At 35.9% G+C, this 72,089-nt stretch overlaps 1 protein-coding gene and 1 pseudogene across 2 annotated transcripts in view; one reads left to right on the top strand and one right to left on the bottom strand.

The window, feature by feature from the left end:
• The window catches only part of ALG10 (ALG10 alpha-1,2-glucosyltransferase), a 7,736-nt gene extending 451 nt beyond the window's left edge, over positions 1-7,285 (bottom strand). Inside the window, exons 1-3 of the mRNA XM_081060200.1 lie at positions 6,974-7,285; positions 5,192-5,389; positions 1-3,504 (exon numbers count right to left, since the gene is read on the bottom strand). The exon at positions 1-3,504 is cut by the window's left edge and continues 451 nt beyond it. Coding sequence (XP_080916326.1) covers positions 2,449-3,504; positions 5,192-5,389; positions 6,974-7,156 — 1,437 coding nt within the window. The 5' untranslated portion in view covers positions 7,157-7,285 and the 3' untranslated portion in view covers positions 1-2,448. The remainder of the gene's footprint in view (positions 3,505-5,191; positions 5,390-6,973) is intronic.
• A 12,892-nt stretch (positions 7,286-20,177) lies between these two features.
• Positions 20,178-21,121, top strand: LOC308502328 (glyceraldehyde-3-phosphate dehydrogenase-like; annotated as a pseudogene). The gene has a single exon. The product of its transcript is annotated as a glyceraldehyde-3-phosphate dehydrogenase-like (transcript).
• Positions 21,122-72,089: the final 50,968 nt, after the last annotated feature.

The raw sequence follows: 72,089 nt of genomic DNA, 5'->3' as shown, positions 1-72,089 counted from the left end.
CTAAAAAAAGTTTGGGCAAAATACGTTTGTCCTCCAATCACTGTAGACACAGTGATTAACTACAGTCAATCTACTTTCTCAGTACTGAACAGAGTACAACAAAAGACTGCTCTGTATTTTACTCACGACTATACTTGTAGTGGTCATCTGCACAAAATTTTATATTTGCAAATGCAGAATACCTTCCAAATCCACTCATTATTTAAAACCCAGAGAAAGCATTATCCAACATTTAAGACAATTTGTTCACACATCTATTTTAAAAAGTTTACAAACATAAAATGGAATTAAAACATGAATTCTGGTCACAGCTGTAAATTTACATGTCCAAGTTAACATGTCCCAATATTGTTCTATAATGGAATAAAAACTGAATGAATGTACTCAAAATAGACACAGCATCCAAAAACCAACACACAAAAATCCTATCCAAGCGATTGTTCTCTAATCTACAAAACAAGATTATCAAATGATTTCTAAACTTCCTTTCAATTCTCTTTTTGTATTAGGTTGGTACACAAGTAATTGCGGTTTTCCAATTTTTTTTAACCGTTTAAGTCACAATTACTTTTGCACCAACCTAATATAATGGAATCAAGCAGCAGTTACATTTAGTTTTATATGTGACCTCAAAAGTCACTTGTGTCTAACCTCTCAGTAAAGATAAAATTCCATTTAAAATATCCCAGCAAAGAGATTATTTCCTACAACTTTTATGAGATTTATCCTAAAATCTCCTTTGGTAATGTAAGTGGGTTGAAAAGTGTCCCAGAAAAAGGTATGTCTACTTGGAACTTATAAATGGGATTTTATTTGGAAAAAGGGTCTTTCTAGATATAATTAACTTCAGCATGAGACCATCCCGGATTAGGGTGGGCCCTAAATTCAATGACACTGTCTTGTAAGATAAAGAAGACAGAGGGGAAGCCATGTGAAAACAAGGGTAGAGACACTGGAGTGATGCATGTATAAACCAAGAAACATCATGCTTGCAGACAGCCACCAGAAACTAGGAGAGGCATGGAACTGATTCTCCCTCAGAGCCTCCACAAGTAACTAAGCCTGTAGACACCTTAATTTTAAATTTATGGCCCCCAGAACTGTGAGAGAAGAAATTTTTTTAAGCCACCATGTTTGCGGTAACTTGTTATGGCAGCCAAAGAAAATACAGTAATGTATTTCAAAAAGAAAATCCTTTTTGAAAGGTATATCAACACAATTTATCTTTGGCTATCATATATTTCATATTAGGAATTAGTGAAAGAGCTTCATTTCTAAATTTTTAACAAAAGTCAACAGTCCTAGACAGACATAGATGAGCCTTTAATTTATAACATTTACTTGTATCTACGTGAGTCTATTTTGCCTTATGATTAAAATTAAATTTACTGCAATGTCAAGCAACTGTTCAATCAAGAATTATGACCTGATGACCCAGCAATCCCTCTCCTGTGAATATACCCCCAAAATCTGAAAACACTTATCTGTAAAGATATATGTACTCCGATGTTCACTGCTTTATTTACAGTGACCAAGACATTGAAACAACCACGTGTCCTTCTATAGATAATTGGACAAAGAAGATGTGGTATATATACATAATAGTACACTTCTCTGCCATAAGACGAAACACTGCCATTTGCGACACCATGGATGGATCTTGAGATTACTATGCTAAGTGATATAAGTCAGGCAGAAAAAGTCAAGAACCATATGACTTAACTCATATGAGGGACATAAAACTGAAGGCAACAAAAGAAAAAGACAAACAAAGAAACAAAAACTCATAGACACAGACAATAGCTTAGTGGTTACCAGAGGGTAAGGGGAAAGGAGGGATGGTAGAAGAGGGTAAAAGGGGTCAAATATATGGTGATGGAAGGAGAACTGATTCTGGGTGGTGAGCACACAATGTGATATATAGATGATGTATTACAGAATTGTAGACTTTAAACCTATGTAATTTTACTAACCATTGTCACCTCAATAAATTTAATTAAAAAGGAATTAACTGATCATTTGTAAATATGTTTCAAATATTTTGTCTGCTATTGCTTTCTGAAGAGAATAAATAAGTTCCAGTATCAATAAAGCATGTCCAATTTTCTGAAACTTGTATCTACAAAAAACTTCCAAGCTTTTTGAGTGGCCAGCAGAAACAAAGAGATATCATGAAATAACTGTAAACAATTTTATTTCCCCATTATTACTCAGGCTTATGGAGCAAATCTTAAACTTTTCTAAGTTCTTTACCACTTAACTTCCTTAGATTTCTTATGTAATTTAAAACATATATATCTAATGTTTAAAATAAAAAAATCTGATATGATCTGAGGATTACCACTGTGCCTTTGAAAGAAAAGTCCACAGTTTTTACCTGTTCAGCTGTTCATTGTAGAAACAGTCTAAATAATAAGTCTATATTTAGAGTTCAAGATATCTGTAATATTACCACATAAACCTCTGAATGTCGTGACTATTTGGCCACTGAAAAGTCTTGTTCAGAAAGATATAAAAAGTTAGGAAATTAACAAATGCATAGCAACTCAGTTCACAAACAAGTCTGGATGTGGGTGGCAGAGGTATGTTAAGTCTGTAAATAACATAAGGTAAAATGAAGTAACGAAATTCTAGTAGTTTCTGAGGTACTGTAACAGTAAATAAGCATATGAAAAACATTAAGTTCCAGAAAATTGACTTTGATTTCAATGAGTCAGCTATACTCCAACCAGCAAATATATAGACTGGAACTAACAAGTATTTCACAATTTCATATCTTTGAAAAACTCTTTTCCACACATAGAATGTGTAGTGTCTATTATCTGCTAGCAAGTATTTATGAGCATAAGTGAATTTCCAAACTAAAAATACAGAGACTAAGGTAATCACAAAAAACTGAATTCTACGTTTCCAAACTAAGTAAAGAAAAGCTTTAATTTTGCTAGGAGACAGTAGGTGAGGAAAGGAAAAAAAGAGAGTGAAAGAACAAAAGTAGAACAACTGAGGAAAATGCAGACAGGCTTCATGACTGCTCCGATCGCCAACAACAATTCCACCATTAACTACCACAAACAAACAAAACAGAAACATTAGAAGGATGTATGGCCAAGTCAAAAGGAAAAGCATACTCAAGTTCTTCAAGGACATGGAATAAGCCAAAAGAAACTGAAGAATTTTCCTGAATTCTGAAAATGGTCCTTTAATAGGGGGAAGCCTCTCTTCCTTTTTCTTTTGTAGTTCAGTTTTCCAAGCTTCAGTCAACTTTTGTGCAATGACATTTCCTGCGCAGAAGATAGCCCAGACAATATTTGTTTGACGAAACATGAAGCCACAAAATCCAAGCAAGGCTGACGTTTTATGATTTCCATAAAGACACATCAAATAGGCAAAAAGAGTAAAAAACATAGATCCTGCTTCTGTATAATAAAGGAAGTTAAAAAAATAAAGTGTGGGGAATACTGCTAAGGTTAATGTTGACAAGATTCTCTGGATACTTGAGCCAGCCTAGGAGGAAGAGAAAATACAGTAAAATAATTTTCACAATAAAACAAATATGCTCTTTCTTTTGAGCTAATAAGGAGATTAAAAAACAAAAAAAAATCTGAATCTTATTTAAATAAAATTATTCAGTATTAAGCATTTCTGGCTTTGCAAAAACACAATATACATTTATAAGAACACTCGGGCACGTTTTAGTTACATCTATCAGTTTGGAAGCCAATAAAACAATAAACGTGGGTGTCAAAACTTCTATGAACTAAAATAGTTTGAATCATTCAACAAATCGTTAAGGAGTTACTGTGTACAAGACACTGAACTAAATTCTATGCAGAACATGGGAATGAGTGGGACACATTGTAAGCGATCCCATTTCTCTGAGCTTAAGTCTTAGGGCCTTCAATAGACATTCACTTAGCCATCATCACAACTTTCTTTTAAGGATATTCCTGCAAAACTGCACCATAGAGAATGTAAATATGTACATAGCACATATACTACTCTACCCAATGATCTTAATATTCAATGATGAAATTACAGGGATTTGCTTGAAAATACTGGGCCCAGTCTAAAGTTAAATATCTTTTCTTAGCCTTTCTGACATGCCATTTCAGAATTTGAAAGTATTCTCATCTCCTTGAATTGAAGCTTCCATTTAATCTAAATCATCAAATCAAACCATGCCATTGTCTTGATTAAAATTAAGGGCTGTCCATCACATATTTTAGACTTCGAAACCCTTTCCATGACATTTAAGGAGACTGATGACTTTATCCCTACCTACTTTCCAGCCTCACATCCCTGTACTCTTATAATCCTCTAATTCCACACACCAGTTCTCTGCATCTTGTCACTCAATTACTTTCTACTTTTGCTCATGCTTACCCTACCGGGATTCATTCCACACCCTACAGCCTTATCAAGATTCAGCTTCATCAAGATTCAGCTCAGGTACCATCTTCTCTGTGAAGCCTTACCCAATGTCATTCACACCTCTCCCTCGCAGTCACGCTGCAATAAGGTTTCTGCTCCTTCTGTGTGTACACATAGTGTCTAATACCTATCACCTCTCCTAATTTACACTATTGGTATCATCTTTTTAAGTTAAAAATAAATATTACAGTTAATATTTATTGAGTCCTTACTAGTATACCAGGAACTATTCTAAGCACCTTCTATTCAATCTCCTTTACTTTCCTAACAGTCTATATTATTCCCATTTAACAGACGAAAACATGGAGTCACTACGGGATAAGCTGCCTAAAGTAATATAATTAGTAAGCGGATAGAATTCAAACCCAGGCAATTAACTTCCAGAGCCTGCATTTTTAACTCACATAAAAATTTCTCAGGAAAAATCTGTTTCCCCTAATGAAGATATAACTTTTGTTAAAAAGTTGCCTCATTTATCTCCATAGTTTCAGTACTTAGCACATGGAATACGCTCAGTAACTACTAACTACATTGGTTTGATTCATGATCATTTATTTTAAAAAATCTTCATAAATAAAGTTATTCAAGTGTTTAAATTATAAATTTCTTCTAAAATGAGGCTGGGAGACCTGCTTTAACTTTACAAAATACACACAAATACTGAATGTTAGACATTTTCCACCAAATCTCATAAACCAATTCCTAATAATTGTGGACCTGACTGCATACAAATTTATAATAAATTGTTTTGAAAACATACCTTGTTTCTGGGTTGTACTTTGCGAAAAAGCAAATATAGTAAATAGAAGTTGCCAACACTGAAGAGAAGATTTACAAATCTGAGCATTCCAATGGAGCAGACAATATGTTCAGACCATCCAAAGATCCAACTGGCAGGTTTGACCACTCCAACTGACAGCAGGTATAGGCCCGGTAACGTAGTAATCATGGGGTCCCACTTAAAAATGAAAAGCCGACAATGAAGCAAAAGCAAGAGGACAGACACAAAGATATCAAGTTCAAAAACATCTTCACCAACAATCAGGCATTTTAGAAGTTATTCTGTGAAATAATTAAGTCCTCAGCAGATCAGATGTCGCCTATAAAGAAAAGTTTTGCTCTTTATTATTCCCCTGCACCTGTTTTCTTCTTGTTAAGGTATCACCAACCCGTAGACTTAACAGTAGAAACAACTTAAAATTAGTTTCTACTCTTCAGAAAGACCTACTCTTTAGAAAGGCTGAATTTTGGTGATTAAACTGCAAAAGCTCCAGTTTTCAAAAGTATGGAAACATCAGGGGAACGCTGATGAGTTTGGAGAGAAAGAAGTGTTTAGATTAAACCACAGGCTCCATGATAGCTAACACGTACTGAGCCAGGAATTGTGCTAAACCTTCTGTGTATAATCCTGCAACGTGCCCTACAGTGGATGTCATTGCTACTGTCATTTTCAGATGAGTAACCAGAAACTCAGAAATTTACAAGGCCACAAAACCAGTAAGTAAGCTTCAACATTTAAAATCCGGTCTTTCTCTAACTAGACTATATTTCTAACCACTACTCTATATTGCCTCCCCAGAAAAAGAATAACAATAGATCTACAATAAATCCGGAGTGTCAGTGATAGGTTCTACTACTACCCCGTTTCCCTGAAAATAAGACCCAGCCAGACAATCAACTCAAATGCGTTTTCTGGAGCAAAACTTAACATGAGGCCCGGTCTTACATTATATTATATTATATAAGATCCGGTCTTATAGTAAAATAAGACAGTCATATTAATTTTTGCTCCAAAAAACGCATTAGAGCTAATTGTCCGGCTAGGTCTTATTTTCAGGGAAACACAGTAGAAGCAACATAACATGCAGCAAAACCAATTTTACAACAGGCGAATTGCGATAAATAAAGAGTCACCTTCCTACGGCATCTCATCAAGGTTATGAGGAAAGTACACTGAACAAAGGGAGTTATTCCAGGGCCTGATGTACTTGAGTTTTGTATCCCTACCTACCTTTACGTGGTCAATGACATACACAAACCTGATGCCACTTCACTAGTTAGCACGTTTATCCAGGTAACCAAAGGGTCCTAAAAATACCAGGGATGGAATTATCGTAACTTGTCACTTCTTGACGGCTGAAGATGCCTTCTCCCCATCCTGTCCCACCCCGAAAAAGCACAGTGAGGTGCCTGACAGTCGAGCTACAGGGAAGGAGAAGACCGATGTCTCATACTGGGATTGGGGACCCAAAACTGGGACACCTATCATCATCGGTGGCCAAGAAGGGAGCCAGGAATTCAGTTCCCCGTTCATCTCCCAGAACCGTTCTTTCTAGGAGACACATCTGCTGTTCATGCATTCATTTGACACACAGACTGCACCCATCTCCGAGACAGGAACAAAAGATGAGCCAGTTCCCTACAGGTTTGAGGCTGAGAGGGTGGCCAGGGGGGAGCGAAGGACACGGGTAGGAGGAGCTGCCCAGCGTCGGTGCTGCCCTCCTTGGCCTGTCCTGGGGCGGGAGCAGGGTGGGGACCCCACCTGCGAGAGGGAGAAATGGCCCTCACAGTAGCGCTGTGCCTGCGGCAGGTGGAAGATCTCGTCCATGTAGGGCTCTCGGAGCGCCCGGCTGAAGGCGGAGAAGAGGAGGCAGGACACTAAAAAGGTACAGCTCAGGGCGGCCGAGAAGTAGTAACCCTCCAGCTGCGCCATTCCTGTCCCCATGGCCACCGCCCAAGAACCCAGTCTGTGCAAATCTGAGCCGCGTTCTCGACCCTGGAAAGTCGAGCTGGAAACTCGGGCTCGAAATGGGCGCGCAAGGCGGGACTGGCCGGACGGCACTGAACCTAGCCGGAAGGCAAAGGATGCTGGGAGCGAGAGGACCCGGAGCTTCCGGAAGGATCGGGTTACTGTTTCCGGAGTGACGAATTTCGGTCACGGACCGGGCGGTTGCCTGTCAATCACGTCGCACGGGGCTCACTGAGTGGTCAGAGATGCCGGGGGGGCTTGGGGGTCCGGTAGAGCGAGAGATGGCGCGGCTTAAGGCTTTGAAGGCAGCAGCTGCTTAGCTTGCCAGTCAGCAGGCTTTTTTCCTGCTCCTTCCCGTCTCTCACCAGGAGGTGGCGTGGTTTCCCCACGTTTGCAATCGCCAAGTTCAAAATGTGCCTGTTACCCACGGCCCCGCAGTTATTTCTGTATTCTCTCAAGTGACCTGAATCACTAAAACCAGAAATTCCAAGGCATTTGATTTCATCAACTCTGGAGAGTGGGAGGGGAGTGTCGGTTGTGAAAGCTAATCTGGAGGTCCTTCACTGCTTAATGAACTACACGAATTAGCGGACTCTTGAGGTTAAAAGAGAAGTCTTTCAAAATGTCCGTACTCTCAGAAGGGTCTACCAGCCCGATCACAGTACTCTACGGGAACGAAGGAAAGCAATTGTTTTAGAATTTGGGGGTATTTTAGGTAAGGAATGCTTTTCTGTACCTGTGAATTTGTTTTCGTTAATCTCTCTATTGAAGCATCATATGATTCCTTCTAAATCATAAGCATAAGCATCCTAGTGGGTGACATGATGTATCACTTATATTTGTTGCGCCCCAAATGTCTTTCGCATATTAAGCACATAGATCTGTAGACTTTTACTGGCTATGCCGACTTCACACATTTCTTGTATTAGGGCTTGGGGGCGGGAGGTGAGAAAAAGTATTTGAAGAATGCTGAAGGTAAATCATGCCTTGGAATTTTGCCTTACGAATTGTTAGCAATATTTCATAGAAAAGTGATCTCTTGGGTAACCTCACTCAGGTTGTGTTTGTCAGGAGTACATCAGAGTCAGGATTTGTTTAGAGTTGCAAACCTCAGCTCTTTCTCTGCTTCAAAGCTAATTGACTCTCTCAATTAAGGCAAGTTTGTCAAATTCAACTGACTGCCTCCCTATTCAGTCTCTGTTCTTTCCTCATTAATAAGAGGGGTAAAAGGTGAATAAGAGGTAGGATGGGAATTTACTTAAACCACTGGAATAAAATCATGTCAGGATCCTACTTTGATGTGATGTTTAGCTTTGTTTTCCCTATTATCTCCCATTTTATTATTGAGTACATGCTGTACTTATTTATTTGAGATCAGGACCCAGTCTTCAAGAGCCTGATAGGATCTATGAATAAATGGCTCTAGATCCTATGATTTGCTCAGTTGTGATATACTTATTGTAGGGGAGGAAAAATATCTTTTTCCTTTACCCTTCTAAATTTTCAACTGGGACCTCTGTTACAAAGACAGATCAACGAGAGAAAAGTATACAAATTTAGTTAATATAAGTTTTATGTGGCATAGAAGCCTTCAGAAGGAGGTAAAGACCTGAAGAAACAGTTAAACCTGAGCTTTTTAACGCTAGGTTTGATGAAGAGTGGAAATTTGTAGAAGGATATGATAAGACAGAAGGGTGAAGTAAGTGTTGTAAACTGGAAGACACTTAGCAAGGCCTTGAGATTCCTCTATGTCCCTTTGATTTGGAAATAAGGATTCTTCTTTCTCTTGGGCATAAATAGAGTACCTCCCGCATGAAGGCCTTATGACCTACTTCAGGCAAGATCAGAAAATCCTTCATGCACATGCCATTTCTCAAATTCCTTCAGTTTGAAATATTCAACGTGCTAAAGTGCTGTATTTTGGGCTAGCATGTCCTGAACACCCCCTGTCAATATCCTTCAGCCTACTGACCTTCCCTAGCATTAATGGACATTTTTGATAGTTGTGAAACAAGGCCAGACATTTCTACTACACATTTATCCATAATAATTGCCACCAAGAGCTTACCTTGAACATCTGACCCGTATGTATCCCACAACCCATTTAAGGTAATCGGAAAATTTAAAGGAAATATGGGGTTTTAGAATTACTAGGGATCTTCATGAATAACCTACTTGATTTCATTTCTCAGAAGAAACTGAAGTTGAAATAATAGCGTTTTACCTGAAATCACATAGGAAATTAGTGGCAGAGCTATGGGTAGAAATTAGAACATCAGACTGAGAGGAATACAATAACTCCATAACCTTATGGTTTAACATAATCTTCAGTTTATACTGAACTGAATATTTCATTAGTTCCATAACCTTATATTATCATTCCACTCCCTTATGTTTTCATTCACCAAATTGAAAACACAGGTTTCATTTTTTAAAATGTCCACATTGCAGACTAATTGAATCAAAATCTGCTGGGGAGCTTTGTAAAAAAAAAGAGATTCCAGAGAACCATCACAAACCATTGAATAATAATCTTCAGATTTGGAAATCATCACTAGAAAACATATTACCTTTGAATGTTAAGATACCCTGTAAAGACAGCGGATTGTAATGGTGGCTTAATCTCCTATTTTGAGATTTGTATCTCTGGTATAATTTGCTTTAACAAGTGTAATTTAGCTTGGGACTTTTTGAAAGCTTTTGTTTCTCTGCTTCCTTTCGACCAGGCCTTAAGGATTCTGCTTCCTATATACATTTACTATGCATACCAATTTCAATGGTTCTGTTTACTTCTGCCCAGTGCTGGCTCTGTGACTTGGGAGAGGTTTTGAATCTGTGTGGAATCCACTCCAGGCTCCAACTTAAATCTACATGACATATGCAAAGGTTTGGATAACCAGCTTAACCGCACCTTCCCCCACCCCAACTACAGGCCATAGAAATGTGCATCCTGATTAGAAAATACAAAACTTGAGACCAAAGACTGGATGCAGTAGTTTCCAGCAGACTGCCCAGCTGACCCTTCTCTTACTTTAATAAATCTTCCTTCTATATTTCTACCTGACTCATGAATGCTTTCACAGCCCACGCAGACACAACATACCCTATGGGCCCAAAAGAGGTCTTCACAGAATACTCCACTAGTCTGTTGGTGAATGACTTTTATTATCTACAAATTGATGAGGTTGTTATCACTTTTCCACTGTGGGATTACTATATCTCCAATAACCTGTAAATGCTTTTCCAAGGTCTGCCACTAAATAAAGACCTCAGAATAAAATAGCTACCTCTAGGAATAATGCAATAAGTTATAATTTATTAGGCCTATATTTTAAAACTGGACCACTGTTAATATTCATCTTATTTTCTCCATTAAGGATTTCAACCCAATTTTCCATATATGTTTATTTTGTGAAAAAGGTTTATTACTGGTATTGAGATAGGAAAAACCACAGGCAGTCAGGGACATGGCCTTGGTGTAGGGGATTAAGGCGGAGACCATAACAAAGCCAGAGGAAATAACTTTAATAGCTAACAAAGCCATTCAAGCTGCAGAGCCCGCCAAAACTATCAGTTCAGGTGTAGGGGGGGTAGGGCCAATCAGCTAGTAGTTAACAATTTCAAACTGCAGTGGACGTGTGCAGTCTGAAGAGATAAGGTAGTAGCCTCTTGTCAATCACAGGTGTCAATCAAGTAGTCCCACACCTGGAGAGGAACAGCCCATCCCAGATAAACCCCTAGGCTCCTGTGAACATCTGCCCCTGCTCTTGAGCCTTGCCTTTGCTCAGGGGCCGCTCCAAACCCTTTGGAGTGTACTTTCTCTTCTAATAATGGCCTTGAGCCACTGCTTTCTGCTCTGGCCCACTTTTACCTCTTTGAAGTGTACTTTTTCTTCTGATAAACTGCTTTTTCACTACTTTGCTTTGGTATCTCGTTGAATTCTTTGCTCGAGACGCCAAGAACCTGGACATCGCTCGGAGAAGGGCCCACTCTCGGGTAACAGGAAGGGCAATTCCATCATCATTGAACATCAGTGAACTTCTTTACTTTGTGCTGTCTACTTGAATTATGATATAAGAAGTTATGGCAAAAATGGTCAATTTCTGTTGGAGTACTAAGGATGGGTAGTGTGCACAAAAATAAGTCTTTGTGGCTTTAAGGCATTCAGTTTTGCATTTATTACTGCTATAGAACTTAGCCCATCTTGATCAATTCTGACATTCCTGATTTGATGATCTCACATACCACCGTGTATATAAAACTCTATGTGAAACACTCATTCCCAAACAGTGAGTTTCCCCAAAGTTTGCATTCTTATAACTGTGGGGCTGAAAAAAAAATGAATGCTTTTCCTCCCAGCTTCTAAGTTCTTCTAGCCAATAATCAAATTAACAGAGACAGATTAACAGGAGAAAATCAAAATTTTAATACATGCACATGGGGAACTCACATAGGCATGAAAATTCCGAAGACAGTGAGGCAACATTGAGTCTATAAGACATTTTTGGACAAAGGAGAAAGGGGGAGGATTGGGGTATTAGATTTCAGAAGTGAGAATGAGCAATTTATGGGTAGCTGAGGAAAAGCAGAAAAGATGTGACAGGAAAATTCCTGCTGAGTACCCCAGAGACAATGGGCCACAACAGGGTATCTAGCTAACAGGCTTGGGGTCTTCCTGACTAATGCTGGAATGAAGATTTTTAAGGTGATTACACCAAGGCTCCCTTCCTAAAGCAGGTTTTTCTGTTTGAATCTCTTGGGCAGGAAAGGGCAGAGGCTCAAAGGTTTCTTTCTGAGTTGTTTCTTAATAACCAGCTTAAAATCAATATCCCAAAAGAAAGCTTCAGGGGTGCAAAATTTTGGTTACCTTTATAACCGAGGGATTTGTGTATGTGTACTCTCACTTCAAAGTCCAGGCACCATCCTTCCTCTTATAGAGCCCCCTTTTACTTACTGCTGAACCAAAACACCACTTATTAACATAGTGATGGTTTACTCAGTTCTAGATGACATTTAGTTCTAGCTACAGCAGGATACTGCATCTTGGGCCAAAATGCAACTCGAGCCTTGAGGTCAATCTCAACATATCAATGGAAAAATAAATCCAAGTAAGGTTTAAAATTAATCAATGAATTAATTAGTTAAAAAGGAATCACACAATTTTGGTACAAATGCATTACAAATATTTTAGATCTTTACTGAAAATACCTTGGAGATACCCTGCAAGGTGACCAATATTCCTGGTTTGCTGGAAAGTTTCCATTTATAGCCTTGCAAGTTCCAGGAAATCCCTTATTTTCAGACAAACAAGGATGGTTGACCATCTGGAAAGTTACAGCATACAACTCGAAGCAAAACTTCCAAAATATCCTTTATAACAGTGGTTCTTAAAAGTGAGGTCTTTGGACCAGCAGTATTACCTTTACCTGGGAACCTGTTACAAATGCAAGTTATGAAGCTTGTCTTACACTTACTGAAACAGACGCTCTGGGGCTAAAGCCAAGCAAACTGTATTTTAACACGCGTTAAATAATCAGTGTATGATTTTCTTAAATTCCCAGGTGCAGCTGATGCATGTTGAAGTTTGAGAACACCTCAGCCCTCTACATTGCCTTTATTTTTCTGGCCACCTATGTTGCTTTGTTTCCTCTCTGAAATCTTTTCTTTGTACTTTTTCATCTTTTTTTCCTCATGGAGTGGTATCTGGCTTCTTCAATTTCCCTCTCCAGGCTTTACCCTACTGAAAAACACAAATTTAACACCAAGCAACAGAGAGACTCCTTCCTTTTTCAACAGGTGGAGGGGAGAAATTTGAATACTTACAATTTAATGTTTTTCTAGTATCACGTGTTTATATTCAGACATATCTAAATTTTCTTTTAAAAATCATTATGTGGGGAGCAACTGTGCTTTTGGAAATAAATGAGTAGCTGGAACAATAGTGCTACAGTTATTGCTGCCAGTTAAATGAGAAACAGTCCAGGGAAAAAAGTACTTCACAGAGGTCTTTGCCCTTACACTATATAAAATTTAAGAGAATCAAAAATTGATTATTAAATTAATTGGGCTATTATATTGATGAATTTGCAGTACCATTAAGTCAACCAAAGTGAAAAGTTAGAAAAGAAGATATTGACAATTTATAACTTTACATTTTTAATACATGGTAATATGATGTTACTAATTTAAAAATTTCAGAGTTTGGACTGAGATTTATGATGCAATTGTTATTACCTAAGAGACGCTTTTCCAGGTGAATGTGAAATATTGAAGAGGGTTTCGGTTTGCTCAATTTCCTTTTCATGTAAGAGGCAAAAGGAAGACATAGGACACCCCTGGATTGATGACTTGAGGCCCTGCACCAGTTGAAAGTTGAGCATACATTCAATGTATTACTCCTTAATTACTTCTCTGATGCTAATTTAGTGAGAACGGAGATCATTTGAATTTGCATTAATAACATTTCAATGCAAAAACCCTCATTTAGATTTTATTTTCATCAGGCAAAGTAGAGACATTGTAGGGGTAGTTCCTGTTCTGTGGTCCGTTTTCCTTTCAGGTTTCCTTTTGTCCTTGTTTTGTTTTGATTGCTTTTCTGAATGAGAGTACAAACTATACTGAAGAATTTACAATTATTTAATACAACAAAATGGAATACTACATTGTTTATTACCGTCTCCTAATTTCAGTTTCTGTAACAGCCAAGTTTTGATGACTGTTAGAATAATGACTGATAGATAATGCATCTGTGCTAAAATATTTGAAATAGAGCTATGTTATTCAGGAAGTGGTTTTTCAAAAACTTATTTCCACTAGAGGGTGCTGACAACTTCAGCAAGTTAACTTTGTTAACCTCTCCTAAATTGATTTCAGGTTTATTTTAGCCCTGTTTATTGATCAGCACTCAAATATCTGCTTACAAGACTGCCACGCAGGATGTCTGTGTTTGTAGTTTTACAATAAAAGTTCATTATTTTCAATACTAACATAATAATTAATTACTATTACTTTTTGTACTGAAGATGTCTTGTAATAGTCATATCATCATGCAAGAAATGTTGGGGGCAGGTGAGAGACTAGAAAGAGCCTGACAGAGATGCTGGTTTGCAGAAGCTGATTGGCTGACACTAGGCATGGGAGAGGGGAGGGGCAAATAGAAAAACATGGCACACATTTCTGGACCCTTCAACCAAATAATGTGAAAGCTTTAGTCATCTGGGAAAGGTGTGTTGATGTTTCCACCCGAAGATCCAAGCAAAGGTCCACTGATTCTGGGGGAGGGAGAAAAGTAAAAACCGTCTGTCCATGATGGAGGGGCAAGAAGGCTTGTAGACCCAGTGTCCTGGACCAATTCAAAGCAGAGGTCTGCTGCCACTAGAGAAGAGGCAGGAAACTCTTCCTCACTCTAGAGCTGCCATAAACACAAGGCAGGGTTTGATTACTATAGCGGGAGGAACAGGAAGAATGTGAAAGCCCACCTCTAAGGGCCTTCCTAACACAACATGGACCAAGAGCACTGAAACTACCTTGAAACCTCATACTCTGAGCCCGGCACTGAGTGGCAAGCAATATCCTTCTGTAATGGGGCAAAAGCATGGAGAGAGAAGCCTCTGAGGTGCAGGCTTGCAAGGACTGCTGAAAGTTGAGGGTGGAGTAAGTACACTGAGAGAAAAACCTTATGCATTCATGGTCCAACACTTAGTACAAGGTAAACGCAGACCTCTGCTAGAATGTAATGTCTATGGTGCACCTGAGTATGTATGTATCTATGTGTGTAGGTATCTTGGTTATACAACCTAAGCACGCATTTCTATAGAGTATATACCTAGGACAGTAATTGCTTTCTCATGAATCTTTGCATTTTCTAGTTTAAGTATTGAAAAGGGTTTTCCAAAGTAGTTGTAACAATTTACAGTGCTTTCAGCAGAGTATCAGTGAATTTCTTATTTCATATTTTTGTCATACTTGGTATTATCAGTTTTTATTTTACCCACTCTGATGCATATGTAATGGTATCTTATTGTAGCTTTAATTTGTATATCCCTGATGACTAATGAAGGCAGGTGGGTTTTCATATGTTTATTGGTCATTTGAATATTAAAATTTATGAAGCTTTTATTCAAGTCAATTTCCATTTTTTTCCATTAAGCTGTCTGTCTTATATTTCTTGATTTATACAAGTTCTTACTATATTCCTGATAGGAACCCTTTGCTGTTTGCACGTTTCGAAAATCTCTTTTCCCATTCCCGTGACTTTTTGGGGAAAAATTGTGAACAGTTCTGAATTGATGGATTCAGATTTATCAGTCTTTTTCTTTATTGTAAATTCTGTTTATGAGTTTTCCATATACTCTGAAGTCAGGAAGATACTTTTCTATAGTATTTTATGGAATCTCATAATTTCCCTTCAAATTTAGATCCACAATCCACCTCCAATGAATTCTAGTACATCATGTGATATATAAATTTAGTTAATTGTTTTTCATAAATATAAACAATTGTCCTAGCAATATTTTTAAAGACCATTTTATTGACACTTCTCTGCAGTAACCCTTATGTCAGATTAAGAAATCAAGGGTCCATATTTGCAAGAAATCAAGGGTCCATATCTGTTTCTAATTCCATTGCTGTATTTTTCTGTCCTTGTTACAACATCACTCTGTTTTTACTGTATCTGTAAAATAAATTTGGTAACTGGTAGAGCATGTCTTTCCATTATATTCTTCTTCTTTGAAAGTATCTTGAATATTCTTGGATACTGCATATTCATTTATATTTTATTAATTTTCACAAAAAAGCCTGTTACTATTTTAATTAGTATTGTATTGAATGTATACAATTATTTCGGGGGGAAGAATTGAAATTTTTATCATATAAAGTATTTCAGTTACCCTTTTTGTTTCTGACATTGGTTATTTGTCATTCCTCTTTTCTTTTTAGTGCCTTAGTCGGGGTCTTATACTTCAACAAGTCCTTAAATTTAAATAAATATTCTGATAGACCTCCACTTGGAGGATGTGGGAAGAATAATGTATTATAAGTGGGTGATGCAAAAAACTTTATCTTCATATTTCATCATGTGGAGTCATTTGAGAATGTATTATATTAAAAAAAATCAAGAAATTATAATATAAACATATTATTTCAACTTATTGAGATAAATGTCAGAAGGAACCGCTGGAAGAGTTGAAAATTGTTAAATTAGGGAAACAGGAATCAAAGATTGGTAAAGGTTGAGCCCATTTTTAAGAAAAAACTATAATTTCTTTTATTTTGAAAAACACTTTATACTATATGTATTAAATTTAAAAATGTGGTCTATTGACTGCTGATGCCCATCCAGAACACCATATGACTTGTTTATAACCAGATAACTACAGAAATTAAAATAAGCTTTCAGAAACTTATGGTGATATGATAGAGCAATTTTATGTCTGTGGAGTTTAGTACTGAGACAAACTGGGATTAAATTTTATATGTTTTTCCTTTCATTTTACTTTTCTAGTAATTCATTTTTATTTTATTTTATAGAATTATTAATCCATAGTGGTTTGGATTTTTTTTTAAAAAAAAGAACTGGTCCTTTACCATATGTAATTTGAGAAACTCTATTGCCTTGTGATAAAAGCAAATTTAACTCAAAAACCTATGTACTATATTCAGAAGATGCATAAGGTGACTTTATTTTTAACTTGGTAACTTAAGAAATTTAATAAATACACAGGCATACTGCTTCTATTTGGCTAACATCATTGAATATAATGTTCAACACTCAATCTAAAATTTTCTCTTTTATTTTTGAGAACTCAATGCTCTGTGAATGGAAGATTATTTATCAAGCTAGCCTAAACTAATTTGGGTTTTTGGTGAGTGGCAAAATGTTTTTCGCTCATGAATATGGGTACTCTGCAATTGGAGGGAGAGGCCGGCGAGGGTTCTAGTTCTCTGCCACTGCAAACTCATTTACACATGGTCCTTTGCATAAAAGCAATACCTGTCCCAATGCCTCAGAAAATGGATGTCTGTCAGCTCTAATGAGGAAGAAGCAGCCCTAAAGTCTGTTTGTAGGTCAAAGGAGTTCCTCCTCTCTGTTGTTTGATAGGTACCCTGTGCTCTTAGGCATGTCTCATTCTCAAGTGGATGTGTAATTTTTTTTAGTACAATTGGCAAGCCTTGTAATCAGCTCTTGAAGCAGTATTGTGTTTTTTGTTGTTGTTATTTTTTGTTTTTTGTATTTTTTGAAGTGGAAAGAGAAACTGCATTATTACTTCTGGACCTCTAATGCAGTGTGTCATGCAGGGTCTCAGCTCCTCCTCCCCACATAAGAACACAGGATATGGTGAGGCCAAAAAGGAACACCAACAGAGCCATGGATAGGGGGTTCATACTACTATATTCTCGCTGGCAGCTGGGTTGGAGACACAGGATGTAGGATCCACATGAATCCTCAATCCACCCTCTGCTTCTCTGCCTGCCAACCTCACTTGCTAACTGCAATCCTCCCTGCTAACTGTAATCCACACTTGCCAGCCACCATCCTCGGCTAGCATAGCCACGACAGCTATATTAGTGGCCAATGGATCACTGGTTACAGCTGACGGCCAACTAGCCACAGCTGATGGCCATCCAATCACAGTTGATGGCCATTTACTACCCGAACCAGCACCTTTCCATGTGAGGCTGACAGCCTGGAAACTGCACTCCTGGCTCCGTCCCCACAAGTGTGTCCTGTTATCAGTCCCAACTATTCAGTCAACTTAAAGAGCATAATGCTGGCAATCAAAAACTGCTTCATAAAACTTATGTTAATTACTAAAACTTAGAATGCCTATACAGATAGAATCTTTAAAAAAAATAAATTGATTTTATTGAGATACAATTTATACACAATAAAATTCACTTCTTTTACATGTAAGTTCTACACATAATTCTTCATGAGCATAAGGGCAAATCTCTCAGATAGTCTCTTCATGGTTTAATTAGCCAAACTTGAATGGTTGAATCAAAGATAATTAATATGCTAAGTGGTTGATGAAAATATTTTTATTTAATTTAACCTATTCATAAACATTATTTCTCAATCTGATATAAAATATAACAGTTTTACTAAAATAGCTATGGTTTCCTTAATGTAGAATGTTCATTTACCACAAATACATTTGCACCAATTGTTTGCACTAACTGCTTGCATAGCTTTGTAACCAGCTTACATTCAATGCCATTGACCTAAGCAAGAAGCTCTGGAAATACGAAAATTTCTGTGGAAGGATATTAATTTTCCAACCTGGTTAGAATTTCACTATGAACTGTCTTTGTGTGTGTGTGTGTGTGAGAGAGAGATATGTCTTTCATAAGTATAAAGCCAAGGTTGACATACTTTTTCTGGAAAGATATAGATAGTAAATAATTTCGGCATTGTGGGTCATATGGTCTCTGTTGCAACTACTTAACTCTGCTGTTGTAGTAGGAAAGCAGTTATAGACAATACATAAGCAAAAAAAACATGGCTGTTTTCCAATAAAAAATTATTTACAAAAACGAGTGGTAGGCAGGACTTGCCTAATGGATTATAGTTTGCCAATCCCTTGTATAAGCAATCATTAATAAACCTAATAGTTTCCAACTTACTGTTGGCTTGTATTAAGGTGTCAAAAAATTTATAGAAGATATGCTAATAATAAGTAGATTCAGTGCAGCATTCGAAAGCCTACATATCTTGGTATTATTGCAACTAAAATTAGCTACTATTTATAACCTGGGATAACATAAACACATATATACTTCCCTGTATCCCAGTCAGACCTCTGTAACTGTGCTACCTTAGTGTAGTGGATCTAATGGGAGATAGTTTAAGGGCACCAATAATTCATCAATTCATTAAATCGTCAACTACACTTCTGCATCAGAGAAGAAGCTTCTCTAGGTCACTGAATCTCTGGATATGTTTTCACTGAGGAAGAGAAGGCCTGTAAGGAATAGGGATTTTAAAGACCTCTTCCTGGTTCATTTATTTGTAGGAATAACCTCCATTGAGGACTACATACCTGTTAAAGAGCACATTAACCAGCGTTGGAAAAATGTTAAAACCTTCCCAGCTGGTGCTGTCCGGCTCATTTTTCAAAAGCTGATATAGCATAAAAATAAACTTGCAGGTGAAGCAGGTGAAACAGGTCAGGAGGATGTGCAAGAATTTTTTAATTTATTTTTTTATTTAATACTGGTTAAGTGTTATGCAGGAGAAGGTTATGTGGAAGAACTGGTTTTCAAAGATGCTGAGGCTTATTTTACAAGGATTTTACCAAACAAACCGATGTCATTCAAATGGCATTTGGTTGACAAAAGTGTTGTGACTAACGGCTTGCAGGTCCCCGTGGAGAAATAATCCAATATTTGCTAATTCAGTGTTTGCGATGACTATGGAGAACATAACTACGCTGAATAATGAGAATCAATTGTACAAGTATATCACATTCAGATAGAAGCATTCAAAGCCACTGCTCATTTAGGTCCTGCCCTTTTCCCTCTGCCATGAGAATTTCAGGTCTTGAAAAGGGAGTGTTTCTTAAGCCTGGGTTCTGGAATGGGAAACTACATAGAGTCACAGCGGCCAAACCACAGCTGTCTACATGTAACATTAATGAGAAATAATTGGTGTTTGAAGTTGTTACTGCTATAAAGCTACCTAAAATAGTGCATTTAGCATGTTGCTAAAGTGATCAGTGAAAAATTAATTGTTGTGTAAACACTAGATAGCCAGCAACATGCTTTATGCCTTACACAGTGTGAAACACACAATAGTTCCCAATAATTTTGAATGTGTGAATAAATGGATGAGTGAATAAATAAAAGAGAGTGGAGAGATGTCATAGGGTATAACATCACTTACATTTGTTTGGGAAGGAGGAAAGTAGTTCAAGTCATTTGGGCTCTCTGCTCCTCCCTGTTCAACAGGCGGCTGCATCTTCTTGTGCAGTGCAAGCCAAGTCCCTGAGACATGATGGTGAAGGTTGGAGTAAATATATTTAGCTGCACTAGGCACCTGGTCACCAGGACTGCTTTTCATTCTGGCAAAGTGGATAATTGTTGCTATCAATGACCACGTCATTGACCTTAACTACATGATCTACAAGTTCCAGTATGATTCCACTCATGGCAAGTTTGGTGGCACAGTTGAGGCTGAGAATTGGAAGCCTGTCATCACTGGAAAGCCCACCTCCATCTTCCAGGAGAAGGGCCCACCATCATCAAATGAGGTGATGCTGGTGCTGAATATGTTGATGAGCCCTCTGGTGTGCTCACTATCTTGGAGAAGGCTGGGGCTCACTTGAAGGGTAGAAGCAAAGGGTCATCATCTGTGCCCCTTTTGCAGTTGCCCCCATACCTCCAAGTTTCTAATGGATGTGAACCCTGAGAAGAATGACAACTCCCTCAAGATTGTCAGCAATGCCTCCTACACCACTAACTGTTTGGCTATCTTGGTCAAGGTCATCTGTGATAACTTACGCATTGTGGAGGAACTCATGACCAAAGCCCATGCCATCACTGCCACCCAGAAGACTGTGGGTGACCCCTCTGGGAAGCTGTGGCATGATAGCCACCGGGCTGCCCAGAACACCATCGCTGCTTCTACTGGTGCTGCCAAGGCTGTGAGGAAAGTCATCCCTGAGCTGAATAGGAAGCTCACTGGTGTGACCTTCTGTGTCCCCATCCTCAATGTGTCAGTCATGGATCTGATCTGCTGTCTGGAGAAAGCTGCCAAATATAATGACATCAAAAAGGTGGTAAAGCAGGCATTGGAGGGCCACCTAAAAGCCCTTTAATGCTAGGGTTGGCATTGCCCTTAATGACCACTTTTTCAAACTCATTTTCTGGTATGACAATGAATTTGTCTGCCAGAACAGGGTTAAGGACCTCATGGTCCACGGGGCCTCCAAGGAATAAGAGCCTCCTGAACCACCTGCCCCAGCAAAAGCAAGGGAGTAAGAGAGAGAGGCCTTTAACTGCTGGGGAGTCTTTGCCCCAACTTGATTGCCCACCACACTAAGAATTTTTCATCCTTGACTCAGTTTCCATCCCAGACCCTGGGGAAGAAGGGGAGGGACTTAGGGAGCCCTACCTTATCATATACCATCAATAAAGTACATTGTATCCAATCAAAAAAATAAATAAAGTCATCATGGACTATTTGAGGAGATGGGAATAGACTGGGTCTGAGGAAATATCACAAAGTTATTTGCCCAAGAAACTGTAATTAATTCAGTCCAGAAAATAGAGTTTGGTGAAGCTTGAGTAATGAGTCTTGTGCTTGACATTCTCTCAGTAAATATTTAATAAATATCTGTTGATTTCAATGCCATTTAAAAAAACATTTCATGAAAAATGTATGCAGTCTTATTAAAACAAGGAAATAAACTAGAATCCAGGGATACTCCATCAAAGGTTATAATATTTTTTTGATTAGAAAATGAGTGATTAAAAAATTCCATGTGACTAAATCAAGATCACAGCAGTAGAAATTTACTTCATTAATTTATTTGAATAAATTTTAGCTTTAATTATTTATGACACTTTTAAGCATACTCACAAATTTATTGACTTCTTTGGAAAGTATAATTAAATCTGTGCTTTGGGATACACTAATATCATTAATGTGTAAAGATAAATCTGAAAGCACATAGTGAAAATGGAAGCACTAATAGCTTAGTCCAAATGACTGCCTTTCTCTCCTAGCAACTTTAAATATTATGTGTATATAATGAGTTATTTATACCCAAAAGTTAAAGGTGATATAAAATCAGTTGCCTTGGGACTACTACCATTTTCTCTTTTTCAGTATTACAGGCAGGTAGCATGTTAATTATTTCACACATGAAATTTTGAAGAATAGTAGAATAGTAGCATGACATTGTTATTTATGTCTTAGAAGACTTTTCTAGATGCTATAAGTTGTTCCAAGTCTAAAATAACTTGTCAGTCCAAACTGGACCAATTATTATTATTATAAGGAGACCATCTAACAGCATTTTGGTCTTTTAAAAATTTTTTCCTAAGTTTTGGATTGATCTGCTAATAAAGAAAATTCTTAAACATTACAATATTTGCTTTCTAAATCAATGAAGTATAAAACACTCAGTCCAAGTTTTAACTGTTTTTTGCTCTAGGAAGTCCACTTGCTGCATTTGGTTAAAAACAAAACAAACAAAAAAGCAAAAAAAAAAAAAGAGAGAGAGAGTTTCATGTGAATCTTTGATACATCGTCATTCCATAAATTAGTTGATTGATATATTGATATATCAACTATAAAAGATAAAAAAAAACATTTATTTGACGCATTTTAGAGAAAGTTGATGCACGTGAAAAATACTCATAAACCGGAGTCATTTATTTCTAGTGGTAGAGAAAGCTTCCCAAAGATGCTCAGGCTTAAAATAAAGAACAATATCATTTAACTAGATGTCAAGAAAAAAAAAAAAGAGTGAGGGAAGAGCATTCCATTTGGAGATAGTGGCATATGACAAAGTAAGGAGGTATGAAAACACGAAAGGTTTGAAGAAGTTCATTCAAATTCTATTTTCAGAAGAAAAGTATAGAGTAGAGAAATATAAATATACAGCCAGTCATTTGCTTTAATGTATCACTTTGTGCAAGGACATCAACATTACTTCAGGTGCTAAGATAAGTGAGACATACCAGCTTTTTGAGTCATTGCTTCTCGGAAGTATTTATATACTCCATGTTTTATTGTCTACGCCTGCCTTACTGATCTTTCAAGGTAATTCCCACAAAACTGTGTCTAGCTGAGGCTGATGTGAATAAGAGAAATATAGCTATTTCTTATATACTTTTTAGAAATGTTTGTATCCTAAATAAGAAAAGTTGAATCTTTTAAAAGATGAGGACTGAGATTACTTCTAAGTCAACACTTTATTCTTTTTTGAATGTAAATCTGTGCTAATGGAAAAACATAATTTTCCAGCATGAATTAAATTATTGTGCTCTATATTTCCTGCTGGAGAGAGTAGGTTCCTGGCAATACGATGTTACATTTGCATTTTGATAGCACACAGTTTTAGGCTGTTCCCTTCAAATTCAGAGAAATACTAATATATTATATTAGAGCATTCTCAAGGGAAACATATGTATTCCATTATATTTCACCAAGCACATTCATAGGACTTCAAATAAAATCTGTAATTTTATAAATCAAAGAGTCAAGTAATGAAATACCTTATTTTCCATGAAGGAGGATACATGCATCTATTTAATCATTGATAAGCTTATTTTATTTTTCCAGCAAGGACATCAGTCATCTATCAGACTTGTTTCTACTTCAGGAGGATTTTTAAATGCCAGCATATAAGGCTTGTGATAAAATAACAGGTGAAATGTTTAGACTGTTGTCAATATAGTCTTAGGAATAAAAGCTTTTAAAAAATCATGAATTTACAACACAAACAATATGGGGATAATTTTTCAAATTACATGATGATTTCATTGAGTAAAATCAAATCTACTACAACAAAAATGGTTTGACATCTTTATATTGCAGATACCCTGGTTTAAGTAAAGAAGGATTCAATTGTTACAATTTCAATCTGTATATAACTTTGCAGAAACATTGATCCAGTGAGAATAGTAGATACAAAAAGACATCAGTGTAAATAAACCTATTTGGAACCCTTGATACTGTCCTAGAGTCCATGAAGTTTGTTATTGTGACAGTGCCCATTCAGTAAGAATAGTAAATAAAAATAAACTTACCGTAGTAATTGATGCTCATTAGTCATAGCATACCAATAATTAAAATTTGATTTGCTTTCAAATTTACACAGTGATTTCTTGTATAGTCCCTTTGAACAAAAATGTGAGGTACAATGTCACAAGTAAGAGTGGAGTTTGGAGGAGGTAACTCAGCTACACAAAAGGAAAGAATTTCTAACTCCAAGTTTAGCATTACGTGTATTTATAATAAACAGTGCTAAAATAATGAGCTATGTGAAAAGTATTTATTTTAAATATATCAGTATAGTGTTTGTTAGACAAAAGGTATATGTCCAGTCTTCTATCCCTAGTATGTTTGCCCCATCACAAAACTTCTTAGTTTTATAACATAAGTTATATAGACAGCTTTCTTTTTAAATCCGTGATTCAACCTTTCAACAAATATTTATTAAGCACTAAAACTAGGGGAAAAGCAATGAAAAAAGTAGGAATGATTCTTCTATTCATGGCCTATCATCTACTGTTGTGTCTCTTACTGTCCGCTATCGTGTCTTTTAATCCCTGAAGTTTCATGAATGTCTTCTATCAGTACACACAGAGTTCTCTATAAAATTTTTAAATATTGAGGTTTTTATTTTAACTATAATATAAAAAGATAAATATAAGTAAATTCTAAATCAGTGCTGTCCAACAACTTTCTATGAAGAAAATGTTTGATTTTATGCTGTCCAACATGATAGCCACTAGAAATGTGTGGCTATTAAATATTGAAATGGGACTAGTGTGATTGATGAATTGAGACTTTTATTTAAAATGATTTAAATTACAATTTAAATATTCACATGTAGTTAGCGGCTACTATACTGCAAAGTGTAGTTTAAGATGTTCTCAGAGTTTTAACATTGCCATTTGAACTAAGCACTTCTGTTTGTTTTTATGTTTATAATCAGTCCTGACCATGTGAAACCCAAATGATAATATGGTCTCCCATACTATTAATGAAGGTTTCCAAATAGTTTAAATATTGGAAGATGGTGGGAATTTTTAGGTATCACAATACTAAAGTAAATAAGAATGCCTTACTGTAAAGGTCCAATGCATAGTAGCAAGTATGCAATTCAGGTTACAAGCAGCGATTTATTTCTATCAAAACAGCATTAGCTTCCAAATTAAACTAGTATTTGAATTATATAAATTCAAATAGTAACTGAATTATATAAACTTTTCATATTGATTATTAATTTGTAAATTTGCATTGTATATTTGTACAAGAGCTATAAACAAAATGAGTTTATCTAGTTTTATGATGCACATATTTAAATAACAATGTAATTTAGACATTTTATCACTACTAAAGAAACCATTTTTTGCCTCTAAAAGGTATCATTAATCACTCAAATCTTAGAAATACTAGTCTAGAAATTATATGTAGTCACTATGTCAAACATTATCTACCAACTTTATGTATGTTGCCTATTTCTTTCCCACAGCCACCCTATGAGGTATTTACAATCAACTATGTCACAATTCTATAGCTTTGGAAGTAAAAGCTTAACTTGAGTAACATACTTGAAATCTTATAGTTAACAAATGGTAGATCCAACATTTAAATGTATATAACTTTTTCTCCAGAATAGCAAACCCCGGTGTGCTAGGCAGAATCATGGTTCTCACAAGGATGTCCACTTCCTAATCCCTGAATCCTGTGACTATGTTACCTTTCATGGATAAAGTTACTTTTTAGATATTATTAAATTAGGGATTTTCCAATGGGGATATTATCCTGGACTATATGGAAGACCGAATTTAATCACAAGGGTCCTTATAAAATGAAGAGAGGAAGATCGTAGTGAGAGAAGAAAATGTGATGAGGGAAGCAGAGATTAGAGCGATGTGAGAAAGAGACAACAGACAAATGCAGGTAGACTCTAGAAACTGGAAAGGTAAAGGAAAGGGATTGATTCTTTCCAAAAGTCCCCAGAAGGAATGAAATCCTGCTGATACCTTGATTTTTGCCCAGTGAAACCCATCTAAGACTTCAGACCTTCAAAACTGTAGGATAATACATTTATGTTGTTTTAAGCCATTAAGTTTTACAATACTTTGTTGCAGTAACATTAGGAAATTAATACAACCAGCTTATTCAAACAATAAGATCACAGCATCCTTACAAGGTAGTTTGGGGTCCATTTTATGTCCCTCAGCCCAATCTCTTCCTTCCAGTTCAAATGCAATAAAGGAGAATTCCATTAAACCACACCTAGAGAATTTCTGATAACTGTATTCTTCCCCATCTCATTGCAATTCCAGTAATGTTTGATGGCCAATTAATTAACAGATCATTAATTAATATTCAATTAATAGATTGCATATACTCTTGAAAACATTTAACTTAATCACCCCCTAATCTGGCTCAACACCCACTTGAGTTTCTATCAGAAAACAGAAAAAAAAAAAAAGAAAAGAAAAAAAGAAATGGACACATTTGGTCTATAAAAGAAGTTGGAAAAAGAAGATGTAAAAAAGGAGTGCTCTCAGAAATATTCACTGATGATATTTCTCTCCTATGGTAACACTGGAAATTCTTGTCATTTTTCACAAATAAATCAACTCTATTTTGCAAAACTGAAATTACACAGTGGTAGGGAGGAAAGTGGAAGAAACTAAAGAGAAGGGGTATTTTGATAAATATGTCATGTAAAAGAAAAAAACCAAAAAAAACCACAACTGTGGATCAAAGATACTATATCCAGCAAAGCCATCTCAGAAATGAAGGAAAGATAAAGACTTTCTTAGACAAACAAAAGCAGAGGAAGTTTAGCAACACTAGGTCTGCCCTATAAGAAATGTTAAAAAGAGTTCTTCAAGTTGAAATAAAAGTAACACTAATTAACATGAAAACATATGAAAGTATAAACTCACTAGTAAAGATAAGTATACAGTCAAATTCAGAATACACTAAAATGGTGTGCAAATCACTGATACTCTAGTAAAAAGGTTAAAAGACAAAAGTATTAAAATAACTATAGATACAATAATTTGTTAATGGGTATACATTATAAAAAGATGCAAATTGTGATATCGATAATGTAAAATGGGGGGAAATAAAAGTGTGGAATTTTTGTGTTCTATTGAAATTATTATCAGTTTAATACAGGACGCTAAAGTTATATTTTATGTAAGCCCAGTGGAAGCCACAGAAAAAAACCTCTAGTAATTACAGAAAAGGTAAAGAGTAAGGAGTGAAACAAACCACTACAAAGTATCATCAAATCACAAAGGAAGACAGCAACAGAGGAGGAGAGGCACAAAAAACAAAACACTACAAAACACTCAGAAAACAATTAAAGCAATGGTAACAATAAGTCCTTACCTTTATTTTAAATGTAAATGGTTCAATTCTCCAGTCAGAAAACAGAGTGACTAAAGGGATTAAAAAAAAAAAAAACCCAAAACAAAAAAAACAAGAACCAACAATATGCTGCCTATAGGAAGCATACAGTATGATATCAGCATAAAAACAGATACACAACCAGGGGAACAGAATTGAGAGACCAGAAATAAAGTCACACATCTATGGTCAACTGATTTTTGACAAGGCCACCAAGAACACACAATGGAGAAAGGATAGTCTCTTTAATAAATGGTGTTGGGAAAACTAGATAACCACATACAGAAGAATGAAATTGAACCCTTAGCTAACACCATATTCAAAAATAAATTCAAAATGTATTAAAGACTAAAATGTAATACCAGAAACTGGAAAACTACTAGAAGAAAACTCAGAGAAAAGCTTCTTGACATTGGTCTCGGCAATGATTTTTTGGATATGACCCCAAAAGCACAAGCAACAAAACCAAACATGGACAAATGGGATTGCATCAAACTAAAAAGGTTCTGCAAGGCAAAGGAAAAAAAACAAAAAACTACAGAATAGGAGAAAATATTTGCAAACCATTTATCAAATAAGGGGTTAATACCCAAGATACATAAGTAACTCAAACAATTTTATAGCAAAAAAATAAAAAATAAAAATAACCTGATTAGAAAATTGGCTAAGGACCTAAATAGATGTTTCTCAAAAGGAGACATTCAAATGGCCAACAGGTACATGAAAAGGTGCTCAACATAACTAATCATCAGGGAAAAGCAAATCAAAACTACACTAACATACCCCCTCACACCTGTCAGAATGGTTATTATCAAATAAGGTAAGATAACAAGTGTTAGTTTGGATGTGGAGACAAGGGAACCCTAATACACTGTTGGTGGGAATGTAAAATTGTGCAGCTGCTATGGATAACAGTATGGAGATTCCACACAAAAATTAAAATATTAGGTTGGCGCATAGGTAACTGTGGTTTTTGCAATTATTTTAACCTTTTAAACCACGATTACTTTAGCACCAACGTAATAGAACTATCGTATGATTCAGCAATTCAACTTCTGGAATTCCAAAGCAATTTCCATAGAAATAAAACTAGTATCCTAAGCAGATATCTGTACCTCCATGTTTTTGCACCGTTATTTACAATACCAAGGTATAGAAACAACCTAAGTGTCTATTAATAGATAAATGGATAAAGAATATGTCATATACTCATGATATATCATTGCATATATGAGGTCTGACAATTACATCCGTGAACTCATTCTAGAAATAGTGCTACATACCTCATTGCTGAATATCACTATGGTCACCTTCGAAATACTCCCCTTGGGAAGCTATGCACTGACGCCAGCACCTAGTCCACCCTTCAAAGCAATTTTGGAATTATTTTTCTGGAATGGCCATCAGAGCTGTCATTGTACTACCCTTGATGTCCTGAATGTCATCAAAATGTCTTCCTTTCAATATTTTCTTTATCTTCAGGAAAAAAAAGAAGTCATTCGGAGCCAGAGCAGGTGAGTAGGGAGGGTGTTCCAATAGTTATTTGTTTACTGGCTAAAAACTCCCTCACAGACAGTGCTGTGTGAGCTGGTGCATTGTCATGATGCAAGAGCCATGAATTGTTGGCTAAAAATTCAGATTGTTTTTGTCTTTCTCATGCAGGCTTTTCAGTACTTCCAAATAGTAAAATTGGTTACCTGTTGGTCCAGTTTGTACAAATTTATAATGAATAATCCTTTGATATCAAAAAAGGTGAGCAACATTGTTGCAACAAGTTTGCAAACTTATTTGTCAGACTTTGTGTGTGTGTGTACAAAAACACATTGTACACCTTAAATATATACAATAAAATTATCTGTACCTCTTATAGATTGCTGGAGAATTTAAATGTTGACATGAGTACCACAGGTAATGATTAATTATGTATATGAAATGGTCGACGAAATAAAATAAGATTTAATACCAAAAATATGCTCTGTTCATCAAATTTGCTAATTTGTGTTTTTTTGGGAGATGGGGAGTGGCACCTTCTTCACACTATACACTTTTAGTTCAGCAAATGATGCAATCACTCTGCCTGTCTCATGATGGTGCTATTTCCTATTTTTTTCAGGACCAGGGGAGAAAAAGATTGATGACTGCTTTTTCATAGGTTATAAGTTTTAATTTCTCTCTAAGATACAGTTTTTAAGAACAGAAAATAAAGAAATCTGGATTTATTTGTTATACACACACACACACACACATATATATATAAACAAATTTTACTATATTTGAATATATTCAAACATATTAGGGAAATAATAATATGACTTGTATTTATAAAAGTCTCTAATTTACAAAGCTGAAGAGTATGAGATTTTGGTCTTCACATAAAACCTGTGAAGACTGGTCTAGCAGCTACAGATTACCATTTTACATCTGAAAAAAAATCTGGGTCTAGGAGGGGTAAAGTCATGCAAATGGTAAAGTGGTAAACCTATAACTTGAACCCAGTTCTTGGCATTTTCTTCACCAAGATTGCTGTTTTGTTTTATTTGTGAGAGTCAGTAAATGAGGTAAGTGATCCTAACACCCAGGAACTTAGCATCATCCATCTGGAGAAACAGCTGATTTCATTATAGGATTGACTTTAGGTAGGATATTAGGGAAGGTTAGGGAAGAAAACTGTGTTTATTGTGCTGGGACTTAAAGGCCATAGATATAAATATTAATTTAGCAAATTGGTCAGTTCATTCCTTAGGTTTTTATCTCCATAATTAAAAAATATCTCATATTTGAACATTCTTATATATAACTTATAACTGGCAATTTATGTGCATATTTGGTGTCCTTCCTGGATATTGGTAATGGATGTATTGTCTATGGAATGCTTGGTGATAGGTGCTAGCCAGTTGTATATTATCTGATTTAATCTTCAAAACATCACTGAGGTTCACATTATGTTCCCACTAGAATCCATGACTCAGAGACCGAATGCTCTGCCCAACTTTATACAATGAGGAATGACTCTCGAGCAGGCTTTCTGTCCATCATCCCATGTTACTACTAAATGTGAAGTGAGTTACTGACTGTCCTTGATGGCAGAATTCTGCTAGTCAAGCAAACAAAGATCACTTGAAAGTGGTTTCCTTTCTTTTCTCTTAAAGGTCCCCTTACTAGTGATTGCTTGTGACTGATGTGAATGATCCCTCCAGGTGATAACAAGTGGTAATAGCAGAGTGTTTTAAAGAAGAACTGCCAAAGTTATAGGGAAACCTTTGACCAAAGCCATAACAGTAGACACAGAAAGAAGTTTGGTGACTCCAGTAGAGATGACTCCAGAGTCAGCCAATGAGGAAGGAAGTCACTAGAAACAAGACAGCATGCCAGGTTTGACTGCCTCAAGCAATACTGACTTAGGGAGATTAGAAAACAGTTTTCTTCCCAATCAAGGTACACATTACCGCCCAACTCTCTTAACGGTGGCATTGACAGGAGACTAAGGAAATCCATTTTCTTAGATAGAATGTCCAGACACTTTGGGAGGCATCTCATTTACTTGATACGTTTTAAATCCCAAAAATAATGTACATAGATTCTTCTTTCTGTGCATTGCTTGACAGTAAAGGTTACAATCAAATAAAGTGAAGCGTAAGATGTTTGTTTTGTTTTCTGATATATTCTGATCATATAAAACAGCTTCTGGCACATGTTATGCTCTAGTTAAGTATTTGTTGAGTGAATGAATCAATAAATCACTGTATGTGGGCAGCCCTTCAATATCACAGACTTAGCAGTGCATTTGTTTAGCACATGAACATAGCACCTACTTTTAGCACAAATCAGAAAGCTTTTAGAAACAATCTAATCTAACCTCCTCATTTTATAAATGAAAATGAGGTCTAGAGAAAAAAACAGGTTTAACCAAGGTTACACAGAAGCCAGAAACTTAGGCAAGAATAGAAAAAAAGAATTCTCAGTTTCCAACTCAGGGTTTTCTTTCTGTCTTCCATCCTTCCTTCCCTCCTTCGCTTCCCTTCCCTCCCTCCTTCCTTCACTCCCTCCCACGCTCTCTCCTTTCCTCCCTCTCTCCCTTCTTTCCTTCCTTTCTTCCTTCCTTCCTTCCTTCCTTCCTTCCTTCCTTCCTTCCTTCCTTCCTTCCTTCCTCCTCTTCCTCTCCTTCCTTCCTTCCTTCCTTCCTTCCTTCCTTCCTTCCTTCCTTCCTTCCTTCCTTCCTTCCATCTTACCTATGACATAATGGGCAACATCTATAAATTAAAGATTTCTAGAAAAGAAGCAGAAACTAGTACCTGTATAAATATTTAAAACTCAAACCAATCTCAGGTTGTAATTTTCTTCTCCTAAAGCTTAGACTCAATGACTGCTAATGTCCCTTCTGTCTCTATACTTCTTCATTTAAATGTTACATCTTATATTACATTATATGGGGATGACTTGAGATTATACATATTTATGCTCTTTGTAATCGAGTAGAACGGTATTGATGGTCTTGATTTCTGAAATGAAATCAGGATTTACAGAAGGTAAAGAGACATGTAAAGACTGCACTTTTGCAGTGCACAACTTTCTGCTGGAGACTGAGCACTCACTTCTTTGTCTCAGAAATAGTCACATGCTGTTGAATAGAGCTGTAGGCTATACTTACATATTCCTGCATTGTACTTAGAATGTTTGCCTGATGTTATTTAGTTTTTTAAAAATTAGTTTCAGGTGTACAAAACAACATAATGATTAGACATTTACACCCCTCACAAAGTGATAAACCCCCCAATCTACTACCCCTCTGACATCGTGTATAGTTGTTACAATACTATTGACTATATTCTCTATGCTGTGTACTCCACATCCCATAAAAAAAATATATATATATATATATAAAACTATACATAACTATATATATATATATATATATATATATATATATATATAGTTGACATTCAATATTATTCTACTTCAGCTTCAGGTGCACAGCACAGTGGTCAGGCATCTAGACAGTCTACGAAGTGATGCCCCTGATGTTATTTGGACCCAGTGTACTGAGTGGAAGGTGACCACCTCCTCAGAGAATGCTAACAAATATCTTTGTTATGTCATTTACAATACACACTCAGGTTGATTGCAAAATTCCATTAAATCACACATTTTCGGAGCTAGTATAGCTTAATGGCTGAGACTGTAGGTTTTGGATCTGACAAATCTGGGCTTGAATCCCATCGCCAGCACTTCCTCGGCATATATAGGTAAAATGGAGACAATCACATGAACTTCTGGAGTTTGATATAGTTTTACTTTTTTAAATTTATTGGGGTGGCATTGGTTAATAAAATGATATAAGTGTCAAGTGTGATTGTCTATAATACATCATCTACACATTGCATTGTGTGTTCACCACCCAAAGTCAAACCTCCTTCCATCACCATATGTTTGAGTCCCTTTACTCTCTTCTGCCTCCACCCTTCTCTGCTTACCCTCTGTTAACCACTAAGTTGTCTGTTTCTATGAGTTTTTGTTTCATAACCAAAACTTAAGATGTGTAAAAATGAGCTAACGGATGGACTCTTGATCAGGGTGTTTTGATGCTTCCTTCTTCTCTGTCTCCTATCTCGCTATAATTACCTTTCATCTGCTTTTTCTCCACTGGCCTTACTTTCTCTTCACAACACTGTCATGCCTCCTTGGCTTGTTTTCCTTGCTCTCTTCTCAGATTACTATTTTTTTTATTTTTATTTACCACTAGTCTCAAAGTCTTTCTTTTCATGCTGTTTACAATGGCTTTCTGATGGTTACTTTCTCTGTTGTTTCCTCAGTTATTTATCCTTTTTGCCTGTGATACTTGAATTATTTCTTTATACTGATTTAGGTGCTTTTCTTCGTGTCCTTTACTTTAGAAATACTCCTTTTTTTTTTTTAGATGGTAAAGAGAGGTAAAGGAAAAGACTAACTTAAAAGCTGTCCTCTACAAGACAATGAAAAATTGTCTTGTAATGAAAAATGAGGTGCTTCTACTTTCTTTCATTTCAGGATATCCCCCATTTACAACAACTCACCCACAATAAAATTCATTACAGTATTTGGTTGAGTTTTTTTAACACTACTGTAGAAACATCCACTTAGACATTTCAGGTTTGCATAGTATTATCAGTAAATGTATATTTACTGATAATACTATGAGAGTCCAGCTAGTTGGACTCTTTCTATCAAAACTCCTTCTTACTCTCAGTTTTTCGTAATGTCAGAGTCAGTATCTACAAACCTGGTCCTTGTAGCTACAAATAGCAACCACCTCCAATTTCCAGCTCTTCCTTTATAAACAGCAACAACAGAGAAGAAAGCGCACCCACTGAAAGCATCTTGGTTTTCTAGAACTCTGTTCTTCTAACCATTAAAACATATTATCCATGTTTTCTTATTCCAACACATAAATATGTTCTTTCTTCCTCAGACTGCCTCCCTCATTCACCAGCTGCATCAGATAGTCAATGTTAATTGATGATTCTAAAATAAAATTGTCTCCATTAAAGCAATGGCAGAAACAAGGAGTCATAGATATGGAAAGAATATAGCTCTCGAATTTAGAAATGCAGGTTGTAGTGTTAACTGTTACTCACTAGATGTGATCTGGGCAAATTATTTAATCCCCTGGGTCTTGGTTTCCTTTTTTATAGCATGCAGAACTATTAGTAAACATTCTTAGAGATAATAATGGTATAAAACTTTATTGATATAATAATTCATTTAACTTCACAAAGTGCCATACATTGATTATTTGAATTATTTCATTTCATCCTCTTAAGAACCCAGTACAGTAAGCACTCTTATGATTATCCATGTTTTACTAATGAAGAAATTAAAACTCAGAGATGATGTAATTTTCCAAATGTCATAATTGTCAATGTATGTCAGAGCTGTGTTTCAGATCAAACTGTTTGACTCCAAAATCTTTGTATTCTATTCTCATACTCTGAGCATGATGAAGGGCTACCTCCTTTTGGCCACCCAACATTGTATAATAGTGCTTACGAAAATGTCACCTAAAAATAAAATAATGTATGTATATAGTAGAATGCTAATTATCTGAACAATAGGCAGAGGTATTCAGGAAATTCATCAGTTTTCCTTTTCTTCCCAGTTCCTGTGAGTCATTGCTCTGCCTGTGAAATAAGATGCCCTCAATTGAAAAGCTATCTTTGGGCCCGTGGTGTGCGAGAATGAGCCCCTCACAGGAAAAATGCCCACGGTCCTCCAGTCCTCCCTCCAAGCCACACACCTCAGTCTGCTCCCCACCCCTGTGTGCCTCTGGTGCCCCCCAAGTTGCTGTCCCTCCACCGGAGCCCAAGATTGTTTTAAATGCCCCCTGCTAAGGAATGTTCATTTTGGAAATCAATACAGTGAATGAACCCCAGCATTAAATAAGTTGGGGTGAACATCCCAGCTACATCAATTCTTCTGAGTGACTTTGAAGAAGTTATTGAATCTCTTGAAATCTGTTTCCTCATCTGTAAAATGGGAATAACGTCGATGCCTATTTTAAAAAGAGAATGATGGGCCCGAAATGTCACTAGTGCTGAAGTTGAGAAACGCTGCGCATAGTGTTATCATATGCCATCTGACCGCCGAAGGAGCGTGTGACAAAGTCGTCTTGGATAAGATTGTTTTGCTTCTCCAAAGTTAGTTTCCTTATATGAAAATAAATGAAGCTAATGCTACATAGATTACAGGGTTATATGAATTTGATGTGAAAGATATACAAAGCCCTTAACCCAGGGACAGCTACGTGGTGAGATACGGTGAGCCCGCGGTAAAGGATGGCAATCACTAAAATTGAAATGGAAGTAAGAGAAGGAGCAGGGAAGGAGAAGCACAGTTCACCATCATTTTATTAAGAGTTGGGGTTTGGGGTATTTACCTCAAAAGGCCTACCAAAGCCTAATGCATTTGACCTGTAAGCCTGCAGCTCCCCGATTTCAAAGACAATAGACTCGATCAATCAAATCACAAGGCAGGTTACAAATACAAGTTGCTGGACAAACCTGTTTTGTAGAAAAACAAGTGGTAAGCTGTGATCCTAGGTGCCAAGAAAGGAATTCACAGGGCAGTGATTTGCCAAGAAGCAGTGTATCAGATCAGAAGAAAATGCCACTGGTTCGTCAGCATCAAAGCTCAGCTCCAAAACGTCAAGCCAGTAATCATCTTTGCGACCTATAAACAGACACCCATTTCACAGTCTTACTATTTAAAGAGAGCTTATAGGTGATTTTTAAAAGGCAACACTCCTAAGAAGAATCAGAAAATGTTGATACAGCTCTCGGCCTTAGCGTCATCTTCTTGGATACTTCCGCGCCATGAGAGCCAAGTGGAGGAAGAAGCGAATGCGCAGGCTGAAGCGCAAAAGAAGAAAGATGAGGCAGAGGTCCAAGTAAACCGCTAGCTTGTACACCGGTGGAAGCCACAGGAGCAGAAATGAGGAAAGCCAGAGGCCAGGGATACTGCAACAAATTGTTGGACTGCATGCCTAATATCTAGGACTTCTCAATGGATCTAGAACATACATTGCCATCTGTTCTCTGCTACCACCTTTTGAGAAACCCACTTTGCTCCTACAAAAACAATCCTTTGCTCTGGACCTGTGACGTTCTGGACAGGTTCTGTTCTCAGTTGTGGCTGAATGTAATGTGTACAATAAATCTGCTGTCTTAGCTGAAAAAAAAAAAAAAAAAAAAAAAAAAAGAAAATGTTGATACAGAAATGCAGTGATAACCAGCTCACGAGGAAGGCTGCTGCATTTATTACACCTCCAGAGGTGGGTGCATACCCTCGTCCATTTGGGCTGCACCCCCAGACTGTGCAGTTTTCAGACAGCCTGGTCATACTCGGTGACCCTGCTTAGTAAACAACAACAATAATAGTAATTGAAACAACAACAAAACTATCCTAATATTTGGAGGGATTGTTAAAACAGCGTTATTGACATGTGGTTGATGTACAACAGACCACAATAAACTGTGCCTGTTTAAGAGGAAAAAAAAAAAAAAAAAAAAAAAAAAAAAAAAAGCTATCTTTGTTAGAAAAACACCACCAACCGTGAGCAATTGTGACAATATGGTCTTTCCTGTCAGGTAGTGCTTTAGGATTAGAGACATAGTGCCTGGCCATTGTTAAGTATCAGGAAGTCCAGCTGCCACACTTCTTTTCCTTAAACATGTAACTATGCATACTGTTGCTCACTGAAAGCCAATTAGTATTTGCAACCTGAAGAGTCCTCTTTACAGAACAAATTTCTAACTGGATAATTGGTCAAAAGAACACAATGTTATTCCTAAATTTTATGCTGCTTGCTTTGACTAAGGAAGGTAAATGAATTACTACTATTAACAACAAATTATTTTTTTCTTTAATATATCTTAAGCTTTATAATCCAAGAATCTCCAAGAAATCGATACTTTAACATTCTTTATTTTTCCAAAACAATATCCCTTCTTCTATTGTTAGTTGTTTGATAAAGAAAGAATGCTTCTTAGTATAAATTTCCTGGCGAAAGAAGATTTGCACATGTGGATGAGGGGAATGGAGAATTAGAGAAAGGAAAAAGTCACTCTTGAAGATAGAGGTGGAGAGTGGCTAAGAATAGAACAGAAAAGCCCAAAGTGGATAGTGATTCATTACCAAAAACGTCAGCAGGATAGTGAATAATGACTGACTGGCTTAGGAAGTATAAAGTTTTTTAGGTTATAATTTGGGCCTGAAAAACAAATAAAGATCTTAGAATTTTTTATTACTGGAGATTGGTGGCTCAGTTGGAAGTAAAATATACCATAATGCCTTTTGTCCAGATAAGGCAAACGAAGTGACTAGAGACAGGAAATGAGTTATCAATTGGAAAAGGACCAGTAAAACTAAAGTACATTCAACTCTATACTTCTAAAGAGCCCAGTAAACTAAGCGTCAATTAGAAAACACCAGCTATTCTTCCAAAGATGTATGATATTAATTTGAATAACCTTAGATCTTGTTGCTCAAATACATTAATGGTTCATTCTTCCCTAGTCTTTAAAGTGCTCCTTATATTCTACATACCCGGGGAAGACCTCAATGATCATAAGAGAGGGTAGCGTGACTGTTATCTCTTGCATTTTTGAAGTTTGATTCCTTATACTTCCTAAAGGAGTAAGTCTATGCAACTATGCAGAATTCAATGTAACTGGAAGAATTGGCTCCCACACTCCCATTCACCTTAAACATATTAATGTAGTACCATGGTCAAAAATTTCTAGGAGGAATGGCTGTAGGAAGCAAGAATAGTCAAATCTTTTTATTAAATTTTGTAATTTTTACTGTTGTTGTCTATGTTCTGTATAGAATGTTCTTTTCATGGTGTTCAGCAGCTAATAATTACTCGCATGAGCAGCTCATGAATATTCTAATGTGATGTGGATGGTTTCTTGATATTTTAGGACTCCTGCCTAATGACTGAGACAGTAAAAGTCATTAGTGACTAAGTTAATGAATCAGATGATAGATTCTAATCAGATGCTCTTCAGGGTGACATATCAAACATAATTTTCTTGTTTGTTAGAAAGCATTGACTCAAAGGAAAAGAAATAAAGATATATACACAATGCGCTTGACTTCTTTGAGTGATCTGGGGAATCTTCAGGGTAGCTACAGAGACAAAGTTGTAGGGTGCTTTTGGATGATCATCTTATAAATTCAAGCATCTTACATTTTCATTCTGAACAGCAGCTGGCTACTCTTTTATTCAATAAATATTTATTAAGTACCACTGTATACCACACACTATACCATGTTTTGGGGTTACAGCATTTATCAAGACAAAACCCAAATTCTCATGGCATATATAGTCAAATAGAAGAAAGAGAAAATAAATACAAATAAGCAAGAAAAATATTAAACAATTGTAAGTGCTATATAGATAGTTGAAATAGGGTGATAGATAGTGATTTGGAGGCTAGTTGAGAATAAGATAGGAAAGGCCTCTTGGAGGAGGTGATATTTAAGCTGAGATCTAAAAGGCATGTAGACCCTGGCATACAAAGACTAGGGAGCGATAGTTTCTGATCAGAGAAAACAGGTAGTAGCCTGTTGTCTCTGATTAAAAACTAAGACTCTAAAGAGAAAGAAAATCTTATATAGTAGATAATAGAACAGTATGATTAGAAAATCTGATAGACAGGGAAATCAAAGGAGGTAGACAGAGACTTGAGCATAACCTTCTTTTTAAGTAAGAATAAGAAAACTATTAGCTTTCTGGAGCTCAGCACTCAACATTAACATTTTCATTGGATTTCTTCTCTTTCTTACACCATGACTCAGATTGCAGAAGTTGGAGTGGGGTTTAGCTGAATAGTCTTGAAGGTGTGTTGTCACGTAGAATGGCATTATGGACTAAATGATACCCTCCCCAAATTCATATGTTGAAGCTCTGACCCCCAATACCTCAGAATGTGACTATTTAGAAATAGGTCCTTTAAAGAGGTAATTAAGGTAAAATGAAGCCATTATGGAGGGTCTTAATCCAACACAACTGATATCCTTATAAGAAGAGGTGATTAGGACACAACAGGTACATGAGAAAGACCATGTGAAGATGCAGGAAGGAGGAGACCATCTACACCAGGCCTGGGGAAAAATCAACCCTGCTGGCCCCTCTGATCTTGGACTTTTAGCCTCCAGAACTGTGGCAAAATAAATTTTTGTTGTTTCACCCACCTAATATTTGCTACTTTGTTATGTCAGCCCTAGCAAACTAATATCCTATGTCACACACAGGATAACTGAGTAAGGAAAGCGCAGCCAAAGGGTACATCACAAATTGGAAGCTTGGAACTCCTTCACTCCCTTTTTTTAAATCTAAGACTGTTCTCTTTCTAGAATATGCACCTGTACCCCTCAAGATTTCCTGGAATGTCAATCATATTTACATGGTGTTTTATTCTTCTTGCCTACCCATAATAGTGTTGCAGGGGGAGTCATATATAAGACCAGTTGGTACACCGTTATTATATTCCTCATATTTTGCTATCAACCTAACATGTTTAATAAAGTTTTTTCTCTTTGCTTTATACTAAAATGTTTGAAAATATGCCTCAAATGGTCTGATTTACATTTAGGCTACATAGGGAATTCAATCTGAGGAACAGGGACCTCAAAATACATAGATAAACATCTTTCAGTACAGTAAGAGAGATCTGTGAATGCTGAGAGACACATCACATGAACTAAGTCTCAATGTACAGAAAAAAACAAACAGTGATTTAAAATATTATACAAAATATGAGATAACAATCCCATGGACAGACATTCTGTATTATAAGCGATGATTTTTCTGTCAATCTACTTATAGTATAGGCAAAGGATTTTGTCCACTGAAAGTGAATGATATGCCTAGCAATGCATAGATTATTATACTTTATTTTCTATTTGCTTGTACATATCAGTGCCTTATATAACATCATAGATATTACATTTTATCTAGATCTTTGCAAATATTACATAGCCCTGCTTTCCTGTATCTTTTATTTAACAATTTGATCTATTTTTTCCAAAATTTCTTCTTCAGGAGGGTATGACCCTCTATGCCTTGAGGATAGTGGAGTTTACATTGTTTTGTACTATGACTGTGACCACAGCAGATAATTGGGTAATGGACTAGGGTTGTGTAGGATAGTATAAAAAGGGCCAGATGGAGGAATAGTGGACAAAATACAAGGGCAGCGTAGAAAGATCATCGTACAATTCTACATGGTTTTGTACCCATGAATTACTTTACTCTAAATTTTAATAATTTGTCTTCATGCTAAATCTATACAAGAATTCCCAAAAGGACCAGAGTTAAGTACTATGACATTTTCCTTAATTAATGCTGAGATATGAGAAATTTAAAATCCTTTTGTCATTACTACATTTTTTCCCCTCTTGGATTCTGGAAGTCTAAGAAGGGTCAGCCCAAGAAATTGTCAATAAAGCACTTGGAGTTGACAAGCCAGTATAAACAGTTCTCTTGGACATAGCTGGTTAATTTACATCTCAGTAGGCTTCAGTAAAAAGGTCTAAGCGACTTCCTTGTAACAGAATGACTGGGATCAATTATAACCTGGTAGATTCTGAGTTTGAAGAGAGACACAAGGAAACCTTTGGTTTCAATTTAATTTGACTTTTCTAGATATAAACAAGAGGAACTAGTTTCAAAAAAGTCTTTTACAGAAAAGAAGAAGTCTAAAATCAGGATATATTAAAATCAGTGAAGCTACACTGAAATAACAATTACAAAATACTTATTGAGCTTGTTTTTTTGTGCTTCATGATCAAATTACATTTTCAGTCTCGTTTTACCATGACATATCTTAAGCTTTTTTTTTAAAAGATAGCTTTATGAAATATAATTGACATAAAATAAGCTGAATGTACATGAAAGGCATAATTTGATAAGTTTGGACATGTCATATGATCCATATAACCATCACTACAATCAAGATAACGAATATATCCCTCACCCTCCAAATGTTTTCTGGTGGCGCTCTAAAATCTCTCTCTCTCCCCTCTTTACTTGCCTTTCCCTGAATTAGTCCTTCAACTTTGCTTAGCATCAATGCTAAAAGCAGCTTAATGATGCAAAAGTGTACTGGTGGGAAATACACTTTGGTCCTGTTTCTAGTATTTGTGTGTCTGGGTACTTTAACCAAGTAATTGAATAGCTCTGTGACTTAGTCTCCCCAACTTTTGAATAAGGGAATTGAGTTAAAGTAATGAAATCTTTTCCTTCAGATAAAATGTTTCTCTGCTTCTCTGACTCCAATATGGCCAAGGATGCAATGCCATCTGATCAGTGACATTATCAGGAGAAAGTCTTTCAGGAGGAGAAGATATTTTTTGAAGGAATGTCTTGCTTCATCACTTTTTCCGTTAGCTCATGTTAATGTCCTATCCTTCTATCCATCTACATGACGGGAATTTCCTGCCAAAATAAATCTTTCTTAAAGTGAGAGATAGAGTTTATAATGAACTAGAGAAGAGTTTGTCCAAGATTTCTACTCAAGGACTTTAAAAATGAGATTTCTTTCATTACAAAAAATAGAATGAATATAGTGTTAAAGGAGAATATTTCAGAAATATTTTCTATTTCTCTGAAATTGATTTAATTTGAGCAGTAACAAGTATGTAATTAAAGAAGTCTGTGCCTTATCATGTTTGATATAAAGTTCATGAGTCTTACAACTCTCATGATTTATTTAAAGGTTAACTCTGGAGTTATTATTATTATTATTATTATTATTAAGTATCAATGTTAAGATTAAAGTTGTGAAAGTAAACTCTAGGTATTGAATGTTCAACTCAAAAAACCTTGTTATGAGAATATGTCAACTTTTACATATTCTCAATTAAATGAACAGTACATTAAGGGAGAGGTATCATAAAGGTAGACACATTGAGTCAGTGAATTCTATCTGGATGACTGTCTATTGTAACCTTAAATTAGAAATGCAAGAAGCAATTCAATCACTGTTCTATTTAAAGACTTTCTTGTTTAAAAAAAATACCAATTTTGATTCAGCGTGAACTTATAAAGTTACTGTGACATTGTTCGTAGTTATATTTTTAAAATAAAATTGACATGTTTAGGGTTGAACCAATGATTTTACTTTTGACAGAAAGAAAAAAAATGTTATTCATAGCAAGACAGCGTTAAATTATAAACAACCACTTGCATAAGAGGTAATTCATCAAAATTTATTTTATTCAATTGTCATTATCTTATGTTAAGAATGGATAATTTGCACTAAGACACAATGTTCCAGGCTAAGAAGTTGGTTTATTAAAAGGGCAAGCCCAACCCAAGCGCCTGGAATTTCTGTTTATTTTCCATTGCTCTAGTTCAATCCCTCACTGCTAGGCCACCAAGTGACACTGTTAGTCACTTTTCTAAATAAAACATCTTATTGCAATAGAAACTACATTAGTTTCAATCATTAAAATGAAGCAAAAATATTGTTTAAGAGTCTGTTTCAGAATCATATTTTAATTTTCTTTGTTTAGGTGTTTGTTAAAATGAAGAGTCAATTGTCTACCCAACCACTGAACTTGTCAGGTAGTGTTTCATCAATTTTCGATTTCACCTTCCAGTCACTTTCACCTAATAACTTCTGATTATTACTTCTATTCCCATTAGAAAGCAATAATAAACACATTTTAAAAATGATTTAGGCACATGAAAATCAGAAATTGATTCTAAAAGTGGATTTTTTCAAATGTAAAATACATATATCCACCATTACCTCCCTAAAAATCCTCTGTGCTCAGCCAATTCATCTCTTTCTCCCCCTTAACTCTTGCCAACAACTAATCCTTTTACTGTCTTCATAGTTTTGCCTTTAACAGAATATTATGTAGTTGGAATCATAAAGTATAAAGCCTTTTTGGATTGGCTTCTTTCACTTTGTAATATGAACTTAAATTTCCTTCATGTCATTTTATGGCCTGATAGCTCATTTCTTTCTAATTCTGAATAATATTCCATTCTCTGGATGTACCACAGTTTATTTATCCATTCACCCACTAGAGGACATCTTGGTTGAATCCAAGTTTTGGCAATTTTGACTAAAGCTACTACAAACATCTGTGTGCAACTTTTTGTGTGGGTATCCATTTTCAACTCCTTTGGGTAAATACCAAGGAGCATGGTTGCTGGATTGTATGGTAAGAATATGTTTAGTTTTGTAAGAAACTGTCAAACTGTCTTCCAAGTGTCTGTACCATTTTACATTCCAACCAGCAATGAATCAGAGTTCCTCTTGCTCTACATCCTTGCCAGCATTTGATGTCATCAATGTTTTGGATTTCCACCATTCTGTAGGTGTGTGGTGGTATCTCATTATTGTTTTAATTTAGAATTCCTTAATGACATGATATTGAACATATTTTCATATTCTTATTTGCAATATGCATCTCTTCTTTGGTGAGGTTTCTGTTCATGTGTTTGACCCAGTTTTTAATGGAATTGCTTGTTTTCTTATTCTTGAGTTTTAGGAGTTTTTGTATAATAGTTCTTTATCAGATATGTATTTTGCAAACATTTTTTCCAAGCCTTTGGTTTGATTTCTCATTTTCTTGAAAATTTTTCATATTTTGATCCTAAAGTAATAGATTTGCACCAGTAGAAATATTGACTACATTGTTGAGAAATGTCATTCAGGAAATTCACTTGGCATCATGAAACTAACCTTATTGATATTTTCATGATGATATCTTTATTGTAAAATTCATTTTTAATTTAAAAATGATTGCTTTTAAAGTCTTTGAACCTATCATTGGTTAATGTATTTAGTGTGAAAACACAAAATCTTATTTTGCTATTTCTTGGCAATCAGCTTTAACAATCTATGTTTAATGGTTGTAATTTTTAATGTCATAATTTGCACTCTTTCAGTGCTTCCTATTTGCACTCTTGATTCAGTCTTGAATCAAGATAAAGAGGGACGTTATTTACTAAGAATTCTCTGAAGCTAAAATTATCATTGTGTTGGATTTCAGATACAACTTTTCTTACTCTCTCAACAAAACCTTTATTGCTGTCCATGTTCATACGGCCGATGTTTCATATACCAGCTCTTCTAAGCTACATTATAAATGTCAAGGTCACTGTTAATTGTCTTAATCAGCTCAGACTGCCATAATGTAGTACCATAGACTGGGTGGCTTAAACAACAGACAGGTTTTCCTCACAGTTCTGAAGGCTGGGTGTTTGAGTTCCAGGCACCAACAAGGTCAGATTATGGGGAGAGCTCCATTCCTGTCTTGCAGATGGCTGCCTTTTTATTGTGTTCTCACATGGTGGAGACAGAGAATCACTGTCTCTCTTTCTTCTTCTTCTTATAAGGTCACAATCTACCAGACTAGGGCCCCACCCTTATGACCTCATTTAACCTTCATTATCTTCAAAGACAGTTTAGGTCTTCAACATAATAATTTTGTGGGGGACGCAATTCAACTTATAGCATTAATCAAAAGAAAATGTCTTACATTTTGGCATGGGCATAGGTTTTTATATAAACAACAAAGTGCTTGAGGGCTCCCTTCTCATATACACCAAGTACTGACTCATACTCCAAGCTCAACACATTTATTAAATTGTAAATTTAGTGCACACATGTGGAAGTAGATGCTTTCCACACTGCATGCCTTAGATATTCTGGCACAACAAAGAATGACTTCTATTAAAGCAATTTTTCAAAATGCTTGATCTACTTTTCTCTGAACACATTGTCTTTAATTGTTTTGTCTGGTTTGACATGCTTCTCAACATTAATACTAATTTTTGCAATAAGAACTGAAATGTTGAATGATGTCCTGTAGGTTAGGCTCTTTTCTGTGTTTAGTGACACATTTTATCAACTTTATAATGAAAATAACTACTTTGTGCTTATTGTGAAAAAAATAAGCTTATTAGGTCACACTGTACGGTATTTGGAAATGTCATGAAGCTTCACAGGCCTTATGCCATTATTCAGCTACAAACAATATACAGGGAACTAGGGGTAAATGTGTCAGGAATTCAGTGACATTCAAATTTTGGTTGTTTATAATGGTACTTCCTCTTTATCATTTCATTTTACCTCTTTATACAAAATCATCAAATTATAAATTCATTTGTCCTTTGACATCCAGTTACAGATCAGAATTTTACAATTGTGGTGAAATTGTGTTCATTTTTGCATGTATGATGTCTGGCTTATAGTAGTTTACAGTTTTCATTTTAAAGCTTTACATATATGTGTGAAAAATGGGAAATTTTATATGCATAATATGTAATACGTAAAATTAATTTCATTTGCAATAAAACATGTTCTACTTGTATTTAATTCATAATCTAGAAATGGGGATATAACATAACTCAATAAAACTAGCTAAAGTTCAAATATAAAAAATTAAAAATTTACATTAAAATATTGTGGAAATATTAGGTAAGACAGAGCACACCTGGTAAAATTTATGTTGCTATGACCAACAAACAGACTGACACAAATCCTTGTAGTTCATGCACATCTTTAAAAATGTGATTATTTTTTTAGATAAGAATCTAAATGCTTTACTGAAAATGAAATTAACTTTATATTTTAAAGTTGTTACATTTGTATAAACAAAATGCTTTTATTACCTGTTTGACTAGAACTATCAAACCACTTGCTGATCTGTGGAGAACCAGCAGTACTAACTGCGTGTCAATCACTTTCACATAGAGTGTTAAAAATTATCAGTCAAGTAGGTTTGTAGGTGAGTTGGAGAAGATCTATAAGAATATGGTATTTTGAAGATATGGAAAACATAAGCCACATTACTCAAATTCTGCCATTTCTGAGTTCAAGAAAAGGCAATTTAAGAGGTTGTGAGACAAGTTAAAGGAATGAGACAAAGGTAACAATTGTAGAAGGATTTGATTTCTCAAGCCTATTGTTTTGGAAACTTAAGCTACTTACTGAAAAAATGTGGACTGAAAGAGAAAATATTGAAATATGAGAACTAGAAAAATGAAACAGAGCTATAGAGTGAAATAGTCACAATATAAAATATTAGTATATTGGGGACAAAAGGAGCAGATAATAGCATATAGTTGCCAAAATAGAATTTGGAGTATGAAAATAAATGTAAAGACAATAACACGAATGAAAAATATTTAAGCTAGACTCAATCATTAGATATCATTCTCACATTGCAATACTAATCATTAGAGGCGTAGGTCTAAACTAAGTTCGCATACCTTAGTTATGTAACATGATATTTTTACATAGCTGATTGGGGAGCCAGTTGCTTTAGCAGAACACGACCTCCATCAACACTTTCCCCAGTTTGTTTAATTAGCAAACAATTATATCTTATATGATGTAATCTCAAAGAAAGTTTATTTTGTTTCCCACTTTCCCCATTTGGGCTAGTAATTTCCTTGCTTCTAAGTAAAAGTTTAGGCAAGCGTCGTGACTTTTATGGCTTTATGGGTCATAAAACTCTGTCTCAATTTAATAATTAGAATATGAAGTCTTGTGATTGTCTAAACTTTGAGGCCTATCCTCTTTTCCAGCTCCGGCCTCCTGGAGGTGAGAATTCTAGATATTAAATCTGAATTGCCACTGTCATATAGTCTTTCTTTTATCCTTGGGAATCTTTCTTCTGAAGTTCCCTTCACCTGGATGAATGCATTTCTTTTCTGGAGTGTCACTTCTTTTTTCCTCATCCTTTAAACAAGTGGAAATACACTTCAGCCTTTCTCTGCTGAAGTCTTGGTGCTCTCTGTTGGCCAGGACCTAAGGCAAGATCTAGCTATGTCTCTTATGGTGGTCCTCATCTTAGTTCCCAGAAAACACTATGTCCTAGAAAACACTTATGTTTCAGAAAACACTTGTGACAAGCTCTAGTTTTGCAGCCTGTCCAATTAGGTCACCTCTCCTTTAGCTTATCCATCAGATCCTTGTCGGCCATTATCTTGTCATTTAGATTTTTTTATGAGGACCAAGACATTAGTCTACTCAGCTCCCAAATGCAGGGGATACATATAAGGTTTACTGGTCATTATGGTAATTGTAGCCTCCTGGCTTCTATTATTCAGAGACCCATCGTCTTCATGGATATTATCTTTTTCTTCATACTTCTAAGATCCACACAGCAGAGAGTTTATTCCATTTCCTGGGTCCTGGCTAAGATGTTGAGTCCCTTGTCCTGAGAAAGTGCCCCCAAATCAATAAATTCTGATGTATACAATATATTCTGGCCTCCCTTGATAAAGAACCTTCAAAATCCAAGCCAGGAGTGTTTATCAATTCTTGGTAGATGCTAGCTAATTCTTGCAATTCTTCAGGTGTATATTTTATTTCCTCCCTTATCAGGCGGAGTATATCTCTAGCCAGGTTTTGCTGAGGTTTAATGTTAATTATTAGTGTGGCAGCCAGAAGAGGATGTGGGAAAAGCTCCTGAGTGGGGAGCACCTGTTGTCTTGTGGGAAAGAGGCTTCTGCAATATCTCCTAGCACAGTGGAAGTGCTAGCTATTACTAGGGAAAAGTGAGATACTTCTGCAAGCTTAGAGGACCCAGGGGAGTTTCAATGTCAACATCCTTTAGACATCCATCCAGATATACCTGTTCCATGTTCCAATATCCCAGATTTTCCTGACCAGGGATCTGAACTTTGCACATAAGAGACCTGACTTGGCAAGCATTCAAACATCTCAGAAACTCTAGAACTCTAGCAATTAATTTTTCTGCCCGTTCCTCAAGTGTCTCCTCTTCCATTGCAAGAGATAATCTGGCTTTCATATTTAGTCACAAAACTGCTTGTTTAAAACCTTCAATCATTATCCCTCTGCAATGAGTCAATACAACTTAGCAATAACCATCCAACTTGGCTGTGTTTGTAGGAAATGTCCCCCCGCAACATTTTTCAAGATTAGAGTCATTACACTTGCTGCAGTATTCTCCTCCGTTGGGATATTTTCCCAGCTCATTACTGGTCATTAAAGCTTTAGCAATTGAACACCCACCTTGTGCCAGGGACAATCTCTGCCCCACCTACCAACCAGGAGAGAAGCCATTTCACCTGCCAGGCAGTAGATGAGTCAGTCTCACCACCTGATACCACATTACTGCCATTAAGTTAGTTTGGGTTCTCCAAGAAACAGATGCCAAGATAGGATTGACATAGAAGGAATTCATTAGGAGAGATGCCTGGGAAGTGATGTGGGGAGGGAGTCAGAAAAGGCTGGGAGAGCTTTGAAACTGCTATGAAAACCTGATCCCTACTGAGGAAGAGAGGAAGGAAGGTAAGTTGGAAGGGTTCTAGACTGCAGTGCTATCTGAGGAGGGTTCAGCAAGGCTGTTGGGGAATTCTCAAGTCGGAGGTAGCCATCAGAGGAGTTTCATATCTACCAGGAATGAGGCTAGCTGTAGTATCCTCACCATTCTCAGCCTTTGTCTAGGAGTCACACGATGGATTTCAGCATGCAGCAGGTGGGGCCCTTAGTTTTGCTCCTGAAGTTAGAGGTTGCAGTGTTCATCCTCGTAGCTTCCACACTACGCTGGGATGAAGAGATGGAAGCCTCATCCTTCTGCTGCTTCACCTTGGCAATGGGTAAAGTAAGACTTCTCAGACACCAAAAATCCTCTTCATAAATGTTCTCTTAACCACCCCCCCCCGCGCACAAATAGTTTATATCCTTAATATCTATGATGGAGTTGAGTTATTTTACTATTTCCCTTTATCACCTTTAAAACCTCAATATTGTGGTATCAGTTTGAAATTTTATATATTGCCTTTATACCATGATTGAAATGGAGACAAAAAGAGCACCATTGTAACAGCCTGTGAGGTTTTTATGGATTAATATGGAAAAAAGGCTGGTTGGTTACTGGGTGAAAGGATTTCATTTTGCTGGTAGGAGGGAAGTAAAATGGGATGGAGGAGGATTACGCAGAAACTATGGAGTCCCCGCAATTCAGGACTGGAATTTAGGTCATGTGGGTGGAGGAAATAAGTATTTTCTTTTTTAAATGAGAGAATTGGTGAAATTCTTGGCAAGTAATAATGTCTAGAATATGAACTCGTAAGAGTGTCCAGAGAGATTGTGAACCCCTGGGTACAATATGGGCCCAAGTGGCAAGGCATGGCCCAGACTTAGGGAGGAGGCTATTCTACCTACCTCTGGGTGGAAATGACAAATGTGTTGGGAGCACACATGGAAAATCTCCCTTAGGATGGCGAAAGCTCTTTGTCATCTTGGGCAATAACAGTGGTTAAGTTTTTCAAGTGCTTTACAGTGTAGAAATGGGATTCTAGGTGATGCATTGCATTGACTGTATCCAATAAATAATTCTGAGGTTCAGTTTTAAGTATTCCCAGAAATAACTAAGCTGAATTTCTCATGAGACTAATTTCTGATCGTCAAAATATTGAGGCTTATAGTGTATCAGTCAGTTTCGGATGAAAACAGGAATCACTCTATATATTCTGATTATGAAGGACTTTAATACAGGAAATTAAAGGTTTATGTAATCATTGCTGGCTGTCAGGTGAAGGCTGGGCCAACTTCCAGAGGCTACCACATTCCCTGGCTTGTGGCCCCGTTACTTAATCTTCAAAGCCAGTTATAGTGGGTCAAGTCTCTCTCACACTTTGAATCTCTCCTCTTTCTGACTCAGGCAGGGAAGCCTCTTTACCTTGAAGGACTCAAGTGATTAGGTTAAGCCCATCAGAATAATCAAGCATAAGGTGTCAAGGTCCAGTTACCTCAACACATCCACTGAGTCCTTTAGGCACGTAATGCAATACATTCACACTTCCTGGAGATTACCGTGTTTCCCTGAAAATAAGACCAGGTCTTATATTAATTTTTGCTCCAAAAGACGCATTAGGGCTTATGTTCGGGGGATGTCATCCTGAAAAATCATGCTAGGGCTTATTTTCCAGTTAGGTCTTATTTTCGGGGAAACATCTTTGAGTGACCATCGTTGGTGAGCCATTGTTCTGCTGAGCACACTACAAAAATGGCTTTAAAAAAAAAGGATAATGAAGGTAATAATTAAATTTAAATGTTCAGATTGTTAATATTAACTGTAAATACCTTTCATTATGTGAAGTTAAAATATTTACTCTTAATGATAAGAAATTCAACACTCTAAAAAGAACTATGTCTTTGAGTTCTGTGATTTGTGAAAATGCAAGCTAATTGAGTTTTTTTTTTCCAAAAATGATCCTCAGAGGAGAGAGTTTCAGAAACATGTTTCTACTCTTTTTATTAGAAAACATGAATTCCAAGTAAAAATTATAAGTACTTAATTGATATAATACTTACACTGGTGCAATACTTTGTGTTTCAGAAATCATTTTATCTTAAATAGACCATCTTGCTGGCCTGGAACTAATTGAAATAAAATAGAAGAGTGACGACATGCCTAAAACAATGATTATTAAGATGTTCTTTCCAATGCTTGATATCATGAGAAGGAATTCACACCTAATTACATTGAACTTTTACTTTAAAATCTTTCCTTGAGGTTTTGGCTGTATTGGCTCTTGAGTTGAGTTTGTGTCTAGAAATCCCTCCATTGACATTCTTTAAGGGTAACATAAAGCTATTCTTTCCAAAGTCTGGACAGAGAGAGATGTAGTGCAGAGTGGAGGATGTGGACTTAGATGGAAAAATGTCCAGAAATCTGAGAATCTGACATAGAAGCCTACAGAGTTTTACCCTAATGCAGATTGAGAATGGGGTCAACATCTCTTGACCTTCTCTATGTGGGAGGCAGTATAGGTTCTTTCTCAGATGAGGCCATAAAATAGCCCAGTGCTGAATTGTATGAAGCCTCCACAAGGCTGAGGCAATTTTGTCTCTCTGTGTTAAATGTGTAGCTAGTACAGAAATGTTTAGTGAATGGCCATGGCTCCAACTACAGTATCAAGTGAGCAATCAAGGAATATTCTTTTGTCAGATCCTGATTGGGCAGGCAAAGTGAAAACCTTCCATATTACCTACCAAGTTACCTTGAAAGAAACTGCCTTTGTGTGGAGGTTTGAATAACAGGTCATGCCCACTGACTTGACTGTACCTTGAATGACCCGCATGGTACACTATCAGTGAATTATCTACTACGATCACATATCTTTACTGGAATTGATGGCAGATGCCATGGGAATGGTGCAGCACTTGTACATATATTCTGGGTAATAACATCCATTTGAACACAATGCTTGTCATATTATTGGGTTTCAGTTGATAACTGCCCCTAACTACAAAAAAACATTTAATTACTATGCAACCCAGAAATTCCATTCATATCCTGTGTTACATCAACATAACATACAAAGAAAAGTTGCTTAGCATAGTTTACTTTCTCATTAAATAACAGTGGTATACTCAAGAATATACCAAATGCTGCAGTACAGGCCAAGTGTATCAGGGAAATGAGCATGTAGCAGTAGAGCCTGCAGTGTAGACAGTGTGTTCTGATGAACTTGGCTCAGCTAAAGTATGAAATCTTCACCTTTTCCTTACATTTTTTTCTCAAAAATTTTAATGGAAATGCATGCAGGGAAGTGCACCCATCATAATGTGCACCTCAGTGAGTTTTTTTTTATGAAGTTAACACACTTAAGTAACAGAAATGAGATCAAGAAATAGAATGTTACTAGTACTCCAGAAGTTCCTTTATCCCCCACACCAGTCCTAGGTGTAGCTACTATCCTGACTTTTCACCATAGATTAATTTTTCCTGTAATCAAATTTCATCTAAGTTGAAAAAAAAATACAGTGAATTCTTTGGCTTTGGCTTCTTTCACTTGTCAATAACTTTAGAAGATTGATTTGTGTTATTGTGTACAGTTGTAGTTTATTTATTCTCAATATTGTATGGTACATATTCCATGAATACAACTAATTTATGCATTTTAGAGCTGATGCACATTCACATTGTGTTCTTGGGAATTAACTATAATTCTGCTGATGAACTTTCAAATGGAAATGAAAATACAGACCCCTATACCTGCAGATTTCTGTTGGATATATTAGATTGGAATAACTGGGTTACAGGTGACACATATAAATAGCATTAGTAGATTTCGCCAGACAATTTTCCAAAATGGCTGTACCAGTTCATAATCCCATTAGCAGTGTATGAAAAATTCAATTATTCTATATGTTACCAATACATGGTATCATCAGCCTTTTTTATTTTAGCCTTTCTAGTGGATGTGTAGTGGGATTGCCATATTGCATATTCTTGGTGGCTAATGAAGTAGATCATCTTTCACATATTTTTACCTATTTAGATATACTTTTAAAGTTTTATGTTCATTTTATCATTGGGTTGTCTACAGCCTCAGTCTCTGAGGATCTTGTTAAATAACAAGTAAACAGAGCTTGAAATACAGATGGCAGTGCTAGGTATTTGGGTAACTTCCATTGGGAAGATACTTATCTATAGGCTGGGTGGCTTATAAACAACAGAAATGTATTTCTTACATTTCCGGGGGCTAAGAAGTCCAAGACCAAGGCACCGGAGGATTTGGTGTCTGGTAATGGCCTGATGGTAAGGTTCATAGACGGCCATCTTCTCACTGTGTTCTCACATGGCAGAAAGGGCAAGGGAGCTCTCTGGGGCCTCTTTTGCAATAGCCTTAATCCCATTCATTGGGGCACCACTCTCATGACCTAATCACCTTCCAAAGTCCCCCTCCTCTACTACCATTACATTGGGGGTTAGGATTTCAACAAATGAATTTGGGGGGAACACAAACATTCGGTCCATAACACCACTCAGCTGTAGCTGACCAAAACCACTAAAGAAGTGAAAGAAGGCAAGGATGGTCATCATAGGAGACAGAATTACATGTATTAGGTTGGTGCAAATGTAATTGCGGTTTTTGCAATTATTTTGAATCTTTTAAACCGCCCTTACTTTTGCACCCACCTGATAGTTTGTTTAGCCATGATTATTCAGAATTACACAGATGCTCTTTGCCTGGTGTACACCAGAGTAGTTGCCAGTGACCTATGTTGTCAGGCAAATGGACAAAATTGTTTGTATGTCCATTTTGGCGTAACTACTTTGTAAATAACTGTTTCAATCATGTCTGGTTTCAACATGAACATGAGAACCCCAATCAATGTGATCCCCTTTGTAGAATCAGCAGATTGACACTTTTTAAACAGCTTTTTGAGGTATAATTTATATTTTAAAAACCTGCACATGTTTAGTGTATTCAATTTGATGACTTGGGCATATGCATATATCTGTGAAACCATCACCACAATCAAGATAATAAACATATCTATCACTTCCAAAAGTTTTTTCATGCCTCTTTGTGTGTGTGTGTGTGTGTGTTAAGAACACTTAAAAAGGCAAAAGAAATACTAATACTTGACTAAAATTTTTCAGACCCAAAGGTGATACATAACATATAGAAATCACTCTAAAAATATCTGAATGTTCTCACCCATCAAAAGCATTATTGTGTCATGTCATTACGTCGAGAATGATTTGTCTCAGATGTTTATGAGCATTCCTGTTTTTAAACTAAGGCTAAAAGGCCTGACCTTCCCCACGATGGGATGTTAAGCCATCTCCCCTCTTAGCAAATATTTTTAAGTGTACAATATAGTATTGTTAACTCCGGGCACTATGCTGTACAGCAGAAGTCTAGGACTTACTCATTACCTATAACTGAATCGTTATACCCATCGAACAACTCCCCATTTCTGGTTTTGATGATACAATGAATAACAAGAGTAAAATTAAAATAAACAAATCAAAAGACAGAAACAGGCTGAAAAATATACAAAGCCCAAAACTTAACCAAACCCAGGTAGAGAAAGCTGAATCTTAGACAATGTGAGTGAGTGTATAAGTTTATGGGGAAAATGAGTGGAAGAGGACGGTCCATTGGAGCACATGTGAGGGAGATGAAGTGGATCATGGTTAAGGAGAAAAGCTAAGGGAAATATGACAATTAACTACAAGAGAATATGGAGCCTGGAATAAAGAACGTGGGGCCCACAGAGGCCCCCATGGTGTTAGTTGTGTCCTCCTCTCTTTGAATGTGTACCTGTACAGAAAAGAGGCTTGTTGTAAGTTTACATTTTTGAAAATGATAAAAATACCTTCAAAATATATCTGCATCTATTCAGTAACTAAATAATAAGTATGGTTTCTGAATTGAAGAATAGATGTGGGCCTTTGGGTCCTGGAGAGGTCATTTCTGGAAGCACGTTGGAGTGATGACCAATATGAGCAACACCATTTAGGTGATGGGTACTTCAACATATGATTTGAAATCTTTGTACAAACCCTGACTGTTAGTAAATGGAAACTCTGAGGAGTAAAGCAATATTATGAGTAGTTTTACATGTAGGCTCTGGTATTAGATTGTCTGGGTTTGAATTCCGCCTCTTCCCATTACTTCCTACGTGGCATAGCGTGAGTTCTTCAATCTCTCCCTATGTCAGTGTTTTGATCTATACAACGAAGATTATAATAGTCCCTAGCTCAGGGTTCTTATGAAAATGAAATCACATTGTGCATGTAAAATGGTTAGCACATTGTCTGGCACAGAATAAGTACTATATAAATGTTAGCTACTGGTATTATTATTATTATGAGTTAGAGAAAGAGAATAAACGAAGGAAAGTCACTATGTGAGTGGCAGGGAGCGCCGTCTCTTTCAACTGGAGCCTCCCTTAATGACATTTGAATTGAAATGTTTCATGTCCTCTTTTCTACTGCTGTTGGGATAAAATCCTCATTCTATAATAAGATGTTTAGGGTTATTTTTAATGAGGCTTCAACAACCCCCTTCACTCATCACATACTTTAACTACTTTGGTTTACTTGATAATTCTCAAACATAAAGTTCACATCTTTATATCTTTGGCCATTTTTCCCCTTTGTTGGAATATTCTGTCCTGTCCCTTTATATATCTGGAAAACTGTTACCTATCTTGTAAGGCATAGCTGTCTTAGAAGTTGTTTGGATGCAGTCATGGAGACTCCCTAACGCTAGACAGTCTGGAAAGTGTGAATGTAATGGGAGGACACACAGGCTACCAAAAAGAACCTCAGGGCAAGACGTGCCCCCCAGTCTCAGGAGGACTGGAGTTAGAAATTGGAAATGGCCCAGAATCAAAACTCTTTTCCTCTCTCTCTCCCTCTCTGAAGATAAACGTCATTTCCTCTCTCTCTCCCTCTCTGAAGCTAAACGTCATTTCCTCTCTTCCCTGCGAAGTGTGCTTCATACTTTTCTGTCTCAGAGATTGGGCTCTATTTTCTTTAATGTGCATGGTGGAAAATAGCTACCACAGGTTACATGCCCTTTCAGTTTAACGGATAACATAATAGGCTAGAATGTCTATTTCCCACTTACAAATTTCTTGGAAAGACAGATCAATTACTTTAGCTTGGGCCAGGGTTCTACTCCTATAGGACCAACGCTCCTATATAGGAGAGGCAGGGATCTTTAGTCAAACATGTCTTCAGGGGCCCTGCATTAATCTTCTCTTAAAGCATATTCAGACTCCTGCTAAGTAGGACTCATTACTCCCCTTTGTGATCCGGTGGAGCTTATCAGATGATAATGTTGGCAATTATACAGCACACACATAAATATCATTAGAGTGTGAACTCCTCAAAGATTAGTGGGTTGTCTAATTTATCATATTTCCAGTTCTTAATAGTGGTATAGCCCTTAAAGAGCTCCATATAATAGTGGAAAACCAAGAACAATACAAATTTCAATACAAGGAAATACTTGATATGAGAAACAAGCATTATAGGAGTTCAGGGGGACTAGAGATCATTGTTAATATGAAGTGACTGAGCAGTTTTCATGGATACAGCAATTGAGTTGTAACTTGAAAAATATGTAGATTGTGTGTGCCAGGTATATAGTTGAGGGGAAGGCATTTCTAGCCCTGAGAAAAACATGAGTGAAATTGTGAAAGTAGGAAAATAGTTAAGATGTGTACATGGAAATGTAAACCGAAATTCAGTAAAATTTTGTGGTTATTTAGAATCTGTAGAAGGAATGAATGCGAGATGAGGTGAAAAGTACAATTAATATAAAATTTAAAAGCTTGCACTAAAATAAAAACTTTTTTTGTTTTTTTGTTTTGCAATGTATTTTACAAGAAGAAACTCAAGTAAAAAGATACATTAAAATGGTTGCTTCTGGAATGGGAGACAGGCATAAAAGTACAGTATGAGGATAAAAGGAAATAAATATGTAGTTAGGAAGCTAAAAGTTGTATTACTTTGTTTTCCTTTTTGCCTAGAACATATTTTATAACATCCTCTTTATAGAAAAAAATTCACTAATAAATAGCATTCAATGAATTGTCAGATCAAGGATTTGTATTTTAGTTTCATCTGTGTGAAAATAAAGACCATCCAAATGAGAACAAAGTCTATTTATTTTGAGCTCATTGTATCCAGAGAGTCAGCTACTGTAACTTGAGTCTAGCAGTGACTCAAAGGCAGGTAGAGGGAAGCTTTATAGTGAAACAACAGGGAAGGCTTCAGGTCTGCCCTGACTTGAGGGTGTTGGTTATGGGAAATGTGTGGGTTAACTCATCATAGTAACTGGAGGTAGAGCATCCTGTTAGATTGGTTTGTAGAGCATATTTGATCTTCTCTCCATGGCCCTAAACTGGATTCAAGGGCAAAAAATTGGGAACGCTGCCAGTTATTAATCAAGTCCTGATTTTTTGGGCTGCTTGTTACAAGGATTATTGTTTGATTTTTGGACTATTTGCTAGGCATAGTAGTCTGACTTGCCACAAATCTGACTTGTAGATAGCAGGTTAACTTTCTGGGCTGGTTACTACAGATTGTGGATCAGAGTTCTGTTTTTATATGTGGTCTGGCCATTGTCCATTTGCAGTCTCTCATTGGCAAGAATAATACTACGTGCTGGCATAAATTCAGTCTCTCATTTGCAAGGATAATATTAAATCCTTGAGGATAATACTAAATGCAAAAGGATTTTTTTTTTTATTTCTATACAGGTACATCATCAAATACTACAACAGCTCTTAGTTATTAAAAACATATTGAACAAATTCAATATACAATATAAATGAGAAAAACAAAAACACTTTACATACTATCCCCAAATATTCCTAGGCCTAAGAATTTATGGGCTTAATAGTATCACGCTGGTAGTAACAATGCTTATTTAATTCGTTTTTGTCCTCATACTCTGTAAAGTATTTTTTGTTGTTGTTGTCCTGGTGTTTTAATGTTAGATCAATTACTTAGATCAATTACTTAGAAACTCCTGCTTGGTGCCATTTTTAACTCTCCATCTTCCCCTCCCCAAAAATGCAAGGCCATTTTTTTACTGTTTTAAGTTTTCCTTGCCTGGTTCTTTCTCTCTTTTCACAGGAAACTCTTTGTTTCCTATTTTTAAAAGATTTCTAAAAAGCCTTTCTCTTTATTTAGTTGGTTATACCCAGGCAAGTATGTATCCCATTTCATTCTGAAGTTGGAACCTGCACTGTATATACAAATAAAACATATATGATGAAGTCAGTGTGACTGAAACGGAATTATTTTGCTTTTGTCACTGGATAATCATCCAGTAAGTGTGTTCCCCTGGGCTGTGCAACATTCGATGCTTTTGACAACTCTCTTTCTTGAAGCATTTTGACTTTGATTTCCAGAATAACACATCCTTTTGGCTTTCTCTTAGGTATTTGTTTCATTTCATCATCATGAGCAGATTACCCATTTTTTGTTCTTTCTTATGCCATCTGTGGTTTTCAAGGTTCTATTTCTCAGAACTCTTCTCCTCCTTAACCCACACTCCCTAATAGATCTATTCACTACTGAGAGTTTTGATTATTTATTTGCCAATCCCTAACATGTATCTCTTATAGGTTGCAAACCTATATCCACATTGGATATACGTCTTTGAGGTTAGAATAATGTACTAATTATCTTTTATTTTTTTGGTTTTCATGTGGGAGAGGGAAGACTTAAGGATTCATGTGGAGATGAAAATAAAACACTGACTTTTAGATTAGAGCTTTCTGGTAATTTCTAAACTAAAGAATGTGGCAAAGCTCCCATTCATTTTTTTCAGTCTCCTACCAACCTTACTTCACACACACACACACACACACACACACACACACACACACAACTTTCTGCCTTCAGGCTACAATGGAAAACTGTTACCTGTCTTATATTCAGTGATTCAGAGAAGTAGAGAGAAAAGAGAGAAATCTTTACTAAATTCTGATTTTTTTAAAATCCCACTCTATTATTTTAAGCAAATAGATGTCAAACCCTCTCTAACTCGGCAAACAGATAAGTAAGTTGTTTCTTCCCACAAAGGGCGGGATATTTGAGGAAGGTGAAGTGAGTTGACAGAATAGTATTCCTCTGATACTAACTTATCTCTCAGGAAAATACAAGAGAGAATTAGGTTTCTACCAGCAGTCTCCAATTGGATGTTCTAAAGAAACTTCAAATTCAACACATAGCACCATAACCTTTCATTTACTGTTTCACCTCAGCCTGTTTCTCCTCTTGGTTTCACTGACTCAGTGAACACCAACTCCTTCCAGTTATGCAACTGAGAATGGAGGAAAGACAGAAATATGCCATTCCTGTTTTTCCTACATATTTTCCAAGAAGTATTAAAGTATTAAAAATAGAAAGGGAAAAATGTACATTCTTCTTGACAACAATATCCCTTTTACAACTAATCTTCTGCATTTCATAATGCTAGTTGAACTTTGTGGCTGTCATCAGTCACTTGATGGGATTAGTCATTGTGGTATCTGATACCTGTGCCTCTAAATCCTATAATCTTATTCTTGGCTGGCTATTTTTCAGAATTTCATTTTCCCAACTGACCTATAATAACCTCTTCATAGCAAATAGTTTACAATATACAGGAATGCTCAAAAGTATGTGTAGAATGCATACATTCCTTTGAACCTCATGAAATAGATGGGTGATATCACAAGGAAGAGAGTATCTGTGAGCCTGAGTCCTACTTTAAATGCCAGCTTCCTGTTGCAGACCAAATATGAAAATAGTTACTCTAAAAGTTAGTATGACCTCTTTATACATATAAAAAAAATCATGTTCTCTAGGAATTATAATTCTTAGAATTGCAAAGAACACAACAGCACATTTCACAGAAATGCACTAGATTTTGTCGTTTATTTTCCTTCTTATCCTGGATGATAATGTATTTCAAAATTTCATGTAAAGTACATGCTCTTAATATTTGATTTTGTGCATACACAGAAGATGGCTTAGACTTTTCTCATCAAAATCATTTTCTTTAAAATGTCTGAATTATTATAAATTAAGAATAATAATACCTGTAATAGGTTGGACCTTTTTCTAATACACGTACTACTGAAAACGTGTGATTATTAAATAGTACCAATATATAAGGTCTCACATTTTTTGTTTGCTACAGGAATGACTTTTTTCCCCCACTACTTTGTTTTGAATGTAAGGGACTGAGAACCAAAGAATCTTTGTAGTGATAATAGCTACCATATACTATGTGCCAGACATTGTGCTATGTACTTCATCCATAAATTCATTTAACTCTATGCAGTAATAGGTACTACAGGTGTACAGTTCTTATCCTGAAATCTTTGGGTCCAGGTGTGTTTTGAAAATTAGAGATTTTCAAGTTTCACAAAGATAATAGACTGTATATACTGTAGATTATGTAATACCTACAGATGGGTCTGGGTAGCACTCCGTAATCAAACACATTAACATTTCAATAGAGAAATTTGTAGATGTTCACATGGCATGGGAAGATATGACCATAAATAACCCATATCAGCTCAGATTTGTTCTTGTTGCCAGGTGAGTTTGCTCCAAACTTCAACCTTGAAAAGATTGGATTTAATAATTGTGCATAAGGGATTGGTGACTCATATTCTTACCTGCATTATACCGGTGAAGAAATTGAGGTATAGAGTTATTTTATAGTTTGCCCAAAATCTTATTGAAAAGCTAGAAATTGCACTCAGGCAGTTCTGCTCCAGAATCTTTTAAGCTTATGATCTACCATCATCCTTTGAAGCCAGATAGTAGAGAGAAGACAATTTCCCTTCCTCAGCAGTGCAAGAAGTTTGTCGTTGTATCCCTACAGACGAATTCGCCTAATACTATGTAATTCACTACCTTGAAAGAACCCATTGTTCTTTCTAATACGGAAATGAGATCTAACTTCTCCATAACCCCCATTTACTGTTTGTAGTTTTTACCTTGAGAAGCAACAAATGATAAATCCACTCCTACACGACAGTATTTCAAATATTTAAGGATGGTTCTTACCATTTTCCTTTATTTTTCCCTTTGTTTTTTTAAATATTCCTAATTCATTAATACATTACCATCTTTCCATTTCCATATAAGAAGTCTAAATGTCCTTCCGACAAGTACCATGCTTTTATTAATGTCCCTTTAAAAGGTAAATTGACAAGAAGAGAAGTGAGTAAGCTGATTTGGCTTTTAAAGTAGAGTACATTGGATATTTATTTCGTTGATAAGAACACCATTCTCACATTGTTGAAAACTAACTAATGTGTTAATTTTTCTACTATCTGTATTCTGCTGTTGACATATTATATCTGTGGTTAACTAATACCTGTATAACTTTATTACCTTAGTTGCAAACAAGCATAATTATCCTCATTTGAACTTTTTAAAAACCCAAATCTAGTATTATATATTCATTGTAGTCATATTTAACAGTTTTCAACTCTGCCAGGATAATTTAGATCTAGAATTTGTTATCTATTAGATCTCCTTTTGGCTTTATGGCACTTAGATCTCTGGTTAGTATCTTATCAGAGATTCCATCTTTGATCATGCTTTATAAACTTGCACCCTCTCACCTTCACATTCTATTGCCTTAAAAAATTATCATCTGACATTCTACATACATGATCAATTCTATATGCAGTTTGCTTACTTATTTGTTTTCTGTCTTTCTGAAATGGAAAGTGAGAACAGTCTCTGTTTTGTTCACTGTTACACCCCTAAGCACTGTGACTATTATTCACACTTGTACATATTGAATAGATATTGTAACTAAATTGAATGTTAGGGTGCATTTAATATTTTCATCAGAGCACTGACGAAAAACTGTTATACAGCAGATGGCCAAAGATCGAATCTTATAAGCAGATCACTGAATATCTCGTTAAGTTTGGTACACAGCCATTAATAAACAACTGCAGTGTTTGGCATCATTTTAAATCAAAGACATCTATAACATTTTTAATTTCTATTTTGTTGTAGTGATGATATATTTCTTTCTGACCTTTCCCTAATCAACGCAGAAAGTAATTCTATCTAAAAAAAGTATTTTACTACGATTAACTTTGAATAAGAAACGGTGCTTCTTGAAGGTCACCTCATTTTTCTCAGACTAATAAACAAATCATTTATAAAACAGTTGATTCTATAATTTTACCCAAATCAACACCAGTCTGTCATTTCTAGTAGTTACTTCTTCCTTGCTTTTAGAAATTTGAAAATTTGCCAGTTACCATCTGCAGTTCTTCTCTTAACGTACGTGATTTTTTTTTAAACTATAAATGTTCCCAGATGGTGTGTAAATGTTCTTTTTCCAGTCTGTTATAAAATTAGCCAAGATCCAGATACTTGAACACATTCGAACTGTCTGGTCCTTCTCGTTATATTATTACCTGTAATGAACTGATGTTGCTTTTTTCCATTGTTTCTTTTCTCTTTCTAATTCTAAGCCTATTCAAATCTAGAGAAGGCATATTTGGGAATGTGTCTTTTTCTGTGACACAGAAAATTATGTCATCTTCATCATTCTTCTCCTGTTAATATTATGTCATCTTCATCAATCAATAGCTCACCCCTTCTTCTTCACTGACTTTTACATACTAATGATAATAATAACTAACATTTAAGAAGATTTACTTGTGTCATGTATTTTTTATATTAATTCTTATTTAATCCACGGGGATCCAATAGGATCCCAAGAGATTGGTATTCCTATTACCCTTATTCTCAGAAGTAGGGAATGTGTCAACATATTCAATTCACACAGATCACAGGGGGCCAGAGCAATGACTGCCATTAGAAAGTTAATGATAGAACCAGTATTCAGTTAACTGGCTCTTAATTAGCTGATCCAGGTTCTGATCACTGGACCAGTCAAAACCCCATTATTACCAGTTCTGAAGTCTAGTTTGGCAGTCAACCTAATTTCACTCTAATTTCACAAGATAAACTGTAATAAATATAGCAACAGAGTGAAAAGAATTTGCATTTGTGGAAGACAGACATATTTGTTGTTAACTGGTTTTGTATTTTAATCTAGTCAATAAAAACATAAAGTGTCCTTCTTTAATGGTAGCTACTGAAAGCATTTGAAAAAAAATAAACAAACAAACATAAAAAATGGATATCATTCATCATAGCCTTCTATTAAAAAATAAACCAAAGCCTTTCTTCTCAAGAAATTTACATTTAAGTTTAAAAGGGTAAGTGTAAAAAGTCATTGCTAAATGCAAAGTCACATTTGGTGACTTGATGAGAACTGATTAAATGCATTTTCTACCTCAAATGTCCTTAGAACATTTAGTGTTTTTATTCCCTTGATTTGAAGTTTTCAAGGTATAGGCTCCTTTTCTCTTTTCTGATCTTTTCAAATCATATTGGTAAGATTTATTGGAAAAAAAATCAGAAGAACAGAGAAATATATATATATTTCATTTCTCACAATTTATTTGCAGGAAAGTTAATCAGGTTAATAGACTATATCCTACTACAAGAAAGCCTATTTACATGTGTGTTTTCTCTAAGGCAAAAACCTGAATGGTAAAGTAAGAGGACCTATCATGAGAACAAAGGACTGACCCATAAATACGGCCAACCTTACCTAGAAGTAATGTAAATTCATGGGTTCATGAAATTTTTTGAGGTCAAACCAAAGCTTTCTCCCCATAAAAATTGTATTAATTCTGGTCTATCAGTGCTTGAGTTATTAATTTCTGATTCTTAAGGAATTTTAGAAGGCAACACTGTGACATGAGAGGTAGCCCCTTAGAATTTTTATACCTTAGTGGAGAATGGTTGATCAACTATCAAAGAATAGCATCTTAGAAAAAAAGACAGGCATCTTACCAAAGAGGGGTAGTTTTTAATGGGCCTGCAAACATCTTTAACTGCTGCAGGGAGGGCAGGGAGCATGGGGGCGGGGGAACATTAAGGATATATTTTTCTAGGTTAATTTCTTTATCTGTCAGGGAACTTTCTCATTGAAAGGACTGTGTTTGCTCCTACACACATTATTAACACTCAGTAATTAATATTCATGCTATTTATAAGTACATTTTCTTGTCAATTGGTTACTATTACTGTTTAATAAAGAGAATGGAAAGTAGAGGCTGTTTGGTTTGGGCAAAATTTCTCAAATTTGAGCTTTTTTTTTCTGCTTCATAATCCACTTTGAGATACAGTTGTCTCAGTTAGTACTTGTTTTTACATTAGGCTTCAAACCTAGCCTAAGTTAAGACTAATTTAATTTATTCCTTTTGTGTAAGGAAAACTACTTTTCTTGATTTTCCTTTCTGAACAACAGAATCTTGGTTACAAAGTAGGTTAGAGTTATCTAGCTAAAACCAACAAGAAAGGTTTTTATAACTAGGGACTTTATTAAGACAGTAAAAGGCATATTTAATGATGACTAAATCTATGTTATTTTATAGTTAACTATAATTATATACAACAAACTACATTATTATCATGTGTTTTCTGATATAAATGGTAACTTCTCTTCCTTAGAAACTGTGAAGCTTCTTTGCCAAGGAGTAGCTAAAGTATTTTTATTCCGATCCAGTTTTAATTTTCCTTTTCCTTTTTTTCAAACACCCACATTCTGCTTTTCTTTTACTGTGTTTCCCAGAAAATAAAACCAGGTCTTATATTAAGTTTTGCTCCAAAAGACACATTAGGGCTTATGTTCAGATGTCCCCCTGAAAAATCATGCTAGGGCTTATTTTCTGGTTAGGTCTTATTTTCGGAGAAACAGGGTATATTTGATTTACTCTAATCACCTTCCTGTGGTATTAGAGATAGTCACTTCTTTGTTATTATCAATTTAAAAGTTATCAGTCTCTTTCCCTGAAATTGCTCACAGGTTTAAATGTAAAATTTGAAACAGAATTTCACACACTGGATTTGTTTTTAAAATAAATCTTTTCCCCCTTTACTGTAAAAGGGGCACATATTTATTATAAACATTTTGATAAAGAGAAGGTAAGAATCAGACATTAGTCTACTATACTGTATATATCTTTCAGATTGTTAATGCATCTTCTTGTACATAAAAACTTAAAGCTACTGTATATTCTGTTCTGCATCCTTTGTTTTTCACTGATTCTATCATGAGTCTCTTTCTGTTTCAATAAACATACTTCTATGACATGTTGAATGGGCATTTTGAAACTCATTTAAATAACACTATTTTTTAACATAATTTACTTTCATTTTTTTCCTATTATAAATAACACTGTAGTAATTATCTTTGCAATTAAATATTTGGGCACATTCTTAATGACTTCCTAGAAATGGATTTGCTGGATGAAAAGTAAAACGCATTTTAAGGCTTTTCATAGGCATTACTCTATTGTCCGCTATAGTTTAAAACATCACTGCAACTGCCTATTTTTGGATCTGTGAAAGTTTTTAATCAAAATATTCTGATCAGAGCTGGTATTTTTCTCTTGCACTGCAGTGTGGGGAGTTTTATGAGCTCCTATCTTTTTGGCTGGAAACAGTAAAAATTTATTTAAAATAATGCCCTCTGAGTAGAGCAAGGACTCTGCTAATACAGGAAGACACAACACAGAGAATGTGCCGTTAAACACTTTACAATAATTTATGTGGGCAAAGTTTGTGCAATTCAGAATTCAGTTCATGACCCTCACCCCCATAACTTCTTTAGGATCTTGAGGTGCAGGAGGTTTCCAGTCTTCCGGTCATTTTCAAATCAAAGGTGCCACTTGCCTGAGTTTCTCAATCTCATATTTTACTTCTAAGGTGCTCTGTTTTCTCTGCTTCACAAAGATCCAAATGTGGAACTCACCCCACTTTGCTCCTATTTAAATATATAATCACCTATTTACTTTTTCGGCAGACATTTACTGAGTACCTAACATGTGGCAACACTGGTTCTAGGTGCTAGGAATATGGCAGTTAACAAAAAATGTTAAGAAAGCCCTGCTGCGTTGGAGCTTACATCCCAGTGGGGAAAGATGGATAATATAACAGAAAATAAGTAAAACATATCATGTATCAGGTACTGATAAGGATTTTGTATTAGTTTTCCAGGGCTGTCATAACAAATTACACAAATCTGGTAGTTTAAAACAACAGACATTTATTCTCTCATAGTTTTGGAGGCCAGAAGTCCAAAATCAAGGCTCCCTCGGAAGTCTCTAAGGCTGAAACGTGGCGTCTTCCAGCTTCTGTTAACTCCAGACATTCATCACTTTGCGGCAGCATAACTCCAGTCTCTGCCTTCCTCTTCACATCGTCTACTCCTAGTTCTGTGTCTCAAATCTCCTTCTGCCTTTCTTTTATAAGGACAACTGACATTGAATTAGGGCTCATCTTAAATCCAGGATCATATCATCTCAGCATCCTTAACTAATTACATCTGCAAGTCGCTTTACCCAAAGAAGATCATATTCACAGGTTTCAGGAAGACTTACCTTTTGGAGGCTAATGTTTAACTCACTACAGGGGGCAGGGAAAGAGTGTGAGTATGTGGAGGGATCAATTTTAAATGGAATGAGAGGCCTCAATGAGAAGATAACTTTTGTTTAACGAACTGAAAGAGATAAAAAGCAAATCATGTGGATGGATAACTTTGCATGAGCATTCCTCACAGAGGGAACAGCAAGAGAAAATACCCAGAAGTTAGAGTGTTTCTGGTATGTTTAAAAAGCAAGGAGGCCTGTAACTTCATCATCTCTCTATCGTAGACTCCCAGAGACTGAAATGATGATAATAACAAATACCTACATATTGTTCCTCTTTTAATTGGCAGTATACTCCGATTGTCTGTATCTGGTACCTCAAAACGTATCTCAGCATCTTCATTTGCGGGCCCAAAGCCTGAACAATAAACCATCTTCTCTAGATCTCATTTTTTTTCTCCTCACCCTTTTTTGGCAAACAACTGAGTACTAGAGATTTGTTTCTCTGCCGATGTGAGTTATGGTTTTAACCAACACTACTTTAGTTTTAAATATAAATGTTTCTTTATGTTTAAATACTGAAAAATATTAAAAATGTACGTTCTGAACTTCCCTCTGGTTTCATGTCATCACCTTGCAGTTTTGCAGCTTGGCTCCTCAGCTGTCTCAAACCCTAGTGTTCTTTAAGACATGCTTTCTTGATTTCAGATCTCTTCCAATGCCCTTGACTTACTTTGTATATAACCCAGTATGCGTCCCAGCCACTGCCATGACCTCTGCTGCATCCAATCCCCCACTGCTTGTCATGTGTATTTATTTGAATCCCATTGTCACTATGCTCCCCAGGTACTCTTGATTACAGCTTTGACCTGCTCTTCTTTCCCATTTTACAGGGCCATATTACTTCCTGTGGTGCCGTAGGAATTTAGAAGAAAAGAATATTTTTCGGTTTCTCACCTGAAATCTCTCTAGACGGAGCCTACTTCCCTCCTTCCCCAAGGTCAACCAGTTCTGGGCTAGGAGATATATTCAAACAGTAGGTTTTGAGCACTTACAGTTCATATATCTTTGACTTTGGTATTCAGAGACTGTCTTGGTAAACGCTTTTTTTTTTGTATCCCAAGTTCACGGTGACTGAGATTCTGCCTCATTCCTTTTGTTTCCACTAACCATGTTTTCTGCCTGCTATCTCATATAGGCCTAGTAGCTTTCACCTCAAGTAGCGTCATTCTCCACCCCTGATGGTCTTATCCTGCTGCTATAATTCTTCAATAATGATTAGCTAGCCTCCTAGAGGGACCTATGCTGATTTCCTACCACCTGGACTTTTGGTCATTATGTGCCCTATTTCTACTTGAATAGGCAGCTTGATTTTTCCTCTCTGTCCGGATCTCTTGTATTACCATTCCCGGAGGCCTTTGTTTCTGGTATCCTTAGATTCATCTCTAGGATAACACAACCCCATCTTTGCTGACATGTTTAGAATCCCTCTCTCCTTTCATTCTCTGATGTATCTACTCAGTATTCAGTTCTTAGTGCAGATATCTACTAAATTTCTATATTTCATCTTTAAGTTTCTTCAGTATTACTTGCTTAAATGACAGCATGAACACTCCATTCTTCAGACTCCTAAAAGCCCATTTCTCTTAAAGTCATTTTTGGTTTTGTTTCTTTTTGAGTGGTGAATCACGAACATTCCTATTCACTGAGCAATCTAGCAAGACAATTCACTTTATTACTGTCTACAAATTCCAACTGATGCTTCAGAGTAATGGTGTTGTTTTGACTTGAATGAATAAAATATTATTCACTTCAAAAGCTTTTAGAAACATTTGCTTACAGTTACTTAAAAGACTGATTATAATCTTGGACTATGAATATGCTTATTCTTCAGAGATTTTTCTTTAGGGTAGTTATTCTGTGTTACCTCTGGGTATTCTTGTGATTGGAGTTAAACTGAAAATAGTACTGTGGAGTATATACTTTTTTTTGTAAGCTGAGATGATAGCTCTCAGTTTTACCAAAGGCAACACATACTGAAAGCCACATCATCCTTTAAATCTATTGCATTAATAGGAAAATAATCATCGGACGAATAGATGTCTCCGTTTTTCATACAATTGCTATATTTGCTAAAGGCATAAGTGAATAAATAGCAAAAATGAAAATTCAATTAGGTTTAGTAGTCTTCAGTGGTTACGTCATAAAAGCCCATAAGATAGTATTTTATTTAGGTTTGGATGCAAGTAACAGAAACCCCAAATAACAGTGGCTTAGACATGATGAAAGTTTATTTCTCTCTCTGAATTTAGATAATTTAAAAAGTCTGAATTTAGATAATTCAAGACTGTTATGGTTGTCTAAAGCTAATTGGGTACCCAGACTACTTCCAGATTTCCTTGATGGTACAGACTTCATCATTTAGTTTCAACATAGAGAGAGCTCTAAGAATTACATCCCTGTTCTAAGAAGCATCAGGATAAAGAAACTTGGGTGGCCAGGTACACACTCCCCTTCTGTTAGTGACATGATCCCGACATTTTATACACTATTTTGATTTACATTTCCCTAGGGACAACTTAGTCATGTGATCACCACATGTATTTCCAAAGGAGGCTAAGAAATGACTATTCTGGTTAGCCATGTACCTAGGAACAGCCCTCAGTGTATGACATAGTTTAAATTCTTTTATTAACATATTCTATATGAATATAATTTTTATTGAGGTGAAATGAAGTTCACTAAGACACTGATACCTAAACCTTTTTTCCAAACAAATGTGAAATCCAACATATGAAATAGAGAAATCTGAACTGATTAAAATTGTGGGTGCAAGAATGCCTTTGTCACTCACGTGCCCCAACTCCCATAAACCCACTCTCACAAAGGAGCCTGAGGCTGCTAGGGCTTCACAGATGAGCAACCACCTTATAGAGTCTGGCAATCCCCCAACCCCCTTTTTATAATGAGCAAATGGTCACAATACTATTATATCTCTGATTCATGAAGCAAATGTTAATTCAGGTTCATCAAATTCCTATTCTGAGACATTTAACTATGACTTAGGTTTGAAATTTAAAAAAGATTTTGCAATTAAAGGATAACCAGGTATTTTCAAATTTTGGAAAATGTGTCCTTATTTTATCCTTAAAATAAGCTCGCAAGCATGCTAGGTAAATGAGGTGTTTTTGAGCCCAATTTCAAATCTTCAAATGCAATAAAGTCTTTCTTTTTATGATTTTTTATACGAAATTTTATCATAAAAAAGACTAATTCCATGTTATTGCTTTGATCTATGAGTATGTCAACAGAGAATCATAGTTTTAGAATCGCTTGTTGAGAGGAGACCTTAAGGGTCAATCAAGTCCAATAACCAATAACCAATGTTTAAATATATTCTAATGGGGTCCAAGTTATTAACGAACTCCTCCAGGAATAGAACTTGATTTAAAGAACATATACATTATCACTAAGGATGTGATTTTGCTTTTTCTGTTTTATCATTATTTTTTTAACGACCGCAATTATTATTATTATTTACTTAAAAACAGGTGTAGGTAAGACTTGAAGATAAAGAAAATATTAGGTTACCAACCCTGCTTATATTTGATTGTGAAAAAAGTGGCTAATGATCATTTCATGATCTTAGTCATGGCCTGGGGAAAAATTACATGGGGATACATTTAATTTTGGCCTGATGTAGTCACATGGAAGGTGGTCTAGAACTTGGATTTTTACAGATCTCTAGGAATGTCTCCAGATAATTTGGGAAAATTCATTGCAAACTCATTATAAACAATTTAGTTTGGGGACTCCTTTTCAGTTAGTCTACTAGGAAATTTTCTAGCAAATGAATTATCTAAACAGTGATATGACTAGGGTGGTAGAACAGAGAACTGAATTTCTAACACTGGACCAACCTGGGAAAGATAAAGTTTGCATTAGTTTCCTATTGCTGCTCTAACAAACTACCACCATAAACTTGGTGGTTTTAAACAACTCACTTTTATTTTCTTAAAGTTCTGAGGTCAGGAGTTCAAAATCAGTTTCTCTGGGCTGAAGTCAAGGCATCAGCAGGGTAATGCTCCCTCTGGAGGCTCTAGGGGGATATTCATTTCTAGAGTCCACTCACTTTCCTTATATTTTGCTTTCTTCCATCCTCAAAGCCAGAAAGATCAGATAGAGTTTTTATCACATTATATTACTTTCACCTCCTTCTTCTTTCATGTGTAAGGACCTTATGTTTGCATTGTGACAATCTGGGTAATATAGGATAACCTCCCTTTTATAAGTTCATCTCATTAGCAAACTTAATTCCATTTGCAACTTTTATTCCCTTTGCAATTTCCCAATAATCTTACACAGTCACAGATTCCAAGGATTAGGATGTGACATCTTTTGGGGGCCATTATTCTGCTTACCACATAGGTTTTTTAGGTAATGTATTAGTTTTCCAGGACTGCCATAACAAAGTACCACCAACTGAGTGGCATAAACAACAGAAATTTATTTTCTCGCAGTTCAGGAGGCCAAAAGTCCAAAATCAAGGTGTGTACAGGGTTGGTTCCTTGTAAGGATTATGAGGGAAGGATTTGTGCCAGGCCTCTCTCCTTGGCTTTTAGCGGCCATTTTCTTTATGCATCTTTTCACATTGTCTTCCTTCTATGCACATCTTTGTGTCAAATTTCCCCTTTTTATAAAGATACCAGTCATATTGGATTAGGGACCATCTTATCAACCTCATTTTAACTTGATTCCTTCTGTAAAGACTCTATCTCAAAATAAGTCACATTCTGGGGTACTGAGGTTAGGATTTCAATACATGAATTCTGAGGGTAAATAATTCAACCGATACCTGGAAATATTTTTAAAACCCTGCCCCAAAATTTTACAAAGTTCTTAATCAAAGTTCTTAAGCTGAGATTTTTAAGGAAGGAATATTGTATTTTTCTGATCAGATTTACTTAAGTAATGAAGTAGAGAAAGTATTGTTATATTCTCAATACTTCTCCTCAGCCAACATAAAACACATTTTCTACTCACCTGTCCCCATAACTTAATGACAACAACAACAAAATAGTCAACAACATGGAGCCATAAAGTCAAATTAAAATCTCCCCATTTCAGAGTATTTGTTAAATATTAGCAATAAAAAATCTAGATGGCAAAATTAACTGTTACAATTACTAAAATATATGAATTCTAAAATTTAATAGAAATGTTTTCTACATAGTTAAAGGCCTCAAGTCTGTTCTGAAATGTTAATTGCTCTCATTAGTAATGTCTTCCTGAAAAATGGTAGTGTTTATACCCTCACAACATATTAGCATCTGCTTTCTTTCTTTTTTCCAGCCCTCAAGAAAAAGAAAATTGTGTTAAACTCTTTCCCCCTTTCTGAGAATTGATCAGTCACTGTCAATGGACAGCCTATGCTATGAACAGTCAAATACTATGTTTTATGGGCATGAAAACATTGTAAAAGAGCAACAAAATGTGTTTCCTGACCTGGAAAAATCAGTCAAAGCAGTACCCATAATTTGAAGAAACTGAAAGGAATAATCCTTTACATCAGCACAATATAGTGGCCTGATAGCTCTTAAGGAAAAGAGAAATGGACTATATGAAATGTGGCAAACACAACTGAAGTATGATAAAAATAGAAATTAGCTTTTTGTTTGCAAGAGAGAATATGTAACACTTTCATAAAATAGAAGTTAAAACATAGTTATGAGTCCAGTCTTAGTGATGTATCTACTATTCTCCTATTACATTATGCTAGCTCCATGATGCTTATGTGAAAAGATACTATGGATAATGCCTGCAATCTGGGTTTTTACTAATGAATGGACATCCAACACGTAGCCTCTCTAACATTTCTTTCGGTTAAAACAAAAATGTTTTCCTAATTAGCTAATATAAATGAACCTTAGTCCAGTAGTGTAAAAGTCAGACCTTCAAGAAGAGTTGTGCAACTAAGTCCTAAAGGTTAGGTTATCAGATCAAGAACAACTATTACTTATAAAGAAAGCTGAAAGTAATGAATTAAACATTTGAATTGTTCAAACTTAATTTTATGAATATCCTAAAACAGGGTACGCTGGGTGAAAATCAGGATAAATGCACTTGCCTGGAGTTGGAGTTGTGTCCAACATCCACATAACAAATGGATTCCAACTTCTCACAACAGGTAATGTAAAACTCATATGTTTGGTACACATATGTTAACTAACACACCTCACCATGTAACAAAGTCAGACATCGCTGTTATAAGACAATACAACTAGCTAATTTTGGCTAACCTTACTAAAATGGACTTATATTTTCAAAGCAAAAATAACTTGTTTTTATGCCCTTGATTTAGCACCATAAAAATGATTCTATTTTTTCTTTTTCTTCCGGAAAGGATTCTTTGATCCTGGTCATAGGGATTTTGTTTGCCACTCTTACCAGACATTTAACAATTACATTTATGAACTTGACAAGAGGCTTTTAGAAATAGGCTGCGAGTCTATGATTGAGA

This window comes from Rhinolophus hipposideros, assembly GCF_964194185.1.
Source record: "Rhinolophus hipposideros genome assembly, chromosome: 9".
In the NCBI taxonomy this organism is placed as follows: Eukaryota; Metazoa; Chordata; class Mammalia; order Chiroptera; family Rhinolophidae; genus Rhinolophus; species Rhinolophus hipposideros.
The sequence above is the reverse complement of the archived record's forward strand: the minus strand, read 5'-3'. Positions and strand labels throughout refer to the sequence as shown.